General features: G+C 52.3%; 2 protein-coding genes across 4 annotated transcripts; one reads left to right on the forward strand and one right to left on the reverse strand.

Annotated features, from left to right (window-relative positions):
* Positions 1-222: 222 nt before the first annotated feature.
* LOC122384655 (homeobox protein araucan-like) lies at positions 223-56,865 on the reverse strand. Its single transcript, XM_043372257.1, has 7 exons — positions 56,631-56,865; positions 43,793-44,068; positions 32,877-32,992; positions 13,325-13,635; positions 12,142-12,937; positions 3,549-3,663; positions 223-1,759 (listed from the first exon to the last, which is right to left on the reverse strand). Exons 1-6 carry the CDS (start codon positions 56,679-56,681, stop codon positions 3,615-3,617), a joined length of 1,599 nt encoding a protein of 532 aa, XP_043228192.1. The 5' UTR covers positions 56,682-56,865; the 3' UTR covers positions 223-1,759; positions 3,549-3,614.
* LOC122384656 lies at positions 21,318-27,721 on the forward strand. 3 transcript variants are annotated; one of them, XM_043372258.1, is made up of 4 exons: positions 21,318-22,058; positions 22,589-22,885; positions 23,606-23,713; positions 25,371-27,721. In XM_043372258.1, the coding sequence occupies exon 4, from the start codon at positions 25,910-25,912 to the stop codon at positions 27,263-27,265; it is 1,356 nt and encodes a 451-aa protein (XP_043228193.1). In that variant the 5' UTR covers positions 21,318-22,058; positions 22,589-22,885; positions 23,606-23,713; positions 25,371-25,909; the 3' UTR covers positions 27,266-27,721. The 3 variants fall into 3 exon arrangements, with proteins under 3 accessions (XP_043228193.1, XP_043228194.1, XP_043228196.1); XM_043372259.1 differs by lacking the exon at positions 21,318-22,058 and having other exon boundaries at positions 22,083-22,885; XM_043372261.1 differs by lacking the exons at positions 21,318-22,058; positions 23,606-23,713 and having other exon boundaries at positions 22,083-22,885.
* Positions 56,866-65,734: the final 8,869 nt, after the last annotated feature.

The following is a 65,734-nucleotide window of genomic DNA, read 5'->3' on the forward strand; positions in this document are numbered from 1 at the left end:
GGTAACGGGCTGCTACTTTGTGTGTTATACGATATCGTGCTAAAAAAACTGAATGAGGTTTTCCAGATCTGTTGGACCAGATATAGGACCTGTACTGCTTCTAACGATAGACATAAGCAGAAAACCTTTCAAAGGGTTTCAAATGTTAGGCCTTTTTAAAGGCCTCGAACAGCCTGTCCCATAGCTGAGCTGTCTCTCTTCCGTCCACCCGCAAACTATTGCGACATTATGACCTGTGTATTCCGAACACACGAACAAATATCACACTTCGAGTCACGTACCACACACCCAAGAAAAACAAATACCATTTGACTTTGAGGCGGACAGTGTCAGCAGCATTTGGGGGACCATCTTCAAACTCGACCATCGAAGCAATGTGTTTGGAACTCCGTCTGAGACAGAGTCATAGACATTTCAATTGGCCGGGGAATCGACAATCATTTAAACCAAAACAGCCTGAAGTATGTTTATAAATGTTAGCCGTCAGGCGCCCATTGTAAATGCCATATCGGCCCGGCTGTTTCGTAGCTGACTTTAGAGGGCCTTGGCCTGACTTGCACTTGCGCGTGCGAACTTGTATATCCATTCAGAGCGTATGAGCTTTGTAAATCTAGGCGCAACCGCAGTTGATAGTGATTATCATTTTTTACGGCAACTTTGCGTGCGAATAAAGACCGAAGAAAAATAGTTTTACAGCAATCATGCTATACCTTTCTTTTTTGCGCAATTTCTTTATTTTCTAAATAAAATCAATGAGAAACTCAATGAGAAATTCAATGAGAGTCAATGGACATTGGGCAATATATAACTGCGCTTCTATAGAAGTTTTTTTGAAGTAAAACACGGCCCTGTCACTCACTCCTCATCTTGCCCACTTTGAACCCAGATTGCAACTGTACCGTGATGGTGGCGTAGGCCAGGAGGATCAGTCGGCTGTCCGAGGGCCCCTCCCTTCCCCCTCCCCCACTGACGGCGGACACCCCGGGACCCTCGCCATATCCCTCCCATCCCGCAACACAAACCACGCTGTCTTAGCAAAGCCGTGCACTTCCAACCATCGCTGTCATACAGCCACAATAGCAAATGTGAGACTGTGCACTATCCATTGTGCGATATATGTGCAACTGCACTGCTAACATGGCTGGGGTAATCTATACAAGCACCGTTATATATTCAGCTAGCGATTTCACTATATTCAAAAACAGTCCATGAACAGAGCATCACATCTATTGTATACCCAGGTACGCAATGCCGAATGCAGAATCGCATATACAAACGAGAAGACCGCAGGGCACTGTGGTGCGATAGAGGCGCCGAGCAGGCCTCCAGGCGGTTTATATATGACGTGTATGACCGGCGGTGAGAGGCCGCAGAGTGCGCCAGGCTGACTCCAATCCCCTGTCCAAGGACACACCCTGCACAATGCACACCCCACGCCGGCACCTCTCACACCGTGCACTGACGCGTGCACTTCTTTTGAACTAAAAACAATGTCAACAAATATCTAAGCACGTGCAGCCCGCGCAGTTAGGCTCCATAAGGCCCTGTCGATTCGCTCAGCTAGATCAGGGCATATAATATCACAGATGACACGCCTTTTGGCGAGGTCCGAGGAGCCCGCTCCTCTGTCCTCGCTACCAACCCCATGTCGCTCAGATCAGTGATTGACCTGATCTGACCTGACCTGACCGGAACCGACGAATACATTTACTTTGGAGAACGAGAGTCGGCGTGACCCATCAATCCACCACCGAACGATCTGAAAAAGAAAAGAGAACACCGTGAGACGACTGCGAATGGCTGAAGAAAAATACCCATTGCATAGGTTTGTGCGAAGACACTTGTTCTCACGAGTTGTTCTCTGCTAGTCTGTCATGCCATTCCCACACCGTCTGCCAGGCTGTTCTCTGGGCTCTGACAGCTACAGATGACGGGGCCCTGTAACCCAGTCATCTCTCGTCTGTTTCCAATCATCCCCTCTTTGCCTGTTTTTTTTTCTTCTTCTTGGTTCTTGCTCTTGCCTCTCTCCTATTGCCCGTCTTTGGTCTTTCCCCCTTGGCCGTCTCTTCTCCTTGACTGTACCAGATTGTCCAAAACATCTTTTCTAGATTGTCTCCCGGCCACTCTCCTTTCCTCGACTATACCCGACTGTTACCCTTTGTCATCCCTTGACTGCCCCATGGGTGCCCCCGTCCCCTTGACTGCCCCCTCGTCCTCCCCCATCCCCTCCCTCGCGCCGGCCGCCTTGCGTGCAGCACTAAACATCTCCATCGGTGTGCCGGCGCGCGGCGCGCACACGAGCGCTGCCCGGCTGCCGTGCAAACGAGCAGCTATCGCGTCATCGGCCGACAATAAAACCCGCACGGCGCCACATTGATTAATGACCAGTCGTCAGCAGGCCCGGCGACCCAGTCGGCGGCCGCTGCCGGTACCGCGAGCGGGTGCTGACACCGAGGGGACACCGGGAGCGGGTGCTGACACATAGACGACACAGATATGACACCGGGCTGTCATCGGGAGCGGGTGGTAACAGCGAGACGATATCGGAAGCGGGTGGTGACGGGGATGCATATATGACACTGAGACGACACATATATGAAACCGAGCTGACACCAAAACTGACACAGATAAGTGGCAATAAAGACGGATGCAGCGTTACAATGCCGTAAAAAGACTGGACAAATGTATTACTTTTCGGTTAAAATGCAGCTAAATTCAATGTTGTGCTCTTTTGGAGAGATTGGTCCCATATTCTGCCTTCCTCCCATAGCACATTGAGATACACAAAGGCTGCGCCCTTCTAAGGCTAGGCTACAAAGGCTAGGCTTCGGCTACGTTCTAAGGCGCTCTTCGGGTGCCGGGACGAACGCAGTCAAACCTGGCTGGACGGCTCCGCTTTAGGTCCGAGACAAACATCCAAATCCCACTAAGTAATTGGCCGCGGATTAATTCGTCGTGGGCGTGCCAGCACGTGCCGGAATAAAACCGGAATAACGAGACGGGACGGGGCTGAGACTAGACGGGACTGGGACAGGACGGGACGGGACGGGACGGGACGGGACGGGACGGGACGGGACGGGACGGGACGGGACTGGGACGGGACTTGACTGGGACGGGACTTGACTGGGACGGGACTGGACTGGGACAGGACTGGACGGGACGGGACGGGACCAGACGGGACCAGACGGGGCTGGGACTGGGACAGGACGGGACGGGACGGGACGGGACGGGACGGAACCAGACAAGACGGGACTGGGACAGGACGGGACTGGACTGGGGCAGGACGGGACTGGGACATGACGTGACGGGACTGGGACGGGACCGGACTGGGACAGGACGGGACTGGGACAGGAAAGGACAGGGACAGAACTGGACGGGACTGGGACTGGACGTGACGGGACTGGGACAGGACGGGACTGGGACAGGACGGGACTGGGACAGGACACAGGACAGGACACAGGACGGGACTGGGACAGGACGGGACTGGGACAGTACGGGACTGAGACAGAGTGGGAGCACGGTTTTAAAGTCGACATAAGTTGACCTACCTGTGACCGGTGGGTGTATAAGCAGTGGCGTGAGGTCCAGGTCAGGTCACAGGTCACCAGCACCGCTCATACAGGTGATACGTAACCGGAACTGGTGGCTCCGCCCTGACCGCCGCTGAAACCAGAGGGCAATGGGGTCAGTTCAGCGAAGCGCAAAATCCATCATACATGGATGCTGGATATTTAAGCAACATCAGATACAGGAACAAATCCGCACCCGCACATACCATAGCAGTCAGGGATAGACAAAGACAAAAACATCGATCCAATGCCCAATGACATAGGCGTAGGAACAGGGGGGTCCGGGGGCCATGCCCCCCCCCCCACTTTCGGAGGTGGGGGGGGGCAGCAATGTTAACTGCCCCCCCCCACTTTTTGCTGACTTAAGTGTCTGTCTGTACCTAGGTACCAGTGCTACCACCCGGTAACTTGACAACAATTCAGCTTGCCCTTTAATGAATATTCCCTTTTGTTTCTACAAGTACAGCGTTATTGACCGCAATTTCCTTCACTCAATGAAGGAAACCATATCAGAGACAAGACTGTGGGTCCTGGTGACAGCATTTTGTTGAATACGAGGCACGGGACAGCGAGCACTGAAAAGGTATAAGACAATACTAGCACGGTGCAGGAGAATGCGTATACAAACGACCAACGCTTGACCGGATCTGCTTGGGGTCGGCATAGTTCGTCAAAGGCGTAGGTACTAGCTGGGGGCCATGGTGACCATGTTTGAGTTTGAGCCTCGGCTCAAACAGGCTGGGGGCCAGCAGGCAGCAATGTCTGTATCTGTCCCTTCCCTTCCACTTTCAGTGCAGTAGCGGTCGCAGAGGGGGGATCAGGGCCATGCCCTTCCCCCCTCCAAAGGCTAATCAGGGGGCCATCATATCATTTGCCCCCCCCCCAAACAACCAATGGGCCCCCATGGGCGTATGGGGCTCTGGCCCTTATTCGATTGTCACGAGGCTCAAGAATCCCACGCTAGCTATTAACAGCTCCCAAGCCAGTCTTTGAGGGTCGTACACTGATCTTGGAGGGCACTTCAGTGGCGGTCAAGCGCCGACATTGACCGCTGATAACCCACATTGACCTCATTTGAGGGCCCCTAAACCGGCCTCAAGGGCCCAGTCGGCGTCTGAGGGCCTCACACCGGCCTCTGATGGCCTCATTTCTGTCTCTGGGGTCCCAAGACTAACCTTTAGGTGCCTCTGAGGGTCCTGCACTGAATTCTGATTTCTGAAGACCCGATGCCGGCCTCTAAGGTCCGCATCGGCCTCTGAGGGTCCATCTTGGCCTTAGAGGTCCAACGCCGGCCCATGCCGGTCTTTTAGGGCCCCACACTGACCTCTAAGGGCCCATGCTGGCCTGTAAGGACCCGTCATTAGCCTATGAGGGCATTGTACGGGATTCTGAAGACCTGATGCCGGCCTCTGAGGCCCATCTTTGTTTTTGAGGGTCTTCTGCTGGTCTCTGGGGTCCAACACCGGCCCATGCTGGTATTTTAGGGTCCCACATTGACCTCTAAGGGCCCCGCACTGGATTCTGAAGATCCTATGCCGGTCTCTAAGGGTCCGCATCGGCCTCTGAGGGCCCATTTTGGCCCATGAGGGCCTTCCGCTGGTCTCTAGGTTCCAGGTCCCGCCCATGCCGGTCTGTTACGGCCCAACACTGACCTCTAAGGGCCCATGCTGGCCTGTAAGGACCCGCATTAGCCTCTGAGGGCCTTGCACTGGATTCTGAAGACCCGATGCTGGCCTCTGAGGCCCATCTTGGTTTTTGAGGGCCTTCTGCTGGCCTCTGGGGTCCAACACCGGCCCATGCCGGCATTTTAGGGTCCCACACTGACCTCTGAGGGCCCATGCTGGCCTGTAAGGGCCCACATTAGCCTCTGATGGCCCAAGTCGGCATCTAAATGTCTCATCCTGCCCTTTGCAGGCCCTGTACTGGTCTCTGAGGGCCTCAACCCTCACCGGTCGATGGGGGGGGGGGGGGGCCCGAGTGCCGCCCCTCCATAGTTTTTTTTTCGCGATAGCTCCGAACACGCCGGTGATAGAGAGCTGAAGCTTTGCATACCTGACCTTTGAATCAAGCCGGATCTTTTGACACCAACCGCATTTTCGGGTCAGATCAGGTCACTGACCCATGAGGTCATAAGTGAACCTCTGCACGGTCTTCAGATGTCGCAACTTCGCAACGCCCTCACTGCCAGAGGAGATTTCACAGGGAAATGAACCTTGGAGGACCTAGTACCCATTAGGAGTCTCACAACTTGTACATCTCGGATTTTTCCTAAGGTCATTTTCGTGACCGTCACCTCACCATTAGATATAAGTCAATAGGGATAAACTGAAAACTTTTTCTGGCGCCGTAAGCGATCTTCAACTATCTCAAACACACTGAATCTTTCATGCACTCCTTGCAAGGTTCAATGCGTCACTTTTGCAATGTTGACCTTGCGCGACGTCATTTATGAAGTTATAAGGGTCATATAAGTTTGTCGTCAATAACTACCGATCAAATTGAGCTAGCGAGTCGGGGAAGCCATCAATGGACTCAGGAAGACCTGCCGAATCGAATGATATGCGACATGACCTTCTTCGACCAATTTCGTGACCTGGGGGCGCTGACCTGACCGTGACCCGTGGTCAACACCCTCAGTTTACCTCACCCAAACAAAAAGTACATCATTCGACGCGCCTGAGAGAGGCGAACACGATGCTGGCAAAATCGCGGCTCTGCGGCCGTGTTTTGCGAAGTTATTCACCAAAAACGGAACCGTGCCTTGAGGCACTTGACCTGACCTCAGAGGTCACCGGTTGACCTAGAACCTTAAAATCGGGTATCGACCTCTGCGTCTTGTAACGGCGCACACGCTCCTTTTTCCGCGACGCGCTAGTTCAACCTGGGGCGCAACGGCGAGGGGGGTCGTACCCGCCCCCCGCCCCCTCGGCCGGCGCGTATGTAGAAAACCTATAGGTCCGGTCCAGCGAGGGTTAAACTGGCCTCTGATGGCCCAGACCGACCTCTAAAAGTCCCACACCGGCCTCTGATAGTCAATCAGCCCAGTTGCAGTGGTCGCTGATATAAAACCTCTTAAAAACGTTATAGGTCTGGCTGAGCCTAGCTGGGCCGTTCATGCTGATTTTTATAGGTATATTGAAAAGACTCGCTTTGCACGTTTCACGCTTGCTCGTAATGAAAAAGTTGCTGGATGCCTCTGGAATTTGCATGGGTGCCAACGGCTGCGGAGGACAGGGGAACGCGTCCATCAGTTTGAGTTTATGGACGGGAGTCTCCCTGAAATTTTAACCAATTTTGTTTTTGTTTTTGTCTCGATTTTTTTTTATCTCTGATCATGTTTGCGAAAAAAAATGGCCGAAATCCGAGGAGAAATCGGATTTTGGGGGTAGGTTAGGTTTTGGACCTCTGGGACCTTGCCCCCCCCCCCCACTTTCGAAAACGTTCCTACGCCTATGCCCAATGAAGTTCCGTTTCAACAGAAACATCAGTTAGTAAAACAGAAAGTAAACATAACGAAGTGAAACAAATCAGCAGACCTCTGGAGATCCGTACGAAACAACCATAAACATATTGCATGGACCATATTGCATGAGGGTACGGAACGTAACAGACGGGCTTCAGTCACTCATAAACGTAGGTCGCAGACATTTGCCACTAGCCACATCATTGACGGAGAAGCACAGGTTCCATCTACATATATGTAGATGCCACCTGCCAAATATATTTGGCAGGTGGCAGCCTGGCAGGTCCACATTGGTTCAAAGGTCGACAGCTGATAAAAATTGCAACTACATGCAACTTAGTAACTTCATTCGTCTCAGTGCGGCGGTCAGCGGTCAGAGGTCATTAGTCAGTCAGTGGTCAGTGGCCAGTGTTTGGTCATCAATGACCAGTCCTGCATCCCATTTACACCACCCGCGCTAACTAGCGTTCCATTGCCCCGTGACGGGCCACAGAGCCGCCGGCCGCCGGCGCGGCGGTGACTCACCGCTAAAAAACGGCCCCCTCTGCGGCCGCTAATCAGCTGCGGTAAGCGTCCCACACCCCGCGACCGCCCTGTATAAACACTGGACTGCCGTCGCCGCACTGGTGTGCCCCAGACGATATCGTCGCCACCCCAGAGTGATTTATTGCCCAGCGCGGCGATAATGAAATCAAACGTATATATTTAATGGAATGTCTTGGGTTCAACCCTGCCAGAAGCGTACGGTGTGATTATCAGGAGCGCGTCTTAGAAGGGACAGACCCACAAATAAATATTTCACCAAAAAAAAAATCATTGCTTTTAAGTTTAAGTATTCAATAATTACCCCCACTCAATAACAAAGGAATCTCTTGGGTCGTCCTCATTTCAGTACCCAATCGCTGCTAGCCTTATCATTTCTATGTTCAATGGCGAATGCCCATGCATAACGACGCCCATCAACACTTTCCTCTCTCCTTTTTAACCCACAAATGGTGTTTTCGGTCCCGTGGCACCACAACAGCGCTATCCTTAGCTCCGTTCCCTTTCCACCCCACCTCTGACGTCCTCTGATCTCACGGGTCCATCAGTGAGCGCTCTCAGCCAGCGGACCCTAGCTTAGCAGCCCGGGGCGGATCATTAGGTGTCTCTCCCACTCTGGGACGCGTCAGCAGGTCACTGTAAATCAACGGCCCGAGTGGCCCTTCTATCTCGCCCGATCGCGTCCCGCCGCGCCGGTGACCGGGCGCCAGCAGAGAGCCCGGGCCGTCGCTGACAGTCACACCTGACGCAACCGATGCGCGCATTTGCATAATATCAGTCAGGCCGTATTAGCATACGACCCTGTTTGATTGGTGTGCGGACGTCGGCGCTGCGGTCGGGTTCATCGGTCTGCAGGCACGGGTACGGTGGTGTCCGCAGGGCCAGGCACCCGCCCCGTGAGCCATGCTCGTGATTCGTGACCAGTGAACCCTGTCTTCTGTGCCGTATGTTGACCCGGGCCTCGTGGTCTGTACTCTGTCCTGGAGCCTGGTGCCATCTGCAATCTTATCCTAAATAAAAACGACAATGATCTGCGTAAATTTTGGCTTCCATCAATAGTTTGGTTTTGTACCAGACGCCCATATTATGTAAGAGGCCCAATGCCCATAGGTCGGTGGCTGTCTCGAAAAGTCGCATCAAACTTCCACTGAATGCATATTCCACATTGCACAGAGCACACAAAAGCGTGCAAGCACGCGAACGATTTGCACAGCAGTGGGAGAGCTCATTAAGAAGCCTCAATATAGCCGTTTCCTTACAATTACAGGCGCATGTCAATGGAAACTTGCCATCCCAGATTCCTAAATACTACTACCTTGCATAGTCACTGCGGCACTGACAATCATTTTGATATATGAGAAATGTAGACTTTTGTTGGCCTTGCGGAAGCGGCACGTGGTGCGGAGAGTGGGTCACAAGGAACACAATGCCGGGGGAGACCCATGGGGCGATATCTCTTAGAGCACGCGACCGTTTCAGGAACAACGCGGTCCGATAAGGACCTAAAAGCGGCAGCCGGCCTCACAGGGAGATCCCACATCTCAGCGGAATGTGCTGTGCAGAACATCGGGAAGACCCTCCTATCGGAGCAGCAGAGAGCGAGAGGGCACATTTACCCTATCGAGCTGCAGAGGGCGGAAAACTGGGGAGAACCAGCTATCAGAAACCGAGTAAGGGAACCACAGCCCTATCTGACGCGGAAGGGTGACCACTGACCGCCCGACGCCGGAAGGGTGCCCTGGTAGCACCGCCGTCAGCCACGTGTCAGGCTGCGGGTCTGTTTGATGCAGGAAGGCTCCTGTTGCCTAGTCTGAGTCATACCACTTGCTGACCATGAGACACTTGATTTTTCTCTTGACTGCGAGTGAAGTGGAGTGAACTCCTTTGCAGTGAACTCCCCGGACCGTCAGGGAAGCTTAATGAAGCTCAGCCTCACACCATGGCCTTCAGCCAATTCAGCCCGGCGGACTTGTAGTTCCTATCCTCTCGCGGCCCCGCAGTGCTCCTACTCAATATCACTTTACTACCTCTTAGTTGCCCGATAGGTCCCAATTTCCTCCTTGCTATAAAAACGAGTACCACGGTGGCTCTTCGTAAGCTGTCCAGCTTGGCCGGGACCAAGGGGTCTTACAATATTGAGTCAGCTACGTCAGCTACCATGGATGAACGGATGGCAGGTCACAATAACTTACTTCTTCTTGTGTCACACTAGTACCTACTGCCCAGTGCAATCTCTGTAATTTCCCACATTCCTATTATTTTCCCTATAACTCGCAGCAGTCGGCCATCAGTGCGATAAAACCGTGAATGTAAACTGAGAAGCATGACAGCTAACAGATTCCTGTCAACACTTTTCTGGACCCTTGAACAAAATGACATTATTACGACGATAGCCATAAACCTGTTTACAGGTGCCATACTCGTATGTGCAATGCTTAGCTGCATAGAAGCTGAATCTTATCAAATCCAATACTATTAGCGTGAAAAAGGAGAAATGAGTATCTTAGCTTACGGATAGGTCACAAAGTGAAGACGTGCCTCACGCTTTTCTCGTCAAAAGAACGGGAAGAATCAGGATCGGGGTCCTCACCGCTTCTATTCGCTCTGAGTGGCCATCGCGTGCTGATGGAACGCGGGGTTATGTTGACTGTACGCGAAGTAAAAGTGATTTACAAGATATTTCAAGCATAAAAGTTAGGCAAGGTAGACAAAGTACCACCAACATTCGGCCGTGTTTGGATGCGCCACGACGGCGATAAGCGCACCTTTTCTGAGAACGCCTCCAAACGGCAGTAGATAATTACGTACCGACTCGTCCACGAAGGGACTGAACATGCAACTCTACAGGGCAGGTGCGGGTGCCAAGCCGACCACGGCGCTCCCATCGGATGGGCGGGCCCAGGTTCCACCCTTCAGCCGGGCGGGTCTGCGGTTCCACCCACATTGGTTGGGTGCTCTGGACAATGTCGGCCTGGACCTCAGGCTCTCTGTGGACTACTGGGGTGGATTTTGGACAAGCTCACCCAATCGCGTCCACCTGTCTGCATTCTCCAGTTTCCTCCAAATCAGTCCAGAACTGCCGCCAGCGAAGAGCGCTGCGATAACGCTGCTCTCCGGGATCGAGGACGATGCGATTCCCCTCAGAGTCTAATGGCGCCGTTACGAAGACGGGCGATAACAGACGCCGCGAGCTGCTTCTCAGTCCCTTAGAGGTCCCCAGGTCCCCAGAGGGCTTGGTAGTTACAACAGGAGAGTGCCGACTGGCGCCGGTGACATATCGATCCAATTGTTCCCGGTCAAACTGTTCCGTAGTGACCCAGCTGGTATGCACTATGCACGACTGCGCCAGGCCTGTTTTGGTTGACACATGTCGGTAGTCGTTGATTGACTTTTTCCATAGTCCTATTTGGCTTCGTATCGTTTATAGGGAGGTACCCTGTCTTATTCCCTGAAAATCCTTCCATAACTTACGTTGAAGAAAGGTGACAGCCCGCTGAAAAACGCTACCTTCCTCCTAAATTCTACCGAAACTCCTGCAGGTGTACAGACTGCAGAACTCATAAGTCATAAGTTACAACCAGCATCCTGCATCCTCACACATGCCTGAAAAGTGCGCGCTCTGCTGACCTACGTCACGCCCCGGTCATCCAGTACCGTCCCGGCAATCAAGCTCCCTTCATCTCCGGGACGAGTGTCCATCAGTCAGAACCGGCGACCACTCGGAGAGGCCACTCGCCACCGGGCTGCGGCGGCGGCCGGGGCCGGATTCCAGCCGGCGCCACACGACCGCTGACGATCGCCAGATAGCCGGCGCCACTGCGTCCCCGGGCGCCGCAAGCAGCGGGCAAGGACACGGACACGGCGCGGACACAGCAGCGGGCACAGCACGGACACGGCACGGACACGGATACCGCACGGACACGGGCGCCGCAAACAGCGGGCAAGGACACGGACACCGCGCGGACACAGCACGGACACGGGCGCCGCAAACAGCGGGCAAGGACACGGACACCGCGCGGACACAGCACGGACACGGGCGCCGCAAACAGCGGGCAAGGACACGGATACCGCGCGGACATGGGCGCCGCAGGCAGCGGACAAGGACACGGGCACGGATACGGACATGGACAGCGGGACAAGCGGAGTGGATATCGACACAGACACGGACACTGCGTGGACAGTGGACACATCCCCAGGTGGACATGGGGAAAATGATACGGCTGATACCATGAAGACGCTATACGACGGACACAAGGCCCAGACCTAGACCTGGACCAGGACCTAGACGTAGACTCAGAAGACGGTATCGTACATCACAGGCCAGGCAGCCGGCACTTGACACAAATAAACTGGCATGCATAGACAACGGGGGACTACCAGACACTGAGGCGAGATATGCAACAAAGCACCAGGCATGCGAGGACACTGGAACAGACAAGGACGACCGTGCCTCTCCAATGGACCAGCAAGGTCAGGTCAGAGTAGATAATAGTATGCAAGGAGCACAGCGCTGTCACCAGGAACACAAAATGGGCATCGGGAACGAGCGTCATTCATGGTACTCACTCTTTGTAGCCGGAGCCGTAGGGGTTGCCCATGTCGGCAGTCATTTGATGCTGCTGCGACTGGTGCGGGTGGTGATGGGGGTACTGCTGCTGCTGCTGTTGCTGCTGCTGCTGCTGCTGCTGTTGCTGTTGTTGATGGTGGAGGTGAGGCTGCTGCTGCTGCTGGTGCTGTTGATGGTGCTGTTGTTGCTGCTGTTGCTGCTGATGGTGTTGCTGATGCATGGACATGTGCGCCTGGTATGGGTCGGTCCGTCGGTCCACGGTGCCGAGGCGTCCGGCACCGCCCGCCGCCATACCCGAGTACTGTCCACTGTACCCCGCCGCCACGCCGCCCCCGCCCCCGCCCCCGCCGTCGGCGCCGCCACTGCCGTGCGCGCCGGCCATTTTGGCGGCGCTCTTTAGTCCTGGCGGTGTGAGCGGCGGCGTATCCGCCGGACTCTCGCCGTAGCCGGTGGTACCGTACCCGGTCGACATGTACCCCCCGACCAGACCGGCGTACCCGCCCGCCGGCGCCGGCGGGTACCTGGCAAAGTCCACCGGGCCGGCCGCCCCGGCCGCCGCCGGCAGGTAGCCGCTGCCGCCCCCGCCCCCGCCGCCGAGCCGGTCCGTCGGCCAGGACCCCGGCGGCGGTGGGGTCTTGCAGACCGCCGTGTCGGCCAGGGACCAGATCTTTGGCTTCTGCCCGTCGACCAGCGCCCCCTTGGCCTGGAAGTCGAGCGCGTCGGGTGACAGCGCCTCGGCCTTGACCTCCGCGCCGGCCAGCGGGGACAGGCCCTCGCCGTCGGCCGAGGACGCATCTGCAAACAGAGGGTCAGCTCAGCGAGTGCAGGGCGCGCCGCCGGCATGGCGTCAGCCGGTGCGAACACCCGCCATACGGGCGACTCAATATGCAGTGTCCCTTTATGCGGACTTGTGATGCAGATGACATGCGCATCGTGCAAACGGGAGAACTGGGAAACCAGGGGCGCTAGGACCGAAATGGCTTGGGCGACAAGCAGCTCCAGCGATCGCCTGAGTCTGATACAGCGAACTGGCTGACGTTTTCCGCGAGCGACAGTGACTCGCCATCATTTGTCAGTGGCGCATACATCAGGTGGTGTCGGCGGTAATGTGGCCCGCTGAGAGGCGACATCACTCACCACCACGTGGGTCGGGCGCCTCGCGCCGGCCGCGGCGCCGCTCACCTTTCTCGCCGACCGTGCCGTCCTGGTCGGCCTTGTCCTTGGAGTCGCCGTTTTCGTCGACATCGTCGTCCGATTCGGTCTTGTTCTTCGGCTCCCAGGTCATCTTGTTCTCCTTCTTCAGTCTCCGGCGCGCGTTGGCGAACCACGTCGACACCTGGGTCAGCGTCATCTTGGTGATGATGGCCAGCATGATCTTCTCGCCCTTGGTCGGGTAGGGGTTCTTCTTGTGATCGCTAAGCCACTTTTTCAGCGTGCCCGTAGACTCGCGCGAGGCGTTCTTCTTCCGGTGCGCCAGGTCATAAGGTGCGTACCTGTCGAACAGATAGGTAGCGGGTCAGTGGGTGAGGCGCAATCACTCTAACTTGGCGCAACATTGCGTGGGCATCGTTAGAAACCGAGAGTTTAACTCGATGAACCAAGATACATACTTGGTCTCCGGAGTACGCTAGCCCCGCAAAACCCAGCTCAAGCGCCAAAAATTAATCACAAATTTCCTTTCGTCTTCTTCTAATCCGTGAACAAATGTTAAATCCTTATCGGTTTCCCTGAACATGGGTTTAAAACGTTTTTCTTAGCTGCAAAATAACGGCTGTTTTCCTCTGACAAATGCCTGGACAAGTTTTGAACAGGTCAGTGCACCTGCTCCCAGACTTTAAGTTCAAGGACAGTCAAAGGCAGTCAAGCTTCATGAGAGGCCACGAAGAAGCCTGACAGGGAGACACGGAATTCTGACACGGAAACACTAAAGTCAGACAAGGAAGCTCGACACGGAGACACTATGTAATGTCTGACACGAAGACTCGAAAGTCTGGCACAGAGACACAGAAGTCTGATACGGAAGCCTGACACGGAAGTCTGACACGGAAGTCTGACACGAAAGTCTGACAGGGAGACACGGAATTCAGAGTAACGGATGAAGCCGTTCACCGACGTGACCGTTGGTTATCTAAATATTATGATATTACCGAGTGCTAATCGAAGCAAATCTTTCTGGCCGATTGTTCACGTCTTTTTGGCTCTTTTATGAAATTGTTTCATGATGTCTCCTATTAAATACATTTGCCTTTATAAATAAGCATACCAGATGATTTTCCACATACAGGTAAGCCAGGTATCCAATGATTCTGTCCTAACTGATTTCCCTCAGACGGACAGACAAAAGTGACCTGGTGACCCCGTCGCCTACAGTCCGTTCCCCGGGTCATGGTGAGACCCCGATCAGTCGTATACCCGGCCTGACCGCAGACGACTCGTCACTTTTTGTCGCGGGTCTCTGCCCAGTTCCACTCGATCGCGCCCTCGCTCTCCTCCACTGCTTATGCAGAGTGGACGGAGACAAAAACGGGGCCAGGCTGGAGCGGCGACTGGGCCACGAGAGTGCCGACTGGGGGCTTCAAGTGACGACTGAACCTTAGCCCTCGCCCGCACATGGGGGGGGGGGGGGTGGTTGCCACCCCCCCCCCCCAGGTAGTCTTTCTGCTCTGCACTCAACATTTTTAGAGCTAGAAGGCTGATTTTTCGTATAGCTGCTCCTCTATCCTTTCTTGATGTCCACTGAAAATTTCAAGTTTCTGTGATTTTTGGTTTCGGAGATATGACCTTGTTTTTCAGGTCATGTCATGACCCAAATGGCCAATTCTCAACATCTTGCGTTTGCCATGGGCCTTATGAGCTTTTGACACCCTGATTTCGGTCTTTTTTGCCAGTCTTACCTCTCACCTATCATGGAACATGTTGTTCGACGATGTATAGGGGTCAAGGTCAGGGTCAAGGTCAACCTAGGTCATCTAAGATAATTGCGTTTTAGGCAAGCTGAATTTACTTTTTTTAAGTTTTTTGACTGCATTTTTGGTAAAAGCTTCTCAGATCATGATTTCATGTAATATGGACCCAAAAACAATCGGTGCACACATCAGTATACACACAGACACACACAGACATACAAACACATATAATTGACCTTGACCTAACTTGACCTGAAATGACCTCAGCAGCAAAATTCTGGTCGGGTAGTGTGACAAAGAGGTTCTAGCTGGCTTGGCACCAGAAAACAGCATCGTCATCGGTATTTGATAAGCAGCACACTTGATATCCAGCAGTGACCCAAAACAGCAACATTTTTTAGTTTGACCTGACCTGGAAGGTCAATGACTGACCTGAGAAGGTAAAACTGGGTATCATTGGATTCGTCTCTTCCCAAAGAATCTTTTTGGTCTTTACTGCTAAGCTCTATCTCCAACAGGAACGAAATGGCGCGGGGGGGTGGCAACCCCCCCCCCCATGTGCGTTCTAGGATGGGAAAATGGCATGTGCGGGCGAGGGTTAGAGCACCGGTCGAGCCTGGACCTCTGCACACTCGAGTCGCGTTCAGGTGAGTCGCGAGGGCAGAGAGCTGGTCAGCGAGCTGGATGGTGCTGGTCAGAAGACGTTGCCGACCGCTGTAGTTAACAAGCCAGCTGTCAATTCCACGACAAGAGAAGCCCAGAAAATATAGAGAATTACTGAGGTCAGTCGGTGCTATACCTTCTCCTCCCGCACCTACTTCGGGGAAACAGACAGAGCCGTTCCAAGGACAAGGAAAAATGGCTCGTATCGGTTGTAGAGCACCTGACAGCCGTTCCAGATAGGCTGCGGGAGCTGGCGATCGTAGAGGCGGTCAGCGAGGAATGGTACCGCGCTCAGACGCTGACCGGGTCTCGCTGTCCCTCCGGTGCTAATCAGGGCGTTCCGTGTTCTTTAGTCCGTTAGCTTTCGCTCGCCTAATTACTAATTCCGCGCGACGAAATTCGCCATTCGCCAGCCACCTTCCCATCCGATATCATGCAGGCTGCACCTGCAGACTACAGTAAGCAGATTTGTTTGTTGATAATAACAACTAAACAACCGGTTTCAACGCACCTAAAATAATTTGAGTGATCTCTGTATTCCAGAAATAAAACAAAATTCATCACTGATCAGAGATATTCTCGATGTATTTTGGCCGTTGATGCTAAGTGCAGTGCTTGCTGACTGTCAGCAGAGCGGCCCCACCTGCTCACTGCCCAGTCAGGGATTGCTGACCGCAGTGGTGTGCAGGGCTCACGGAATCAGCGACAGCTTACTCTGCATGGCTCAGCGCGGATAGACCGGTCGGAGGTGTGGTAAGCCACCACACGTCTCCGGCCGGCCGAACTAATCGCTCTTACCGCAGCCGGCCAGCCAGCGACTCGGGGCGAGCCGACGTGGTGGTTTCGGAACGCTGCTGGAGAGACAGAAAATGGCAGGGTGTTTGAACAGCGAGACGAGAACATTTCACCCCGAGGTGGCCTTATCTACATATAGTTTTTTTTTTAAGGCGGCAGGACTATGGCGTTGTATCCTCTGTGTCGCATAATATTTATGTTTTTCTTCAGTTTCCTCTCATCTTCATTAATTGACTTTGTTCATTTTTCCCTTTTGATTTCTTTTTTCTCTCAGACTTCTCTCTCTCTCCCTCTCTCTTTCTCTGTCTCTCTCTCCCTCTCTCTCCATCATTCTCCATGTCCATGCCCTCTATCCCTCTTGCCGTCCCTTCCACCATCTTCGTTTGTCCGTACCAGTCTCTGACCGGTGATTACGTCTTTCCCTCAGCCATAGACCTCTGTACTGTATACAGAGGTCTATGCCTCAGGCCTCAGCCAGTCTACAGCCACCATCTCCATTCCCGGGCGCGGGTCCGACCACCACTTCTCGTCCCGTCTGTCCCAACAACCTCCCATCTCCGTCCATCACTTCTCGTCCCGTCCACCCCATCCTCCTCCCGTTCATTCATCCCATCTACCTCCCGTCTCGTCAATCCTATTCACCTCCTCACCCTCCCCTGCATCCCCTCATCCTCTCGTGCATCCACCTCCCGCCCCGTCCATCCCGTCTCTCACACTGTAGCTCCGTCCACGACCTTTATCCATCACCTGTGTCCAGGTCCACTGTCTATCCCATCCACCTCCCATCCACCCCCTCCTTTTCCGTCTGTCCCATCTCCGTCCATCACCTGTGTCCATCACGGCGCCGGCCGTCATCACTCACTCGGCGGACCATCATCAGTCAAACGGCGAGCCATTATCGCCCGCCCCGCCAGCGATGACGCTAATTAATCACTGACGATCGCCGCCGCCGCCGGAGGTCGGACGCGCGCCGCCGCCGCCGCCGCCGCCGCCGCCGCCCGCGTGCCGCGCGCCGCCCGGCCCGCCGCTACCAGGAGAGCCCAGCAGCCGCCCGCCGCGGCCGCGGCCGCCGGAGTCTCCGCCGCTCGCTCGCTACCCCGCCGCCCGCTGAGAGCGCCGCTACCGCAGCCGCCGCAAGTGAAAATGGCCGTCCTAGCGATCGAGAGCCCAAAAGGATTTTGACGAGAAGTGACGACTGAGGATTGGAGACGAGGGGGGGGGGATGAGAGAGGGAATATTGCGGTAGCTTTGAGGTAGTAGTGGGGAACAGTTGGGTAACAGTGAGTTATTAGTGATATCTCCTCACAGAAAAGTGATACAAATCGGAATAATACCGGTTGGTAATTATAAGCGAGAACAAAACAAAATAGTGGGAAACAGAGAGAAACTGCAGACCAACAGGGGACAATTTGCGTGCGGCCCGCCGTCCGTCGTCTGAGGCTCGGGTTGTTTGGCGTGCTGCAGTAACCACCGGCAGGTGGCTGACCGCTGATGTTCGTGACGGGTGCACTGGTGACTGAGGTGACATTGCGGTGGCTCAGGGCTGACAAGGTCTGTCAGGATGCACTTGTCGGGACGATTGGAGTTGCACAGGTGCAGAAGAACAAACACAACAAGTGATTAGATTTATATATGTAAAAATTGAAGCTGGCTGTTCCTTTGTGGACATCACATTACAGTTAACACACAATTGAAATATTGATCAGTAGGTATATTATAAAGCTACATTTAATTTGACGGAATAAAGGGAAGCGGCACGTTGATATCTGAGATCGTGGTCTGACCCTTCTACCGACGACTTGAGTCTACCGTGGAAAAAACATGCTTGGGCATCTCATAACTTTTTCTCCCGAGTTACAAAGCTACAGCTGTTGTCGTGAAAATGGAATGCAAGCAAAAGCGAATCACACGTTATTCGACATTTATCGAAATTTCATGAGAATGTCAATATAATAGGAAAACGTTAAACGTAAAACGAGTTAATGACCTGAAGGTAACACCTATCAGCCCCTATGGTAAGCACTTTCGATCAATATTTTGAAGAGGATGGCCTGGTTAAACGTACTGGCCAATGGATGCGGAGCGGTTATCTGCATTGATTTTTACCGTCATTAAATCACCACGGTCGTATGAAGGTACGGGTATTTTTCAGTAACGCAGCTGCAGCACCAGCATTGGCGTCACCGGCATTGCTCTTGGTGCCACCGGCATTGGTGCTCGTGTCCGACCGGAAATTTGTGCTACTTAGAGCTGGTGTTTCTGGCGTTTGCGTCACTGAGCAGACCATAACAATTTCATTTAGAATCATTTACGATATACCAGCTACCAATCCGACATTGGACACTGAAGGTATTCCGCTCTTTTGCTTTTCCGGCTCTCACCGAAAGGCCAATATCACTTTGCCCTCAGCACCGGGAGAGCGTTTCCCCTGACTACCATATCGGTCGAACGGTGCTGGAGACACCTCTGCCCATCACTGCCGGCTTCAGACACCCTCGTGGGGCTGGGATGGGCACCAGTCAGATGTCATAACACTGACTCAGCCTATACCCTGCACAGCCATACACACACGGTCGCTACCTACAAAGAAGCGGACAGAAAATATACAGAACACGTCACCGGCAGCGTCCTCTTGTCGAGCAGCTCCAAGATCCCAAATCTGTCGAAGGGCCCCCGTTTCGCCCTGCCATCGCCGTAAACAGACGCCCGCGACTGCAAGGTTCACAGAAAACAAAGATACAAAGCACACCATCGTCAGCAGTGAAGAGGCTCGTACTCCTTTTCTATAGGCCTCCAACAGCCCTCAGAAAAACAAACCTTCATACGCCATCAATCTGGTCGCCTCGAATAGGACACAAACAAGCCTAAAAATGGTGTAAAACCAAACAAACAAATGTCTGAACCAGAAATAAGAGAAACTCAACAATTACAGACATAGTCCATATAAGCGATGAATAGACGGCCAAGAATGCTGCGACTCAGCTTTCGGATACTGAAATATTATTCGTGTAAAACAAAAGACGAAGGTATAGTTCGTAACAACATCGAAATGACGTCAGAACACGGACCCAAAGGTGGACAGACGGAGAAAGGTGTACAGTTTCAGCGGTAGAGGGAAGCGTTCGCCGTGGCAAACACTACGCTTGATTGAAATCAAAACGGTTCGGCCAGAAATCTTCCGACCTGTTTATTTTCCCGAGTCATAAAGCAGCAAGCCTGTAACTGTTACCAATGCCAGCGCAGGCTGCGAGAACAAATCAATCTGGAAGCCCGATGCCACTTCAAGATCGAACAGCTGGATTTACGTGGACTTAGCGAGAAGATGGAATATTTTTTTCGTGCCGTATTTTTATAACTGGCATCAAGGAAGAGAGGGAACGTTTTAATTCTATACATCGTGATAAAACGAAATGATACACAGCGATCCTGTGAAAAAAACAAGAGAGCCATCAGCCTCATAGAAAAGTTATCATTTTTTTTTCGCGGAGTCAAAGGGTTATTAGGCACTGGCGGATCCAGGGGGGGCCACGGGAGCCATGGCCCCCCCCCAAAGGCCTAAAGTGGCCGGTTTGCCCCCCCCAAAACGTCCGAAAAAATGCTAAGAAAATATACCTTGATGGAGGTTTTTAGCCACTTGGTGAAGTAAAGCTTTCCACAGCATAATATGGAAGCAATATGGTAGCAGTGAGGGTCAGTCAAAAGTTGCGCGAGAGGAGTCGACCTTAAAAAAAAGACTGTTGTTGGGCTTGGCACCTGTTTATGGCGCGGCAGCTGGTAGTTGGCGGTGTTTCGCGTGGTGTGGCATCACTGGCCGATCCAGGGGGGGGGGGGGGCACGGGAGCCTGAGGTGCCCCTGACAGGTCCATGGTGTCCTTGCTAGGCCTGTGGTGCCCCTGGACCCTGGCAGGCCTGTGGTGGCTCTGGCGGGCCTAGGGTGCCCCTGCTAGGCTGCTGATGCCCCTGGGACCTGACAGGACTGCGGTGCCCCTGACAAGCCTAAAGCGCCCCCAACAGGCCCGTGATGTCCCCGACAGGCCCAAGGTGCCCCTGCGTGATGCCGTGATGCCTGCGAGGCCGGCAGGGCCCCTGACAGGACCATGGTGCCCCTGCGAGGCCGTTGGTGCCCCTGGCAGGTCTCTGGTGTCCCTGACAGACCTGGGGTGCCCCTGACAAGCCTGTGGGCCCCTCACAGGCCCGTGGTGCCCTTGCTAGGCCTGTGGTGCCCCTGGCTGGCTGGTGGTGCCCCTGCTAGGCCGGTGGTGCCCCTGACAGGCACCACCCGGGCACCAAAGGGGGTCATGACCCATGTGGCCCCCCTTGGATCTGCCACTGATACATAATATATTGATTTGTAAAGGCTAGACCGGTGGTGCCCCTGGCAGGCCTGTGGTGCCCCTGCTAGGCCCCTGGTGCCCCTGGGCCCTGACAGGACTGTGGTGCCCCTGCTAGGCCTCTGGTGCCCCTGCAAGGCCGGTGGTGCCCCTGTAAGGCCTGTGGTACCCCTGCTAGGCCTCTGGTGCCCCTAACAGGCCCATGGTGCCCCTGCGAGGCCGGTGGTGCCCCTGGCAGGTCTCTGGTGTCCCTGACAGACCTGGGGTGTCCCTGACAAGCCTGTGGGACCCGTCACAGGCCCGTGGTGCCCTTGCTAGGCCTGTGGTGCCTCTGGCGGGCTGGTGGTGCTCCTGCTAGGCCGGTGGTGCCCCTGCTTGGCCGGTGGTGCCCCCGGGCACCAAGGGGGGTCATGACCCATGTGGCCCCCCTTGTATCTGCCACTGATACATAATATATTGATTTGTAAAGGCGTTGTTGGATATTTAGCGTATGCCGTAGGTACTCTCTGCCTCTGTAGAGTAGATGGCGCTGGTGTTTGTAACACTTTTCGTAAACCTTGACGTTGATGTCGTGTGTGTCACGTGCTGAGGCGGAAGTGACGCCGTTTTGTTGTGTTTTGGGCACGCCACTTCTCTGACTGCCGGACCCATGTGCGGGTCGCTGTCAGTGTCAGCCAAATTTAACGTACTTGGGATGCGGAACATTAGTAACGTTTGAGCTCTTTATGCGGCTGGCCTTTGTGCCTTTTACTACACCGCTTGATTCTGGGATCGTGATTGCCTTGCAATGCAAATGTGTGGCAATACAAGTCAAGTGAGACTTGAGAGTGTGAAAGTTTGAACCGGACTGAAGTCGTTAAGTAATATTGGTGCCGAAACTCGGGGATTTCGATTTGCTGGTTGCTCATGTGACCATGTCTGTTGAGGAGCTAAAAAGAGCTCGTGTCGCTGCTCGTGGATGGCTGAAGAGAGCAGTAATCAAGATTGATCAGGCTGTGGCCTCTGGCGCAGATGATGTTGAGCTCAACAGTATTATCAGTGAGTTCAATCTGAGGCTTGGTAATCTTGATGCAGTGCAGCAGAAACTGGAGCTCTGTCTGGATGAGTCTGAGTTGGAAGAAGACATCTCGAGAGCATCTGAGGTTCGTGATGCTGCATTGGAGTCACGCTTGCGAGCTCTGAGGTTTGTCGACAAAAGGTCTGCTAAATCTTCGAAGCCAGGTGAGACTGATCCCCCTCTCTCTGTTGCAAGTCAGAACGTAAAGCTACCAACACTGCAGCTTCCCAAGTTTGGTGGGCAAGTTCTTGAGTGGGAGCCCTTCTGGGACCAGTTTGTGGCCAGTGTTGATATTTCTGATTTGCCAGAGGTGTCCAAGCTTGTCTATCTCAAGTCCCTGTTGTACGGTGATGCTCGACAAGCTATAGATGGTTTGGCTGTGGTCAGTGAGAACTACAAAGTAGCCTGTGATATTCTGAAGGAACGATTTGCAAGACCTGCTCAGATTATTTTTGCTCATGTGGAAAAACTGCTGAAACTTGGTGTGCATGACAGCAAAGACCTGAAATCTGTTCAAGATAGCTTGTTGCTGCATATCCGTAGCCTTGAGAGACTTGGTGTTGGTGGGGAGACGTACGGAGTGATTCTAACCCCTCTGGTTTTGAGTCGCCTGCCTGACTCTTTCCGTTTGGAGTGGGCTCGGGGGAGTGCTGGCCGTGAGGGTGACTTAAACTTTCTCCTCGACTGTCTCAAGGCAGAGATTGAGCGACTGGAGCGGTCTCGAGTCCTGGAGGGCAGCTCTGTCCCTCTGGATCTGGAGCAGAGACTGCCGGCTGCTCAGAAGAGGAATGGACGTCGGCCCCAGCCGGCGTTTCAGCGCCGTCCACCTGCTTCAAGAGGACCTGCTCCTGCCGCAGCCTCTGTGCTGCACTCTGCTGCTGTGCCGGGTGACCAACCCGCACCTGCTCTTCAAGAAGCTACAAGAGTCGTCTCTACCTCGTCTGGTTGTGGTTTCTGCAGAAAACCACACCCCACAGATAAGTGTCCTAAGGTAATTGGCCTCCCAGTTCCACAAAGACTGCACAGAATTAAGTATGCTGGCCTGTGCTTTGTGTGCTTGCAGTCAGGTCACAGAGCCCGAGAGTGCTCTCAGTGTTGTGCTGAGTGTGGTGGCAGACACAATCAGTTGTGCTGTTTTCGTCTTCATGGTGTAAAGTCAGAGCCCTCTGCTCAGAGTGTGTTGACCACAGCAGAGGAGCAGGCTTCAGGAGCTGCTCTGCCTTGTGGTGTTGAAGCGAAAACTAGACAGTGTACTGTTCTACCCACTGCCAAAGTGACTGTTCAGGGGTCTAAGGGAGCTGTGGAAGCTACATTGCTGTTTGACTCTGGATCTGATCGTACATATGTGACTGAGTCGTTGGTGAAACGTGTTGGTGCTCAGTGGCTGACCTCCCAGAGTGTGAACTTTGCTGCCTTCGGTGGTGGCAAAGCCTCTCGAGGTCAACGTGATGTGTACAAGATGTGTGTCAAAGGCATTTCTGCATCTGATTGTGACATGAAGGTGTTCCCAGCTGTGGCCGTGCCGGTGATCTGTGCACCCTTGTCTCGTCCAACTGTGCCTGATGTGTGTGTACTCGAGTTCAAGGAGCTGACGTTAGCTGACGGTGACTTCAGCAGGGACCTGTGTGTTGACATTTTGGTTGGCCTTGACTGCTACTGGAGTTTGCTCAGGTCAAGTGTCTTGATTGGTTCCTCTGGTCTTGTCGCCCAGAACTCCTGCTTTGGCTGGGTCGTCTCTGGTGCAGTGACCGATGCGCAGTGCAGCGCCAGCCTGGTCTCCTGTCGCCTCCTCTGTCTGGGCGACCTGAGGGACACAGAGGTGAGAAACCTCTGGGAGCTGGAAGGTGTTGGCATCAGCTCCAAGGAGAGTGAGTCTCATGCTGAGGACGATGCTGTCTTCAAGCAGTTTGAGTCTTCTGTGAGGTTTGAGGGGGGCAGGTACGAGGTAGGCCTTCCGTGGAAGGGTGATTCCTCTGTGACTGAGCTACAGCCTAACCGCTGTTCAGCTGAGAGAAGGCTTCAGAGCCTGTCTCGTCGTTTGAGTGGAGACGAGGAGCTCAGGGATGAGTATGACCGCGTGCTACAGGACATGGAGTTGTGTGGCGTGATTGAGGAGGTCCCCGAGTGTGAGCTTGTATGTTCCTCTGGTGTAGAGTTCTACATGCCTCATAGACCTGTAGTCCGCCCTGGTAGTGTGAGCACCAAAGTTCGTCCTGTGTTCGATGCTTCAGCTTGTGGACCCACCGGGGTCTCTCTCAATGACTGTCTGGAAGCTGGGCCGTCCCTGATTCCCAGTCTCACTGATGTGCTTCTACGGTTCAGGAGGCACAAGTATGCAGTCACTGGTGACATAAGTAAGGCGTTTCTCCAGATATCTGTGCGGCCAGAGGATAGGGACTGTCTCCGTTTTCTGTGGGAGCAGAATGGTGAAGTGCGTGTGATGCGCTTTACTCGTGTCCCTTTTGGTGTTACTTCCTCTCCGTTTCTTCTGAATGCCGTGATTAAGCATCACCTTGCCAGCCGCCCCATGTCCAGGGTGGTCTCTGAGCTGCAGGAGAACCTGTACGTTGACGATTGGTTGTCTGGTGCAGATTCCGAAGTTGAGGCCACTGAGATGTTCCTGGAGGGCAGGTCCATCCTTTCAGAGGCTGGTATGACGCTGACTAAGTGCCACTCGAACAGTGACCTTGTGCTGCAGTCCGCTGGCAGCTCTCAGGAAACTGAGACCGGGCTGAAAGTACTTGGTGTGAACTGGGACCCGGCTGTGGACGTGCTGAAGTTTGGGGGTGTCCACGTTCCGGCTGGTGTGGTTGGAACGAAGAGGGTCCTGCTGAGTCTTCTCGCAAGGATGTTTGACCCTCTGGGTTTGCTTGTTCCGTACATGATGACCGCCAAAGTTCTGTTTCAGCGGCTTTGGATCCGGGGTCTGGCGTGGGACGATCCTCTGCCGCTGTCAGACTCCGATGTCTTTGAACGGTGGCTTTCTGGTGTCTCCGTTCTTCGACAGCTGAGTGTGCCCCGCTGTTACCTGGTGGGTGACGTGTGCTGGTCTGACGTGTCTGATCAGCTGGAGCTTCACGTGTTCGGTGACGCCAGTGAGAAGGGGTACGGGTGTGTGGCGTATGTCCGGTATCCACTACCCGATGGCAGCTTCACCACTTCGTTTGTGATGGCGCGAGCTCGTGTGGCTCCCGTGAAAACAGTCAGTCTTCCCAGGCTCGAGCTGTTGGCGTGCTTGTTGGTTGCACGTTTGGTAAAGCATGTGTGCTCTGCCCTGAGACTGTCTGACGTGCGGACGTTTTGTTGGACTGACTCGACTGTGGCCCTGGCTTGGGTGACGAGTCGTCCCTCCAAGTGGAGACAGTTTGTGAGAAACCGTGTAGAGGAAATTCAAACTCTGACTGACCCCTCTGTATGGTGTCATATCTCGGGCGTGCAGAACCCCGCTGATGCAGCCTCTCGTGGACTGTTCGCAGACCAGCTGTACGAGTCTGACCTCTGGTTCGGCGGACCTGCATGGCTAAGGGCGCCACGAGTCTCGCCCGTCGACTGCAGGTTGTTTGTGACAACCGAGGAGCTGGCCGAGTCGGACACGGGCGAACGGGAGACCGCCACTGGTGAGCCGGAGTGCTCTGGTGAGCGCTTGCCAGGTCAGTGTGACGTGATTGGCGCGGAGTCGTCACCGGCGGTGGCTCTTACTCTGGAGTCTCGCCCCGACTCGCCTACTTGCGGGAATGTGTTCACTGTTGAGCGATGGAGCACGTTGACGAAGGCCGTACGGGTAGCGGCGTGGGCGAGGCGTTTTGTGTGGAACGCGCGCCACCCTGACAGCCGCAACCTGTCACCTGAACTTTCGTACCGAGAGCTGTGTGTGGGTAAAGCTGACCTGATACGACAGGCACAGCGTACTAGTTATCCGCAAGAGTGTTCCGCGCTGGAACAGGGTAGGACTGTGTCCAAGAGTTCGCCTTTGTACAGGTTGTCGGCCTACCTGGCCGAGGACGGTCTCATTCGCATGAAGGGTCGTCTTCAGCTGTCCGACCTGTCAGTTGAGGAAAAGAACCCAATCATACTTCCAAAGTGTCATCTATCTCTATTGATCATTCGCTTTCAGCATAGGCTGATGAGTCACGCCGGTGTCGGCACCTTGTTGTCTGCTTTGCGGCGCACGTACTGGATCGTGTCTGCCCGCCGCATTGCCCGGTCCGTGAAGCGCGAGTGCGTGGCGTGTCAGCGACAGGACTCACAGCCGTGCTGTGAGCCGGCTGGTCAGCTTCCCCGAGTTCGAGTGACAGAGTCATCTCCCTTCTCTGTAACTGGCATCGATTTCGCGGGTCCGCTGTTCTCTGTTGATCAGCCTGGGAAAAAGTACTATATCTGCCTCTTCACATGCGCGACCACACGAGCTGTCCATTTGGAGATGACAGATTCTCTGTCGTTGCCGGCTTTTATTCTGGCCCTTCGACGGTTTGCGGCCAGACGTGGTTGGCCGGCCATCATCTTTTCTGACAATGCTGCCTCCTTCAGAGCGTGTGCGGCTCGTCTGAAGGAAACGATGGTGGACTCTGCTCCTGAGTGGAGATTTATTGTGCCCTCTGCTCCCTGGTACGGCGGCTGGTGGGAGCGGCTGGTTCGGTCCGTTAAGGTTGGATTGCGCAAGGCTTTGGGTAAGCGGTGCCTAACTTTGACTGAACTTGAGACTGTTCTTCTGGAGATAGAGTCGTGTATAAACTCCCGACCTCTGACATTTGTGAGTGATGACGTCACCTGTGCCGATCCGTTGACTCCCAATCATTTTCTGATTGGCCGTGGCTCTGTGTTCAGTCCTGATGTGATTGAGGACCACGAGAACGTGTCTGTGAAGTCGCTCTACCAGCGTGAGTCTGTCCGCCGTGCTCGTCTGGAGCAGTTCTGGCAGGTGTGGAAGCGTGAGTATGTGCGTAACCTCCCTGCTGCCGTTCCCCGATTTAGTTCCCGAGGTGGTTTGCGGGTAGGATCGGTGGTGATGATCCAAAAGGACAACCAGCCCCGTCTGAGGTGGCCTTGGGGAGTGGTAGAGCGGGTGCATCCGGGTAGGGACGGTGTTGTGAGAAGTGTGGATGTGCGCACCGCTAAGGGCAGTTACACGTGTGCTATTCAGCGTCTGCACAATCTTGAGGTAGTCGATGACAGCCCTGATGGCGTCCCTCCGCCCTGTGGCGGTTCCCGTGCGCCTCCATGCGGTGCCGGCGCGGCGTTTGATGTGCCTGGTGGTGTCTGTGATGGTGTTGAGGCTCCATCTGTTGGTCCGGCTGGTGAGGACCCAAGTGCGAGGGAGCCCGAGGTTCGTACTCGATCGGGTCGCGTGTCTCGGCGCCCGCGGAGATATTAGTTAAGTTAATGGCTTGTGTTTGTTTGCGCCATGCGGTGTATTGTTTGATATTTGTTCGTACCATGATGTTGAGTGCTCTCTGTCGCTGAGAGGCTCTCAAGGTGGGGAGTGTTGGATATTTAGCGTATGCCGTAGGTACTCTCTGCCTCTGTAGAGTAGATGGCGCTGGTGTTTGTAACACTTTTCGTAAACCTTGACGTTGATGTCGTGTGTGTCACGTGCTGAGGCGGAAGTGACGCCGTTTTGTTGTGTTTTGGGCACGCCACTTCTCTGACTGCCGGACCCATGTGCGGGTCGCTGTCAGTGTCAGCCAAATTTAACGTACTTGGGATGCGGAACATTAGTAACGTTTGAGCTCTTTATGCGGCTGGCCTTTGTGCCTTTTACTACACCGCTTGATTCTGGGATCGTGATTGCCTTGCAATGCAAATGTGTGGCAATACAAGTCAAGTGAGACTTGAGAGTGTGAAAGTTTGAACCGGACTGAAGTCGTTAAGTAATAGGCGTTATGGCTTATGCAATATGCAATTGCAGGCACTTGGTATCCCTCACTTATCCCTCATTGGGGGCTCTGGCGGGCTCCTGAGGGCCCACGTCTATCTCCATTCTCCGGGAGCCCTAGACGGGCTCCTTTGGGTCCTTTCAGTCCACTACAGCATAAGAGGTCTCCACGCAAGTCCTATACATCTGAGGGCGTACCCTGACGTCTGAGGTACCCAACTGCAGCTCCAATGGTGTCTTACACTGGCGGATCCAGGGAGGGGGCATTTAGGGCCATGCCCCTTTCCCAGAGGCCTAAAGTGGCCCGTTTGCCCCTCCCCCAAACGATAATGAAACATAGTTCAATCAGTGCGTGGCCCAGGAGCCGAGTTAGACTGGGGGTGTTTTACCACCTCCCGGCCCGCAAAGGGACCCAAGAACTGACTCGAAGCGGGTTAACTGGTCGACAAAAGCAATGGTAAGTGTTCACAAAGTAATATAAAGGCATGGGTCGGGTGGACTACCATTTATATATTTTTCTTTTTAGTTAAAAAAAAAATAATAGTGTCAGAGCTGTGACGAAAAATAAGTGGCCTAAATCCGATGAGAAAACAGGATTTGGGGGTACCCTAGGTTTGGCTCCGCATGAGTTGGCCCCCCCCCCCAAAACGCAAGCCTGGATCCGCCAGTGTTATTAGGATACATCTAAGGTTCGAAGTTTCGAAGGAGTTGCCTCTGTCCAATTAAAACTGTTGTTATGGTGTCAGTGTCATGCCTATAATATGTGTGTTTCCGCCGTTGTGTGGTGGGCCGCCTGTGCTTCTCAGAACTCCCCTCGACTTCAGCTCGGATCTCTGCCCTGCCATTCGGCCGGTTTCGTCTGACCGAAGGGGTGGCCGGCCGTTTCCGCGTCTGACCGAAGGGGTGGCCGACTGTACCCGTTAGTCGGCAGCGGCGGCACGTAACTCTATCCGTCCAGGGGACCGGCGTGACGTTCCAGTCTCGATCCTTCCACTTCCGCGTCTCAGCGAATGTGGAGTCGGGGGGGGGGGGGGGGGCAGCACGGTGGCGACCAGCGACCCCCCCCCCCTATCGTCTCCCCTCACCACAGCAGAGCGCGATTTGTTTATCGTGGGATATTGCCTCGATCGCCCGCACTGGAAACCCGTGAATGTGTCACCGGAAACATAAATATCCGATAGGAGGGTAAACCAGAGACGATCAGTTAGCTTAGAGTGGTTAGCTTACGTTTGCCAACACCGTTGCCATCTTTCGAAATCTCGGGACTAAGGAGGGAGCAAATATGCAGTTACAGCTGCAGTTGGCTTGCATTGTGTCAGGGAAATCTTTTAACTCTTACACCGAGAGAAGCATACAGTCGTTACATAAGTTGCCTGTGAATGCAAAATGGTCAATGAAGTTGACATGTTCGAAAACCTCTATAATACAAAGTAAAGATTTCAAACACGACAGCCAGTCAGTTCACTGCTTCATTTTACCCAATCCTTGAAGAATCCTACGCCAACGGTCACGAGTTAAGCTGATCTGCTAGTCCGAACGGTAGCCGGCGCTAGATGCATCCTCTCTCGTCATCAGCCGCAGGTGCCGTCATCAGCGTCATCACCGAAACGTGAAGGCTGTCCTGCGCGTCCCTCACTGCGGCCCGCCATGGCTAGACCACTGCACCGGCAAACCACCGACTGACCATCGCACTGGCGAATCGCTGTGGGTCGGCCGCTGACAGTCCACCAGCTGACCACAGCTAGACCCTCGGTGGACCATTGACAAGCCACCTGCGGACCATTTATTTGCCCATGGTAGACCACCAGGCACCGACAGACCACAGCTGGACAAATGATGGGCCATTGACAGACCACCAGCGGACCACCATCAGACCAGCGTCGGACCACCGCCAGTCCGTTCGGTCGGCGCGGGTCACGGGCCGTGTCGCCGTGTCGCTGCAGGTCGGTGGCCCGTGCAGACAGCCGATTATATACGGCCCGAGGGTCCTCCCGTCGGCGGGCGCGGCTCTGCGCCCCTGGGGACCCACCGCCGCCGACCGGGCGCCGAGTAGCGGACCACAGATAGCTGCCGCGGACAGCGCGGTCCACGAGCGGTCCCTGAGCAGTGAGCACTAGTGAGCGGTCCACGAGGGATTTCTGAGCAGTCAGCGGTCCCCTGAGCGGTCCCTGAGCGATCCCTGAGCCATCCTAACAGCCACGAGTTCACCAAAAATGGTTTCGGCAATTGCTTCACTGTCCTATCACTACAGCTGCATAAGCATGTCAAAGAGCCCCAAGAGATGGAAGCACATTATTCAGCCAACGCACAGTGGGGATGTTTCCGATCTAGCGCCTCTTAATTCAAAAAATCTTTTTTGGATTTTTGTTTATTTTTTGTGTCAGTAGGGCTAAGAAATGTCTGAATTTTTCATATAGGTATGGCATTGTTTTATCTGTATGTCCACAGCAAAACTAGGAAAAATGCGCCCAAAGTTCACACTCATGCGTGATTACTCAATGGGCTCAGCAAGGCCCGAAAGTATAGCTCAATTTCATTGTCCTGTCCTGTTGGTTTTAATCTTGCGAGGTCTTAAAGTTGCATATCGTCTGAAAGGCACCTTTATTAGGAATGGAATGGCAAACAGAAAGTATGCCACAACCTTACTAAGGTCACAAAAATGCCCTTTACAAAAAACCCTTACAGACACCATATTGAAGGAATGGTATTCTAAATAAATGTAGGAAATCAACAATGTTCTTCACACTTTTCCACTCCGAAATATATCCTATCGAATTCGCCACTTTCTCCTGCACAAGACAACGCCTAGTTTGGCTGCCGAAACTTGCCTGAACACGGAATATTCACATTAGAGTATCTTAACACCCCACTCGAGGAGCGCTTGGGCAAACAGCACGATATAGGTATGTTCCGGACATAGGCGAATAATTTTACTTCGTGATTTATATGATGCATATTTTCTGAGACACATTCATTAGGAATAGGATGACAAGCGTAAATTATACATACCGTAACCTTATTAACCATCGCAATTGTGGGGAGGGGGAGGGAGAAGGGGTCGGATAAAACCCCATGGTTTTCAGCAAATTACTCGCGCAAAAAGCGGCCGATCACGCCGAAACTTTCGGTGCCCTCGAGATCATCAATTTTACATCTAACCTAAAAATTTCATGACTCTGACCCAACTGACCTTTGACCTGTGGCATATTTCTCGAGACCATGTTTGGCCGGAATCGCGATTCGGCGTATGCCAGCTCACATTATCAGCGGTTTCCAGTCTTTTTGTGGTTTTAAACGTTCAAATATGTGAAATGATGTTGGTGCCATGCATAATGGTGGGTGTCAAGGTCACGTGAAGGTCAAGTCAAGGTCATTGACCTTTTGATGACCTTGGTTCACGTTTTCGAGTTTTACTTGTTTCTAGGGTAGTTTTTGGTGCTGATTTCGATTTTAACAGCCATTTGAATATTTAAGAAGTACTTCTGGTGCCTTCGTTCCATGTTACGAAGCTATCAGTAGTAGGTGACACTTCTATGGATGGCCGGCAGGACGCCTACTAGTTGATCTAAACTGACCTGACCCGACCTGGCCTAAATGCATAAAGACATCGTCTGTGATCAAAACTAACATGAAATTCGTGATCAGCACCCCAAAATACCCCGTAACACTCTAACTTTGCGAAGTTTCAAGAGGTCTCGATTTCCCAACTTTAGTTGGGTCATTAAACTGACTTGGAAAGTCAGCTTATGACCTTGGACTTTGAAATTGGATATATTCGGCCTCATTTCGTCATAGGCAGCCTGCTTGACTTTTCCGCGAAGCTCTAGCTTGATCAGGGGCCAAACGGCTGAGCGGGGGGTCCAATTGAACCCCCTATACTATGTTGATTATGCACATTTACAGGTAAAATTCTCACCAGGACACACCAGCCAACATCTGTGCACAATCTGGCTACAATTCTACCTATGGTTTGCCTTCTACGAATAAATACGTGCTAGATCGGAAAAATCCCCACTGTGCAACGGTACCGTTTTATCATAGGGCAGAACGCTATCGCAAGGCATCTGCGTTGCGCATGCAATAATGTGAATAAGTCGGTTAGGAATAAAAGGTCAAATATCATTTTTTAAACCATGTTGATTTTAGAAAAAAACTGAGTTTTCTAAGATTTTTTTCCTTCGCTAGAGCTCTTGTCATTCGCAAAAGAATAGCCGTATGGACAGCATTTCTAACCAATTTAAGCACTATCAGATGTCATTAGAAGTGGCAGTAGCGCTTAGCAATTCGTTGTGTTAGTGGTAAGGGTTGCACGCCAGAACTACGGCACCTTCAAGTCCCCTGAAGCCCCATTTCAAATGAAGGAAGGGTCTAGTCTAGCTAATGCAACACTTTCGTCACCCAGTTACGTTCATTATTCACATTTGAGTTCATAAACGGCGCAATGCGGCCATGATTCTTCATTTCTTCCTTCGTTGTTGCACTTGCACTAATTGCACTAAACTTGACACGTAAACGCGGACACGTAATTCCTGTATTCTGATTTCAGTGGTTGATTATGAAGGACGGGACAGGGGCAGTCACCGTCTGAAGTGATAAGAACTGCATGCTATCGCCCAGTATGTTCGAATTGCACGTCTACCCTGGCTGGTCAGTGGAACATGGTGGAACTGATGTGTCAGTTCAGAGCGAGAACTGAAACCTCAGCCCGCACCGGAACTGAACTCGGTCCGCACCGGAACTGACAACAATCACACCATGAATTCCGGGACAGGGGGGAACTCCGGCGGGGAACTCAGGGAGTCCCCGTCAGTCGTCTGCACATGCATTCTCCGTCACCCGTAACCCATTCACATTTTCAACGACGGAGATTTTTAACGACCATGTATCAAAACTTTTCTCTGATTTGCAATCAATTGCACATTTGTATTACCATATCGTCAGGTAATGACTTGTCATGGTTTTATGAAACCGTTGATAAATACACTTAGGCTGCTGTTTGAAGGGCCATAAGCAACATCGACATACCCCCTCCCACCCACACAAATGCTGTCTGCTAGGTTCGCTCACGCTGCAACTTGCACACATACAGCGAAGGATCGCTTGTACTCACGTGTAGAGCGAAGGGTCGTAGGGGCTGTAGCTGTAGCCGGCCGCGGTGGGTCCGATGCCTCCGTACACCCCCATATCACCCGTACCCGACTCCTTCAGGCCGTACGGATTACCAGGCTGGGGAAAAAGAGAAAGTGGTAAGTTATCCGGCTGGGGAGAACAGCTAGTGGTAAGATACCAGGCTGAGAGACAAAAGAGGAACAGTCAGTGGTAAGTTACCAGGCGGGTTACCAGGGTCAGTATCAGGATAAGGATGCGGCATAGTAGAGAGGGAGAGAGAGGAGAGAGAGAGGAGAGAGAGAGGAGAGAGAGAGTAAGAGAGAGAGAGAGAGAGAGAGAGAGAGAGAGAGAGAGAGAGAGAGAGAGAGAGAGAGAGAGAGAGAGAGAGAGAGAGAGAGAGAGAGAGAGAGAGAGAGAGAGAGAGAGAGAGAGAGAGAGAGAGAGAGAGAGAGAGAGAGAGAGAGAGAGAGAGAGAGAGAGAGAGAGAGAGAGAGAGAGAGAGAGAGATCAACCGTCACACAACTAAGATTTGAAATAACGGGCTCCGAACACTAACGCAGCGAAGTCCATTGTTCAATAACGGAAACAGCCACGATGACAGGCACTATCAGCTTACACACTACCCACAGCCTGCACGATCATCGAACGGTGAACGGGAGCCGAGTCAGCCGACAGCCCCATATACCCACTGACCGGTCTGCAGCAGCTGACACACCTATCCGTGCTTCTATCCTCAGGATACTGAAATCCTTCTCCTCCACGCCACAACCCCCATCCGGGCTGGACAGGCAACTTTATCTCATGCGGGCTGCTCCCTTGGAGCGGCACCGCTGCTCCCGAGGGAGCTGCACCCCGTAGCCGGGTGCAGAGAGTGCTTGGGGGGCTGGTCGGCCTGTCCTATGGACGGGCTCAGCCCCGGCGACTCTCTAGGATGCCTGCCCAGACCAATGTCTCCCCCTAATTCCTATCATCCTTCCGGCTCTGCAATGGTCTTGTCGACCGAAAGGGCCTAACCCAACAAAACAAAAAAAAAAAAAAAAGCAGCAGCTGAACTCACGGTAAGCACCGGTGAGGGCTACCGACCCGATGCAGTCGTGATCTAAAGTGCCCCGGCGAATTTAGCCTGAACATCGGCGTGACCGCTGCAATGGCTAATGACATCATGCAGTGGTTATGTTACAAGCTTTGCATAAAAGAAGCCAGATTCCCAGTGAAAACTGACATCAAAGTAGTGTACATACTGTCTAATAGAACAAGCAATAATAGCTCGGTACATCTGCTTTACAAACGTAATCGGCAGCATTATTAGGAGAATATCTCGTTCTTTTATCACATCCAACGCTCGATGGTTTGTATCATCATGCTGATATCTGAATTCAATACCGCCTTTACGAGCCCATCCCATCCGATTACCATCTCGCGCCGGCATGAGACAGGCCGGCCAAACAGATCGACTTCGTTTGGCCAACATGCCGTCGACGGACCAGTGGACGGATCCCAGAGCCCCTCTGCGCGCGACCGCGACGGCAGCGTCTCCATGACATCATCCGGTCCGCCCGCGCCGCCTGCACACTGCATAAGCAATATCCACATTTAGGAGGTACACACTAATGCGTCTGCACTTAGCGGCGGGCGGCGACGGGCGGCGGCGGCGCTCTGCGGCGCTCTGCGGCAGTCGCGGCGCTCTGCGGCGCTCGCAGCGCACTTAGTCCCGCCGCTCAGCGGGTCCGGCTGATTTTTATGCGAGCGTCGGCTCCGCTTTGATGTGGCTCTCGGCGGCACGCCGGCGCCGGTCGAGCCGCCGATCCACAGTCGACGACTAAGTGGCGCCATCAACAGTCCACGCTATTTATCTCCAGTTTAGCAGAGACGACGCTCCCCGGCGAGAGGACAGCGGGAGAGGCGCGATCGGTCCACGGCCGACGCCCGCGCTCCGCCGGCGACTGCCGAGGAGTTTTTGTCCACTCGGTGACGGCCACACCGGTCACCTCGTAATTGGCCTGATCCCAGGCCGATCAGTGACGCCATTAATGGACCATTACCATTAGTTTTATTCGCATTCTGCCAATAGCGGGGCGGCGGCGGCTCGCGGCCGACGCGGGGGGTCGAGTGGCCGCCGCTGCCGTCAGCGACCGTGACTGACCATTGTTTCCGCCTATTTGGCCAATTCCGCGCGTTTTATCGAGTCTGTGCCGGCTGCATGGTAAGAGGAGGGTATAAATCACCGCCGGGCAGCCGCTGACGGTAGGGAAGAGACTGACTGACGGACTGACTCAACTGCGGACAGAGGGACAGACGGAACGCGGATGAACCAGCACGATGGGATAGGCAGGCGGCACAGCTAAGAGCCAGCGCAGTGGGCAGAAGGCACAGTTAGAAGCACACCAGACCAGAACGGTGGGACAGGTGGTGGCACACTGACAGACCAGCACGGCGTAGTTTGACGGCACACGGCCAGCGAGGCTCCAGGGGTGGTTGAGCAAGAGCACGGTAATATATCTAATCGATTATCGATAGTAACAACGAACATCAATTCGAGAGAATTGTCTGCTTCCTCATGATTAGAAAATGGAAATCAGATGGATTAGTAACCTTTTGCTCATAACTAATGTAGGCCAAAAACAAATCCAAAATATATTTTCGGTGCTGGACCTTCTTCAGTGGAATGACAAAAACACGAAAGAGTGACACATTTTAAATCATGATAAGTAAGTACGCACTCGCAACGCTAATAAAGCTACTTCCGAGAAAACGCATCACATTCATATGAAACATCTAGATTTTTGAAGGCATCAAACATAAGACATTAGATACTGGAAAACTTTGGACCGCATAATATCAAATCGCTATGATATATGGTACATACATATGTATCACGTACAGGTCTAAATGAGCGATATCAGTATGTAGCAGACACACGGTACCTAACAAGTAAAGATCATTCACATACGTTAGCATCAAACACTTCGTAAATGGTGTGTAGTGCATACAAAATACAGACACGTACTCTTCAATGGGCCTAACATAAAGAGTGGGCCCTGTGTGTGTGTTCAAGTGTAAATAAATATGTTCAAGTTCATGCCTGTTTGCGCAACTGAATGTGTTTGTGTGTGTGTGGGGGGGGGGGTGCAAGTTTATAGGTGGGTGTGGGTGTGGGTGTGTATGTGTGTGAAGGTGGCATTTACTATGTACTCATAGTTCAGAGTAGGGCACAGGTTTGATCAGTGTCCAAGATGATGTCATAATGTTGAGCGCCGGTTTGCGATTGCGAATTTCTAAGGATTCAGTGATTTTTAGCTCTGCCATGTCTTTGCAGACCTGGAGAATCGAAATGGAAAGGGTGCCTTCCGTCACTTGAACGTTTGGGTGCGCTCGGGTGAAATGCTCTCCAAATGGTGTGTTTTTAGTTTTGTTTTTTGCATCTCGGAGATGTTCGTTAAATCGAAGTCTCACACTACGCTTGCTTTCCCCGATGCTTTTCCCCGATTTCCCCTACGCACAACTTCTGAGAGCTAAGCGCTTGGGAAGCTCCGTCGCAGCTCAAGAAAGGGGAATGAACAAAATCGAAGCCCTATTCATGTCAAACGGTTATCCTACTAAGCTGATAAGAAAGACAAAATTCACAGTCAAAACTCGTAACCGTAGGAAAGAAGATCAGGGACATCAACAACCCTCTGCCAAAAGTGACACTACCTACATAAGTCTCCCCTATGTTGATGACAGTCTGTCAAACAAAATTAACAGCATAGTTAAGCGCTCAAAACTCCCGGTGCGCATAGCTTGGAAAAGCGGCCCAACCCTGGCTGAAAAGTTGACGAACTCAGCCCTGGAGAGCCCACCATGCCCATCAGGCAACAAAAAGTGTCAATGCTGTATGTCAGGAGTAAAGGGAAAATGTCACACTAGGAACGCTGTGTACATGGTAACATGCCTACTGTGTAACACAGAGACTTTCTACATCGGGGAAAGCAAGCGTAGTGTGAGACTTCGATTTAACGAACATCTCCGAGATGCAAAAAACAAAACTAAAAACACACCATTTGGAGAGCATTTCACCCGAGCGCACCCAAACGTTCAAGTGACGGAAGGCGCCCTTTCCATTTCGATTCTCCAGGTCTGCAAAGACATGGCAGAGCTAAAAATCACTGAATCCTTAGAAATTCGCAATCGCAAACCGGCGCTCAACATTATGACATCATCTTGGACACTGATCAAACCTGTGCCCTACTCTGAACTATGAGTACATAGTAAATGCCACCTTCACACACATACACACCCACACCCACACCCACCAATAAACTTGCACCCCCCCCCCACACACACACAAACACATTCAGTTGCGCAAACAGGCATGAACTTGAACATATTTATTTACACTTGAACACACACACAGGGCCCACTCTTTATGTTAGGCCCATTGAAGAGTACGTGTCTGTATTTTGTATGCACTACACACCATTTACGAAGTGTTTGATGCTAACGTATGTGAATGATCTTTACTTGTTAGGTACCGTGTGTCTGCTACATACTGATATCGCTCATTTAGACCTGTACGTGATACATATGTATGTACCATATATCATAGCGATTTGATATTATGCGGTCCAAAGTTTTCCAGTATCTAATGTCTTATGTTTGATGCCTTCAAAAATCTAGATGTTTCATATGAATGTGATGCGTTTTCTCGGAAGTAGCTTTATTAGCGTTGCGAGTGCGTACTTACTTATCATGATTTAAAATGTGTCACTCTTTCGTGTTTTTGTCATTCCACTGAAGAAGGTCCAGCACCGAAAATATATTTTGGATTTGTTTTTGGCCTACATTAGTTATGAGCAAAAGGTTACTAATCCATCTGATTTCCATTATAATCATAATCATGCTCAAAAAAACGTTTCATACTATTCAATGATTAGAAAAGGTCAATTCAAGGGATTAATCATCCATACTTGACTAGGACAGAGCTAAACTGTGACCTGTGTTTACTGTCTAGCGCATGCATCGTGATTCCGGTAAATGAAACGCGACATTTAACTATTGCAGTGGATTTAAATGCAGGCGTCGGGTGGATTGGATTCTATTTCTGTCCTAAGTTAATTCGTTAGGAAGGGAAGGCATCCTCATGGGTTCCTATGCGCTGGGCGCGGTCAATGTTCAATGCTCATCGTGAGGCAATTGACCAATGCTATCATGTTGCTGGCATCCACATTGTTGGCGAGCATATGCTCAGTTGAAACGTTTGATGGACGGTTCTTACAGCCAATATTGACATTCTGCAAAATGGGTGAAGGCATGGAGGGGATGATTGGTTTTAGCTTTTATTGCGGTTGTAAATTAGGTCCGAGTTATGCCAGGCTGGCGTGTGCGTTCCGTCAGAATACCAACGACCCGGTCCGCCACTGAGCTGGTCCCGGGAGTGGTCTGGGTCCCGGTTGTCTGGTCAGACTCCTGAAGTGGTCCGGGGTCCCGGTCGTCTGGTCAGTCTCTGGAGTTATGACAATCACGGACCGTCCAACTCTGTCTCCGGAAGTGGCCCTGGTCCCCCGAACTGTCTTCCGCCACAAATCAGCGAACCGGAGGAAACTGTCTGGATGGAACTGGCGTGGGAGTGGAACTGGCTGGACAGATAGGTAAGTAGCCGAACTATTTCCGGGCCATGTCAGATTAATGTCCCGGCAATCGTCCCTGTCAGGAAGACTGTCGCTGAAAAGTTTCTAGCAGACGTTTGGAGAAGTATTTGATTTATGCGATTCAGATCTGCCAGTGGATTCCTAAAACATCCCAAAACCCCCTGAAACGGCAAATGCAAACCACCATACTGGTTATAGTTAGGTTATACCCGGCTGTACCGATTATTTTGGTAAGTTCGCATTAGTGGATCGCAATTCCCCTCTTCTCGGAGCAGAGAGCGAGCGCGTCCTGCACCCATGATTCAGCACAGGTGCTCTGATCCAGGATTGGCGCCGCCTCAATCCGACCAGCCCTGACCCTAATCCTGGGACACACCTCCGACCGGTGACACAAGTGCCGGCGCGCGGCGGAGCGGCGCGTGTCAGCTGTCACACCTGGTCCGTCAACCGCGGCGAGCGTGGTCTGTCATAACCGGTCCGTCAACTGGCGAGCATGGTCTGTCTCACCCGGTCCGTCAACTGGCGAACGTGGTCTGTCACACCCGGTCCGTCAGATCGTCATCCTCAGCGCACATGGTCTGTCACCCTCAGCGAGCTAGCCTTGTCACCCTCAGAGAGCATGGTCTGTCACCCTCAGCACGCTATGGTCCGCCTCACACTCGGTCGCGGTGGCCCGTCATTGACGAGCTACGGCTGTGAACTGGCGAGCTGGGCTTGTCTCCTTCGGCGTATGTGGTCCGTCATTCTCGGCGAACCGGCTCCGATCCGTCTCTCTCTTGGCGAGCTATAGGGCTCTGAACTGGCGAGCTGGGCCCGTGTTGTTCGGTCCTTCGCTCTCGGTGAGCTAGATCCGTCATCTTGGGCGAACAAGGGCTGCCACCCTCGGCGTGCTAACTGCTAGGTCCCTCACCTGAGTTGTGCTTGCAGCCCCAAACTCGGTTCCGTGCTGGATCCGTGGCACCACTGTGCCGCCCCACGCGCAGGGGACTAAGCGACGAGAAGGCATCAGTATCTTACAGACACGGTCGACACATCAGAGTGTCTGCTGGGTCTCTCCTCTCCACCAAATCCCTCCGGGCGACACACCCAGTCCCCTACTGACAGCTGAAGAGGTGCCACTCTCCGCCCGCTGGGTGTCGGCAGCGGCACTGATTAACACGATCCCGGATCACTTATCAAAATGGCTCCCGCAGGACCCTGCCCGTGTCAGCCCGGGAGAGCTCCGTTTCAATTAAGGACGGATGTCACCGCACGGGGATGCGGGAGGGACCGCTCCCGGGGGAGGGGTGTAGCGGACGGGGAGTCCGTCCTCCCCTGGGGGAGTTTTCAGCCCAGTCAGCTGATGACGCGCAGATCAGATGATCGAGCCGTGCAGAAATAACGCCTCAGCAGCGTTGTAGGGAGGGAGGCCGTCTCTTCACTATCGTATCAGAAGACATTCCAGGCGACACACTCTAATCGTTATAATCGTAATCCAATCTCATCTATTCGTACAAACTGTTACTCCTCAGCAAACACTACTCACTAGCCACCAATGCCAGATATGACTCAGTAAACCACACCCTATCCAAATCGACGCCTTCCTTTTGCAGTCAGCTAAACCATCACATTTGGTGGAGGTCCGTTATGTGAGATCCACCGCAGCCCGTACTGAGTTACCGTTCTAAACGGGCACCGGGCAGCACCGATGACATGTGCCGATAGCAGCGTCACGCCCTTCGTGACGTGACGTGACGTTACACGGCTGCATCTGCTGCCCGGGGTAGCGTTACACCGGGGGATGAAACGGGGGGGGGGGGGGAGACAGACCGAGAGGGTGGCGCACTGTACCGCTGTTTTGCTGGGCTAGCGCGTTGCATGATGCAAATTGCAAACTAGTAGTTTGAGCCATGGATCGAGACAAAAGATAACGCTCGGGCTTACATCAAATGCATCCAATTTTTCATCCATGCTTACTCGCTGTGTGAATATAGGCAACCATCGAATGAGTCATACGCAAATATCATATAGAACATTTTCAAACAGGTATCCATAAAATGCAAGCATGATTATACCGAATTTATGTATTTGCCATTTATCTTCTTCTCTGAATAAAATATATCTACCAGAATCCCTGATCAAAACTGCCTCCTGCATGGAGTGTAACAGTGATCATAAACCTAACTATTGGATCGGTAAATTAGGTAGGTGGGTAAACGGCTAATCGAGGATCAAATTACTTTATAGGTACAACTTATTGCAGGAGACGGACCGAGAATCGCATTCAGGCGCAGCAAAAGCACGCCTCGCACAGGTCACAGAGCGTCAACGAGCCGGCTGGTGGGCGCCCACCACCGAGCTACTGGGACATACAAATTATAACAGACGTACATAAATAGTTACAGAGCACGGTATAAACACAGGGCTCCCTGGTCACGGGATAGCATGGAGATTGACGTTTTACATCAAACGGCCCTAGTTGAGTGTTTACCGGTCGCAACACTTGACCGGGAGCTTCTGAACTCTGCGCGCCCGTTTCTGTACTGTTTGGGTTAGAACGTCAGTCTGAACCGACCTCAGACTGCTGCTGTTCGCTGGTGGATGACGGATGATGGATCAGCTCTGGTACGTTTGATCACGTGACCGACATGGTGGACCAGCGTTGACGGTCTTGTGACCACTCAGGACGGGACACCGCTAATATATAAGAAGAGCTACTAGGACATATAGATCTCCGAGCGTCGTTACCGTTCTGATCAAAACTGGGATGATCAAAACTTTCCCGGATGGCTGGCCAATTGATACCTACGCCAATGCTGCCTCAGTTTTGAGCCTACCATATAGAATACCTATCACATAAGCTTGCAGTCCCTTTCCAGACGCCAAACCCTGACCCGTGGCGGTCGCGACTGACCCGTCTCGGCCTTGGAGTGGCCCTTTGAGACGCACAAAGATTACTGGAACAGTGGGACATGAGACGCGCCGCCAGGGGCCGGCTGCCGACCGACCGGAGGTCTGTTATCCGGCGTTGGCCCGGCCGGTATCCGGTGTGTTCTGCCTCTGTCGGCTCGGCATGGCTCGCCTGACCGGGTCGGCCGCCTGTGAACCTCATTGTCGGCCTGTCCTGACCGGGTCGGCCGCCTGTGAACCCCTCATTGTCGGCCCGGCCTGACCCGGTCGGCGGCCTGTGAACCTCATTGTCGGCCTGTCCTGACCGGGTCGGCCGCCTGTGAACCCCTCATTGTCGGCCCGGCCTGACCCGGTCGGCGGCCTGTGAACCTCACTGTCGGCCTGTCCTGACCGGGTCGGCCGCCTGTGAACCCCTCATTGTCGGCCCGGCCTGACCCGGTCGGCGGCCTGTGAACCTCATTGTCGGCCTGTCCTGACCGGGTCGGCCGCCTGTGAACCCCTCATTGTCGGCCCGGCCTGACCCGGTCGGCCGCCTGTGAACCTCACTGTCGGCCTGGCCTGACCGGGTCAGCCGCCTGGACCCGGTCGGCGGCCTGTGAACCCATCATTGTCGGCCCGGCCTGACCCGGTCGGCCGCCTGTGAACCTCACTGTCGGCCTGGCCTGACCGGGTCAGCCGCCTGGACCCGGTCGGCGGCCTGTGAACCCATCATTGTCGGCCCGGCCTGACCCGGTCGGCGGCCTGTGAGGAACTGTGTCCAGCAGGCAGCCGCTGAGGGGGCTGATGAGGGCCAGACTTCCAACGGGACTGGCCGACGGAACTCGCCAGTCTCCCAAGTCATGGAGGGACGGGCGGAACTGACCAGGACCTCGAGAAAAAGTGGCTGACGGAACTGGCCAGACTCTCCAAAGGACTGGTCGAAGTAGATTTCAATAGAAAAACACAATTTTTACGAATAGTGTTTGTCTATTTCAAACAAACTGCGGTTGTGACCAATGACGCCTCTCGAAAGAGATGTCAAGAGAAAGGATCAGTTTCTCGGATGGACAGGCTGTTGGTAACAGGCTCAACGCAGCCCTAGAGCGACGCTTCGGGCGAGACACGGCAGAATACGAGAGAACCGGGGGAGCTGAATGCTGATGAGGGCCAGTCTCTCGAACCAAACTCCCAACAAAAGTGGCGAGCGGAATAGACCAGTATATTGACAGGACTGGTGGACGGAACAAGCCAATGTCTCGACAGAACTGATATATGATTCTGGCCACTGTTTCTCGATAGGTAAGTCGGGTCGAAGAAAAGGGCCAATGTCCTGAATGAACTGGCTGAATGAATTGAAAGAGGCCGATCCAAAAGTGGAGTAAACGGAGATGTGGGAGGGTTCCACGATGTATGGTCTGTGCTGACATTCATTGGTTAGGGAGCACAGCCGAGCTCCTGTGAATGGCTCGTTGTTCCTATATGACCAAATCATCAACTTCGCATGGCGAATTGCGGCAAATTAGCTTTATACAGGCATCATTTTCAAATTTTTATGTTCAATTACGGTCGCAATCAGACATGGTGCACTGGCACTGGCACTGGTTAGAAGAAAATTAGACCAATTTCGGCCGAACAATCCTATGTTTACTTTAAACAGGCATGCTTCGTCAATTGTTACAGAAGAGCACGTGGCCCACAGACACAATAGACTCAGATAAAGGCCGGCGCTCTGGCAAATGCTATCTTCCTGGCCCTGGTCTCTGTTCTGTTTACTGAGGTGGATTTGTCGGAAACATCAAACGCACACAATCATCGCTCAAATAACTGTATAGGTAGCAGGATTGATAATAAAGTGGAAACGACGAACGGCATTAGCTGCCAGCTGGTGCTACACACAAACGGTAAGGTGCTTTATTGTGCATTTATGCGGCATTATTTTCATTACCACTAATATGTTGGTAATTGAAATCCGAAAAGTCATGAAGAGTGCGCATCCTTGATCTTCAAAAACCTAAACCTGTTAGGCGGCCGAAATGTCCCACCTGCTCGCTGCTTTATCTACCTATTACATCATTGCACTACTTATCAGCATACACCTTTCGCTACAATTTGTATAAAGATTGTGAAAAAAGAGAAACATCCTGGTTAGTCATTCCCTGGCCCTGTAGAGTACATAAGTGCCTTCAATTCCACCGAATCAAGTGTCAGGTAAGCAATAGCAATTCCTTGGGAAACTTTTCCGATGTGCTCATTTTTCTTATGAAAACGAATATATGAAACAGCTGGCCGCTGGGAGTGAGTGAGGGTGGTTAGTTGATGCTCTTCACTTGATACCCCTGCACCTGAAGTGAGTTGAGTACATCGAGCACCTTTTCCCATCGCTTACCCTCCCAAAGTACAGCATAGTTACTCAAGTACTCACGAAGGCGAAGTAGGAGCTATCGACTCCGATGCCGGGATAGGCGCCCTGTTCTCCGCCGCTCGAGTACGCCGGCCCGTAGGGTAGTGCCGTGCCGGCCGGTAGCCGCGGGTAGCCGCACAGTGCGCCCGACCGGCCGCCGCCGCCGGCCTCGTACTGACACGAGCAGATGGCCTGACCGGTCACCGGGTCAGTGGCCACCGGCCGGCCCGTCTCACAGCACGACGTGCTCGGCGTACCGGGCGTGCTCGGCGCGCTCGGCTGGCCGGGCATCAGCAGCTGAGGGCGGGGGAGGGCGGGGAGGTCAGGTCAGGGCGCGGCGGTCACAGCGTATGCCGGTCAGATTACAGTGCGAGCTGTGGAACGGCCACGGTGGAGCGGTCACGGTGGAACGGTCAGGTTACGCCGTGCCCTGACCATTGCACTGCCATTCTGGCTTAACTCTTTGAGTTTGTGTCTGTACTTTTCGTCATTTTCGTGATCTCGTCCTCTTCTTTTTTTATTCACTTACTTTGTCACTTGTACCTACACTTATTAGGCTGGGGGGATCCATGTAATCGCAAGGCACCTCGCAGTTGCGATCAAACGTAAGTTGAATCGGAACAGATATTGGAGGGATCCATCACATCGTAGGCTAAGTAGATACGCAAGTTGTATCGCAAATGGTGAAGATACGAACTAACTTTACGAATCTTCTCGGTCGATCGGAAGGCCGATCGTAGCGAAGCTTTACCTCTTTCTCAAGAGAAAAATATAAGAAATTTTCAAAATTTTCACAAAACCGAAATATATGTTAAACAAATATGGTTGATGAACACGTGTGCAAAATTTGAAGTCGATTTCTTCAAAAATGGCTGCGCTAGAGCGTTTTAAATTTACACGTTGAAAACGGTCACTTTCACGTCCTTTTTGTAATTATTATTTTTTTTAATTTTGAAATTTAAAAAGTGTTTTAAGCAATTTTTCGCGTTAATTGCGAAAATCTGACCAAAACATGTATCGCACCATCAATGATCCGATACGCCATCAGAGGCCGCGCCGCGGACAGGTGGGCGCGGCGATACCTAGGCCGCGTGGGGGTTACACTGGTGTTCGGGAAGGGCTATGTCAACGCGAGGCAGGCCGCGGGGAGCCGGTTGCGGCGCCGGTCCGTATTTGTCGGCGCCTAGCAGTGCAGCGGTGCGTTTATGGCGGAGGGAGGGGAAGCGGTGTAGTGTCGGCAAGGCCGCACACAGGAGAGGGCACACGGGCCTCCCCCCATTCGAGTTGGGGTCCCTAATCTTTAGACCGCCGAAGACCATGTAAAATGAACTGAAATGATGATTAAAAAGACCGGGAGGGCCCATCTCGTTCCCCAGCAGGCCCATACGAGTCCATAAATGCCCAGTAGCGCAGCCAGGGGTATTGTGGTGAAATTTCAATGGCCCTCAAAAGACCTCAAAGGGCCCACAGATGGGGTCACCGGGTCCTCAGATGGTCTCGAAGGGCCCTCGGTTAGCGTCAAATGGCCCTCATCTGGTGTCAAAGGGCCCTCAGATGGCCAAATGAAGGGCCACAAGATGGCCTCAAAGGGCCCTCAGATGGGTTCAAAGGGCTCTCAGCCAACGTTAAACCTACCTCAGAAGACCTTAAAGGGCGTCAAAGGGCCCTAAACCTGCGTCAGAGGGCCCTGAGCTCGCGTCAAACGACCCTCCGAAGGCCTTAAAGAGTCCTTAGCTTGTGTCAGAGGGCCCCCAGCTGGTGTCAGTGAGCCCTCCTCAGCTGGCGCCAAAAGTCCATCTGAAGGCCTCAAACGGTCGTCAGCTGGAGTACAACGGTCCTCAGATGCCGTCACGCGGCCCTCAAAAGCCTCAAGGAGCCCTTATAAGGTCTCAAAGGGCCCTCATTTGGCCTCAAAAGGCCCTCCGCTAGCGTTAACCGGACTTCAGAAGGCCTTAAAGGGCCCTTATCTGGTGTCAGAGGGCCCCCAGCTAGTGTCAGAGGGCCCCCCGGCCCTCAGTTGGCGCAAAATGGCCATCAGAAGGCCTCAAACGGTCCGTAACTGGAGTCAAACCGCAACGGTCCTCAGGTGGCGTCAAGCGGCCCTCAAAAAGCCTCAAAGGCCGCTTAAAAGGCAGCAAAGGGCCCTAATATGACCCCAAAGGGTCCTCTGCTGGCGTCAAACGGACCTCAGAAGGTCTCAAAGGGCGTCAAAGGGCCCTGAGCTCGTGTCAAATATAAAAGCGCCCTTAGCTGGTGTCAGGAGGCCCCCAGTTGGTGTCAGCGTGCCCTCAGCTGGTGTCAGAGAGCCCTCAGTTGGCATCTACTGGCTATCAGAACTCAGAAGGCCCCAAACGGTCCTCAGATGGCGTCCAACGGTCCTCAGCTGACGTTAAGAGGCCCTCAAAAAGGCCTCAAAGACCCCTCGGCTGCTGAAGAGGCCCTTAGCCTCAAAAGAAACTCAAGAGACGTTAAACGGCCCTAAAAAAGGCTTGAAAGGGCCCTCTGCTGGTGGCAAAGGGCTCGCATATGACATCAATAACAGCTTTGTCAAAAACGGACCTGAGAGACCTTGCCGGTCCCTGGTTATAAGGGACTCCTGTCTCTTGCAGTAACCTGAGTGGCCCACGTTTACTGAGGGGCCCCTGGTTATTGAAGGAGTCCCTGGTTACTGGAAGGACCCCTGGTTATCAGAGGGTTCCCTGGTCACCTGGTGGGTCCCTGATCAATTGAAACCTCCCGATCATCTGAGCGCCCCCTGATTGCCTTGGTCTTGGCGTTGGCGTACAATTTAAAGTCGTCGGCACACTGCGGCCTCCTCTTTCTCAACAAGTCCCTCTATTTCTTCTGCAGCGAGGGCGATTTCGTCAAAATACTCCTACATCGCGAAGCCTCGTGCGCAGACGCAGTCTTCGGGGCGCTCGCTGCGCCAACTCTTGACGCCAACTGACGGGCTCCAAATGGAACAGATGGACTCCGAAACGAACGTGGGAATGCCGACACATCATCCCTCCAAATTTACAGAGGAGGAGATGTCCCTGACAGCCCATTTGCAATAGGGGTCACTTTTACACTATAGACGTATGGGGAATTCGACCTTATCGACATGGTACTACGAGGTCAGCTGATCTGCTTGGCATTTAAATCGTAGTAAAACGGGCATTTAAACGCTGCGAAACAACTTACGTACAACGTAGCTCCGATTTGCCGCTCTTTCTTTTTCATCCCTCCGATTTTCTTCCGATCAAGAGAAGTTTCGTACCGAGAGAAGTTTCGCAGCCACGTCCGATATAACTTACGATAGCACGGATCCCCCCAGCCTTAGGCTGGGGGGATCCATGTGATCGCAAGGCACATCGCAGTTGCGATCAAACGTAAGTTGAATCGGAACAGATATTGGAGGGATCCATCACATCGTAGGCTAAGTAGATACGCAAGTTGTATCGCAAATGATGAAGATACGAACTAACTTTACGAATCTTCTCGGTCGATCGGAAGGCCGATCGTAGCGAAGCTTTACCTCTTTCTCAAGAGAAAAAATATAAGAAATTTTCAAAATTTTCACAAAACCGAAATATATGTTAAACAAATATGGTTGATGAACACGTGTGCAAAATTTGAAGTCGATTTCTTCAAAAATGGCTGCGCTAGAGCGTTTTAAATTTACATGTTGAAAACGGTCACTTTCACGTCATTTTTGTAATTATTTTTTTTTTCAATTTTGAAATTTAAAAAGAATTTTGGACAATTTTCCGCGTTAATTGCGAAAATCTGACCAAAACATGTATCGCACCATCAATGATCCGATACGCCATCAGAGGCCGCGCCGCGGACAGGTGGGCGCGGCGATACCTAGGCCGCGTGGGGGTTACACTGGTGTTCGGGAAGGGCTATGTCAACGCGAGGCAGGCCGCGGGGAGCCGGTTGCGGCGCCGGTCCGTATTTGTCGGCGCAGTGCAGCGGTGCGTTTATGGCGGAGGGAGGGGAAGCGGTGTAGTGTCGGCAAGGCCGCACACAGGAGAGGGCACACGGGCCTCCCCCCCCCCCCATTCGAGTTGGGGCCCCTAATCTTTAGACCGCCGAAGACCATGTAAAATGAACTGAAATAATGATTGAAAAGACCGGGAGGGCCCATCTCGTTCCCCAGCAGGCCCATACGAGTCCATAAATGCCCAGTAGCGCAGCCAGGGGTATTGTGGTGAAATTTCAATGGCCCTCAAAAGACCTCAAAGGGCCCACAGATGGGGTCACCGGGTCCTCGGATGGTCTCGAAGGGCCCTCGGTTAGCTTCAAATGGCCCTCATCTGGTGTCAAAGGGCCCTCATATGGCCAAATGAAGGGCCACAAGATGGCCTCAAAGGGCCCTCAGATGGGTTCAAAGGGCTCTCAGCCAACGTTAAACCTACCTCAGAAGACCTTAAAGGGCGTCAAAGGGCCCTAAACCTGCGTCAGAGGGCCCTGAGCTCGCGTCAAACGACCCTCCGAAGGCCTTAAAGAGTCCTTAGCTTGTGTCAGAGGGCCCCCAGCTGGTGTCAGTGAGCCCTCCTCAGCTGGCGCCAAAAGTCCATCTGAAGGCCTCAAACGGTCGTCAGCTGGAGTACAACGGTCCTCAGATGCCGTCACGCGGCCCTCAAAAGCCTCAAGGAGCCCTTATAAGGTCTCAAAGGGCCCTCATTTGGCCTCAAAAGGCCCTCCGCTAGCGTTAACCGGACTTCAAAAGGCCTTAAAGGGCCCTTATCTGGTGTCAGAGGGCCCCCAGCTAGTGTCAGAGGGCCCTCAGTTGGCGCAAAATGGTCATCAGAAGGCCTCAAACGGTCCGTAACTGGAGTCCAACCGCAACGGTCCTCAGGTGGCGTCAAGCGGCCCTCAAAAAGCCTTAAAGGCCGCTTAGAAGGCAGCAAAGGGCCCTCAGAAGGTCTCAAAGGGCGTCAAAGGGCCCTGTGCTCGTGTCAAATATAAAAGCGCCCTTAGCTGGTGTCAGGAGGCCCCCAGTTGGTGTCAGCGTGCCCTCAGCTGGTGTCAGAGAGCCCTCAGTTGGCATCTACTGGCCATCAGAAGGCCCGAACGGTCCTCAGATGGCGTCCAACGGTCCTCAGCTGACGTTAAGAGGCCCTCAAAAAGGCCTCAAAGACCCCTCGGCTGCTGAAGAGGCCCTTAGCCTCAAAGGAAACTCAAGAGACGTTAAACGGCCCTAAAAAGGCTTGAAAGGGCCCTCTGCTGGTGGCAAAGGGCTCGCATATGACATCAATAACAGCTTTGTCAAAAACGGACCTGAGAGACCTTGCCGGTCCCTGGTTATCAGGGACTCCTATCTCTTGCAGTAACCTGAGTGGCCCACGTTTACTGAGGGGCCCCTGGTTATTGAAGGAGTCCCTGGTTACTGGAAGGACCCCTGGTTATCAGAGGGTTCCCTGGTCACCTGGTGGGTCCCTGATCAATTGAAACCTCCCGATCATCTGAGCACCCCCTGATTGCCTTGGTCTTGGCGTTGGCGTACAGTTTAAAGTCGTCGGCACACTGCGGCCTCCTCTTTCTCAACAAGTCCCTCTATTTCTTCTGCAGCGAGGGCGATTTCGTCAAAATACTCCTCCATCGCGAAGCCTCGTGCGCAGACGCAGTCTTCGGGGCGCTCGCTGCGCCAACTCTTGACGCCAACTGACGGGCTCCAAATGGAACAGATAGACTCCGAAACGAACGTGGGAATGCCGACACATGATCCCTCCAAATTTACAGAGGAGGAGATGTCCCTGACAGCCCATTTGCAATAGGGGTCACTTTTACACTATAGACGTATGGGGAATTCGACCTTATCGACATGGTACTACGAGGTCAGCTGATCTGCTTGGCATTTAAATCGTAGTAAAACTGGCATTTAAACGCTGCGAAACAACTTACGTACAACGTAGCTCCGATTTGCCGCTCTTTCTTTTTCATCCCTCCGATTTTCTTCCGATCAAGAGAAGTTTCGTACCGAGAGAAGTTTCGCAGCCACGTCCGATATAACTTACGATAGCACGGATCCCCCCAGCCTTATTAGTTACCTTGCTTGCAATTTCAGTGAAATCGTAACGCCTTGATAGGCGTATTTTGTCTTCATGTGCATGTTGAACATTTATTTCAACCACGCTTTTCTAAACGCATATCGTCATCTGGCTTTGCGATAAAGCTGAAAAAATATGGCGAAAAAAATTACCAGAAAAGAAAGAATACATATCATCCCTGATCAGCTTGAAGTGGTCATTCTGTCCAACTCAAAATTTGATCCCAAAACGAACCACAGCCAGCCACCACGTCAACCCACACCAAACACTGCAGTTTCAACAACCGAGTTACACGCACGTTGCCAAAGTGCCGTAATAAATATCATGTCATGGCATCATCAAGGAGCCAAACCCGTGACTCTAACACCATAATTACCGAGGTTCCATACCGGTATGCATCATGCCCACTTGACACGTTTGCGGTATTTCAATTGGTACAAATTTGCGGTGGCTTTTACTTTCCTCATCAGACAATCAGTCCTTATCAGATGTCAAACATACCTCGTGACGTGTGTTATACGCCGATCAGCCCTGCCCGCCACCTGACCACCTGCAAATTCCGATGACCAACAAATAACACTATTTCCATTTTTCCACCAATACCTGATTAAGGCAGTTACGCTCGGCTGAGGACGCCACGGGTAGCTACTTTCCGCTGCCGTTGTACACTTGCGGGCTGGCCCGTCATTTTCCCTCCCATTTCGAAGAGTCGAGGGCTGAAATTTGTCCTTTGATGAGGAAACATTCATGCTGGACAGCTCCGTTTTTTGTCGCCTGCTGGTGTTTGTTCGGGAGCCCGATTTTTTAGGGAAGCGTCATAATTCTGACCGCGAGAGCTGGACAAAAGGCGCGCTGTGGGTAGTTTGTGCCTGATGCCTCCCTCAGACCCACACCTGTCAGTGAGTGGCGCACGGCAATGGGCCATGTTTCACGACCGTCGATCGCTGCCAGCGTGTTGCCAGCACACGTGTCAAATTGGGCTTCCATGGAAACATCAACAAACTCGTATCTCCTTTACCGCAAAGTATGACGTCAGCTCGCAAAATGCGCTGGCAGCGCGCTGGCAGTGCCGGTGATACAGGGTCCTGGTTTCCCCCGTCCCCGTTTGGTCCTAAGCGAAGCAGAGGTCCAATACCCACCTGACCCCACCGAAAGCCGCGCCATACGGCGCATCCACTCCTGTCTGCCAGTGCTGATTCGCAGACCCGTAATCCCGCAATGCGCCCCAATACAATGACCCTCGTTGACGACCAACAATCACAGCCGGCTGCTCAGGTCTGCCCTGACCGCCAGCCGGGGAGCGGGTCAGCGCTGGACTCTGTCATTTAGAGTCCTTCTCACAATGTATGAGCAGCCCGTTTACGGCAACGACTGCGTTATTATTATGCCTGCTTATAACTCGTAGCTGAGTCGTGCGACTGGGACCAAACTAACGAAGTCGATCGGAATACGAGCATCTGCGAATTCGGATGGCTGGGTCGATTCTAACAGTGGGCGTATCCTTCAGCGAATCAGTCGCTTTATCAATGAAACCGCATCATGGGCGGGTAGAAATGAGTCCAGGCTAACCATAGGGTCTAATGGATAACACAAAATAACACAACTTGGGTTTCGTGGTAATAAAATACAGCATAAACGAAATCTGTGGACAGCTCATTCTCGAAATTGCAGGCTCCAAGTCATCCATGAAAATTGAATTTGTTGATAAAGTCAGGTTTCGGATTCTGTTTTCTCATCCTGGCATTGCTGCACTGCTCGATGTCATAATTACGAGGAGAACACCGGCCATTGCCTGCAAGTGGTTGAATAGATCAGCGCCATTTTGATGGATTTTGATGCCATTTTGATATCGTTAGGATCCGTCTTTCGGCATCATGCCATGCCTGTTATTTCAGGCATTCCACTTCCCAGGAATATCGTCGCAAATTCTAGCCAGTTATCATATGATGCTTTCATCTAATATTACAGCGAGCTTCAATCTATTTTATTGACTGCATGGATTTGCAATGATAAATGAGTTCATGTCAAACCGCGATGAAAGTATTGATCTCGGTTTAAAAGACAAAACAACAGTATAATTTCTGCCCATCCATAATGAATCGTCCTTACAAACTGAGCTCCTAAAAGCAAATGTTGTTGTTCGTAATTACCTTGAAAACTGGATCGTATGCGTACAGTACGACAGCCAATTTTCCGAGCGTGTCGGGATTAGCCATACCATCCTAGTAAGTAGGTAGTAAGAAGTCTTGCTGGAGTGACGGAGAGATTCATGGTCCCTTTCAGGAGTCCATTGCTATACCACTTCACTTTGGGAACGGTTTGAAGTGTCTATGCCCATTGCCCACCTATGTATATTCCATAACTCCTAATTGTGTATGGAAGAGCTAGTCAAACTGTATTGTAACTCTACATCTAATTCTGCTAAATAACAACAATCTGTAAATGGGCGCCTAATGAGGCCCTTGGTTGTTAAGAGATTATCCACAATTATCATGAGACTATGATTTTCATCCACAAGTAATCATTAGGGTATAATTTCAGCTGTAATCACCTCGTCGACAATGTACTTATAGCGGAAATGAGCAATCTTCTAGCACTAACTGGAGTAAAACAGTTAACACAGGGCAATACCATCAATGACGATCAGTGCAGTGCGTCAATAACTGTGCAATTGTATGAAAGAAAACTGGATGATTCACGTCCCAATATTGAGACGGATGAACATCGGTATCATGCAAGAGGTATTGGTTGGTATCATACTGTTTCCCGCCCCCCCCCCCCCCCCCAGGCATGTCACTCTATTTAGGAATGAACATGGTCACAAAACGGTACAGCAAAGCTACTGATGTATGTAATTTCTGTCGCATGATTATAATGCACGCCGTTCCTCATATCTTGGTCGAGGTAAATCTTCTACTTATGTGACCATTGACGGTGCCGAGCATTTGCCACATGGCTACTAGTCCACATAAAACTTGCAGTTTCAATTGTTACGGGCGTCATTACATACCTATTGCAATCCTCTTACACATTGATGGGCAGATAAAGTGCAATTACGAATAGAGATCGGCTGAATAGCATCCAAGAAGTCAAGGAGAATATTCATTTCAAGAAAAAGGAGGCGAATACGAATGAAAAATGTCTGACAATGATTAATTAGACGAAATGATATGGGGAGATTAACTATCAATTAAATGTTAAAATTTAAATGACGAGAAATAATGAGAGAAAGAATAAAAGATATAGCACAGCGACGAGGAGCCGGCCAGCCGTTCATGTTGCCAATGTAAACAGTTTCATACCAGATCACCCGACGCGAAGAATTCCGATTGTCTGCATTAGGTGTCCACAAGTGCCCACTGCCCAGCCCGCCCTGCATTAGACTACAGTGGGCGGTAACGCAAGAAGTGGGCACACTTTCTCCGCGAAATATCTGTGCAGCTTGGGCGTGCTTGTGAATACATGCTAGTTTTGGCACGGTAGGCCGGGTCCGCCCGTGTTTATATTTTTCACGGTTTGTGCCGGTCGCAAAATGGAGCTGGAATGTACGATGGCGCTGGGTGATAGGGCTGACGAGGTCCGCCCAGCGGCAAAGGGCTGTAACTGTAATGAACTAGGAGTCAGACGCTCATAGCTAAACAGCTTCTTGAAACTTCTGTAAGGACAAGTTTTGAGCAATTTGAAGCCAGTTATTAGTTTGTTAACGGTGTTATTTGAAACATTATATGAGTTTTGGACAAACTGGGGCTTGTGAACCACAACGTTTGACCTGATATTACACAAAAATATGTAATAATTCCACGTTGCGACTTGATGACATTTTTCGCAAAGCCCAAATATACCAGATTGTTCAAAGTATTGCAAATAAATTGCTTTAAATGTTACGTAGCATAGCCAGGTTGATGTTTTGTCTAAGAACTAGACGTTTTCATCAAAATAAGCATCACATCCGCGGGCGAGAGACCTTTTGGTGGTGGAATGAAGCTGCTAAAGGTGAAGTGCTTGTTAAGGTCTCTCCTCAATATGAAACTAACGAGTCCTAGAGATTGTGTACCTACGAATAATTTATGGTTAATCGGAGACGTATATTTCGCATGAAGAATTGAAAGCATTGCTAACGATTGGCTGGTGCCGACTCACCCATAAAGCTGATTATCACATCTCACATATCATATAGGTCACATCTCTGCGTGTACGGTGTTTGGTTTGCGACAAACAATCGACTCATATGTCGTCAACCCTTCAACCGGACCCGGTAAGACTCTAAGAAGTAATAAATCATTATGACGTAGACACATAGCTCGGACACAGTATTTGCAAGCGGAAACGAATAACAGCTACGGCGTTAACCCGCGCCCCGCTGGGCTATTCAGCCATACGCGCCCTGCTGGGGGGGGGGGGGGGGGGAGGGGCAGATTCTGCCCCCCCCTGTCTAACTTCCGAACCGATGGTCGTAGAAAGACGGGGAAAACGGCAATCGAAAGCTCTCAACAAGGCGGATCTAAAGAGCCCAAATTTTTTGCTTAAGTAGGTCAGAGGTCAGGTCAAGGTCAGGTCAAGGGTACAAAATGTAAGTTTCTACAGTATCGGCCTTGCACCGTAGTTGCCGGAGAATGGACTGAGACTGATTGCCCAAAACGTGTTCTTAGACTACCAAGACAATATTCGTTGCATACAATGTCATTCAAAGGTCAAGGTCAAGGTCAGGTCAGGTCAGGTCAGGTCACCAAAAACAAAATATAGAAAAGGGCATGTGCGACACATGTTTTATGGGTCATTTTACTCATAGAATTCAATAGGCACACTCAATAAGTGATATGGACCACCTCTGGATGAATTTCAGGTCGAGGTCAGGTCAAGGTCAGGTCAAGTGAGGTCAAATTTTGAAGTTGGTTGTTAAGGCCTAAAAAGGTGTCTATCTGATGCAGTTTTTCACGGCGAATCGAATGGTGCTATTTTTGTTTCCGTACGAGGTCTAGAACTTCCAAAAAAATCATTTTTCAAACTTTTTGTGTGTCGTGACGTCATAAAATTTTGAATAACTCCCACATTTTTTAACCGATTCTTCTAAAAATTGGTATATAGGTGCACATTGACTACTTCTCTGACATATATTCCGGTTTTTCGATACACTCAAAATTTTGGATTTTATAATAATTTTCCCAAAAAAGTCAGTTTTTTTTAAATTGGGCCAAAATCCAAAATTTTCAAAAAACCGAGATAGCCATTTGATAGACAAAGTAGAATCACGTATAACCTTTTTTGTTACGTCTTGTTTCCTTTAAAAATGAAGATGTTAGCGGCGTTTGAAATTTTGCCGTTTTTGAGACGAAAATGGCGAACATGACGTCACAAAAACGTCAATTTCTCAAAAATTTTCCGACAGATTTCGCTCAAATTTTCAGGGAAGGTGTCAAATTGATGTATGATAAGGTACTGAAAGTTTGACGTCGCTGGCGCAACGCGTTTAGAAGTTATTGGCGAAAAACGGGAGGGGGGCAGATTCTGCCCCCCCCCCAGCGGGGCGCGGGTTAATATGCTTCTTATCTGTGTTTTATCGCATTTTCAAATCTTCATACGCGTTTGCATTTGCACATGAACACTTCGCTGTCTCAATCACAGATGGGGCACACGGACGGCCACGGTTACTTGTCATTTAACCCTCGCTGACCTGGCCTGTGAACGAATCGTGACCAGCGCTGTCGTCGACTATCCATCGGATTACTGGTGTGTGCTCTTAGTCCTATCCATTGCATTGCTGGTACTTTCAGTCCCTTCGCATCGTTCCCTGGCATTCTGAGGCCTCAGTCCCTCTCCATCGTAAGCTTTGCTTACACTTTCTTTTCATATTACACTGGTGCTCGCAGTGCCCTTCCGCCGCATCACTGGTGCTCACAATAACTAATAACTATTTATCTATCAAGTAAAATCAAGTAAAATCGAGGTTTAACGCCTCTCCGAGGTTTAAACGTGTTGTGTGCCAGAACAGAGCATGTATACATCAAGAAAAAGGTTTATTATACCAGAGGCGGATCCAGCTCAGAGGTTTGGGGGGGGGGAGCAAACCATAACAATTTATCGATTCTTTCCATGCATCGTCCATAGGCGTAATGTTAAAATTATGCCGTTGGGGGGGGGGGGGGCAAATGCCCATTTTGCCCCCCCCCCCTGGATCCGCCACTGTATTATACTTTGCTTTGGATTCCAGTGCCTAATTAGGTATTGGTCTCACTTCGTGTTTCCTATATTGAAATATTTGTACGAGGCTGGTAAGAAGCTACCATAGCTGCCACCAAGCCCTAAGTACAGCCTGTCACTATATTGTCATTTGTGAAGATGCCTTGTCATTGTGGCGTGTCTTTGCATAACTTATTTGAGTTCAGCGCTTTGTCCCCCAAACAGGTTTCACAAAGCACAGCTACACGGAGGTCGACCCACCATGTTCGAAAACTGTTTTTTTTTTCTTTGTCACTGTCCTTGTACGCCGAGCGACACACACAGCTGTGGGAAGTTGATCGGGTGATCAGCATGGCGCTTCCACTATGTGGCAGTGGTGAGACGAGAAGGAGCGACGCGAGTGTCGGGACGTTTTGCTCGCGTGTTTGTTGCTTGGTTTGAAAAACAGACGTTTAATATAGAGCGAATTTTTGCCTATCGACGTTTCTAATTTTTATAATCTATGCGGTGTTAAGAATTGGTTCCACGAGTTCACATCTGCTTTGCAACTGTTGTGTGTTGTTTCGTAGTTAGTATCCCAGAGCAGTGCGCTGCGCTGGGGTGACCTGTAGCTGCGATTTGTGCCGGTATGAACCGGATCTCACCTGTGAGGCTGACGCGCCGTACTGGTAGCTGAACTGCGAGTAGGCCGCCATGTCGGGCGCCGCCGCCGCCGACAGCTCGCCGGCGGCCGCCGCCGCCCCGCTGGGCCCGCCGGCGGCGCCCGCGGCCGCGCGCGCCGCCCCGCCGTCCACGGTCGCTGCCCGGAGCTCCCCCAGGTCACAGCACGGTCTGCCCGCTCGGCCCGCCGCTCACCGGCACACGGTCTCTGCTCACACAGCACCACCGCCACGGCGCAGGTCGGCTCGAAACTGGCCCGGCTCGCCACCCGACCCGCCGCCACCGAGCCGACCGGGAAGGGGCGGGTCCTCGGCGGACGGCAGCCAATCAGCGCGCTCGACGGCGGCGGCCTGCCCTCCCGCTGGCCGGCCGCCGCCATGGCGGACGGGCCCGACCCGCGCGTTGGCCGCTCCCCATGCGGAAAAATTGTGTGGTTGGCCGGACAGTTTGCCGAACGGGAATTAGCCTGGCCAGAGCCGAGGAGAGCTCCATGGGCCGCTCATCGCGTCCGATTAGGGGTGACGCGCGTCCCTCTGACGTAAACGGCAGGAATTTCGCGCCGCTTATGAGCGAAAAGTGCCCAAAAATGCGGCGTCTGTCGTGGCTTTGCGGTCGAAGGTGTCGGGAGATAGCTGTTGGACGGCGGGGGGGGGGGGGGTGTTAGCACGTGTAGGGGGTTGATCTCATTCACGATGGTCTTTAGATGGGCGGGGGGATAAGACGGCCGACGCTGAGCGAACAGAGGGGCGCTGGGGGAGGGGAGGAGGACCATTTGTCGCTGTTTCTGCTGGTCTGACTGAGGTGTTGACGGGCGGATTGCGCGACTCGGCAGGACACATGGCGGGGCGCAAGGGAAAATTAGCACCGGAACTGGGGCGGACAACACGGTGGGGATTTCAACAACCCTGTAGCATTCAGCAGCTGTCACAAATGGATAAAATAAAACATCCGTAAAGTTCCTAAATCACCGAAGAACAAAACACCAAACGAGTGCAATGTGTTTAGACATGCCAACTGTCAACTCTTCCAACAAGCCCTGCATCTTTGGGGACCTGGCTGCATCACTTGGCAATACATCCAGACCGTTATTCCATTGGCCGGCCGCCCGCCGCCGCCGCTCTGGCGAGCCTCCCCGTCCGGTGGCGGCGGTGTAGGTATGTTGTACCGACATGTTACGGGGCCCCGGCGCGGCCATCCGTCTCCACTCGGCTCCTTGTGGCGCGAGCGAACACCATGTAAATCGCTCAATTACCATTCGGTCGTGCGCGGCCCCTAATTCTGCACCGGGCCTAGACCGGCCAGCGTCCCTCCAGCACGCCGCTTCGGAGACTGAGAGCGATACGGCGGTGATACATGGAATTCAACGGTTTCACTAACAGACCCCACGCCGGGTTATACTTATATTCAGACAAATCCACTTAAGTTTGCTATCTTCGTCACAAATAGGATCAGTCCTTGGTGGTCCTGCCTGTCCCATACTTTATATAATTTTGATGATGACTGCATCAACATTGATGACTATAATGCTGATAAAGTCTTTACTGAAAACTTATGCCTCATCATCATTTTTATCATAAAGATGATGATGATGTATACCGTTTCAGTGCACACGGACTGCAAAGCGCATCTGTGTCTAGACCTTTTCCAATATGCGAGTGGACAGCTCCCAAGCTCCAAGCGCTTGTCCTTTCAGAGTCGCTGCTGGACCCTCTCCCATACAGACCTGACCCGCTGTTAGGCAGCCGTAAAACCATGGTACTACTTTGCGGCTGCTCCTGTTAAATGCCTCTAATGAGACAATGAAACAATCATTCAAAATGCAGTAACGAGTTCTCTTTGTTAACTACCTCAGTAAGTTGCTCTCTCTCTTCCGGTTTCCACCGGCGGTTTATTAATCAATACAGAAAAAAAATAGGCAAATAAGGTATGTAGTTAGAGTCAACGAACAAAACCATAGTGAATAGATAGATGGCGCCACCGGCTGGCAAGGATACAGGAGCTCAGATGGATTAGTAATGTTAGAGAGAAGACAGTTAGTTGTTAGTGAAGGTTGGTAAAGGAGGTGACGCCATCATTAACAACAAAAAGTCAGAGTGAAAAACGGCCAGCATTGCCCCTCCTCGGACGGGTACCGCTGACCTCCAGCCAGCGTGCGCGCCGTCGATTAAACGGTCGCGGCGCCGTCGTAGGTGGCGGTAGATGGCGCCAGCATGCCGTAGCGCCGACCGGCGGCACAGCCGCCCGGCCGTCGGCGCCACGGCGGTAAAGCCATCAGGCCGCCGGCGCCACGGCGGCGCAGCCCTCGGATGATTGTGTCGCGGGGCGGCGCAGCCTACAGCCGATGGTACTCCGGCAGCGTGGCCGCCGGGTCGCCGGCGCCCCAGCAGTACAGCCCCCAGGCTGACGGTGAAGCAACGGCACAGCCCCCGGACCCCGGGGCCGCGACAGTACAGCCATCAGGCCCCCGGCGCCGCGGCGGCACAGCCCCCCAGACGAGGGCGCCGCGGCGGCGCAGCAAACAACCGACAGCGCCACGGCGGCACAGCGACCGGCGCCCCAGCGGCACAGCCCTCGAGCTGACGGTGACACGACGGTACAGCCTTCGGGCCGCCAGCGCAGCGGCGATGGATCCTTCAGGCAGTCGGTGTTGCGGCGGTTCAGCCCCACGGCTGACGATACTGCAGTGATACAGTTGGCGGGCTGCTGGTTATGCAGTGGTGCAACCCTCGCGTTGACGGCGCCGCCGCCGGTGCTGCAGTACCTGCAGTGGTACAACGCCCGCGCTGCCCGCGCTGCAGGCGATGCAGTGGCTCAGCATCACGGGCTGTCAGTGCTGCAGTGGTGCACTCCCGGACTGCCGGCGCCGCAGCGGGACTCCCGGATCGCCAGCGCCGCAGCGGAACAGTCACCGGGGCGCCAGCGCCGCAGCGGCGGAGACCCGGCCACATCAGGTCGCCGGTTGGAGTGCCGATGATGGGCGGTGCAACTAGCTGTCAACGCCGCGGGCTGGTGGAGTCTGGAGAACGGGGATGTGTGTGATTAACGCAAGTCATGACATCGGCCGAGGCAGAAGGCGAGATAGGATGTTACAATAGAAAGTGAGACCGAGTGACCACTCTGACAGAAAGAAGTGAAGTAAACCAAGTTCAATGAAATCAGGCGCTGTGGACAGGGTATAGGGCTGCAACGATTCCTGAGGCCCTGCCCACAAACGCAAAGTTAAGATGAATAACGTAAATTGTGTGAACGAGCCTGGTGGATGACTTAAAAGTAACTTAATTAGTTGTTAATATTGGTCAAAGAAAATTAACTTCGTAACTTTCTTGAAAAGTGACTTACTCAATGGAACATCATGAATGTCGGGTATTTTACTAGCAATGATATTATTCCAGATTCCCGGAGCTCTGGCAAATAGAGTAAACTGATAGTAATTACGCAATCTGTGGTTGGGTATAACACGACCTGACAGCGATAGCACTTGCCCAGAGAAATGTTGATTACTACGTGTTTCACGCAATGGGTTACTTAAAATGAATTTAGTGGCCATGATATTTGGAAGCTTCCCACGAAGGTAGTCATGAAGGATGCAGAGGAGTTGGTATTTAACTAGATCATCAAACTTAAGCAGCTTGAGCTCTTTGAAGAGAGGGGAGCTATGTGTTCCGGGGGAAACCCCAGCTACAATGCGGATAGCACGTTTCTGCGCAACGATGATTGGTTGAAGAGACGTACGATAATTAGAGCCCCAAATACATGCGCAGTAGGTAAGATAAGGTTGGATAAGTGAGTTGTAAAGCAGTGTTGATAATTCTTTATTAAGCAGGTATCTGGCTCTGCCAATGATACCAGTCTGACGACTAACTATACCTGTCACTTTGCTAATGTGGGATTTAAATTTGAGATTTTCGTCTATGAGTACTCCCAAGTATTTTACTGTGCTGGCATGCGTTATTTCGCCTTTTGAAACAGGGATACATATGTTAATGTCTGCATCGTCATTAGAGTAAACCTGATATGCAGTCTTCTGAATCGATAGAGAGAGCCTGTTAGCATGCAGCCATGAAGTAATCCTAGGAAACGATTGGTTTATCATATCTTGCAATTCAGGTTTGGACGGCGCGGAATAAAAGACCGCCGTATCATCTGCAAAGAGCAAAAATTTGGCGATGGGGCAAACTTGATAAAGATCATTAATATAAAGTAGAAATAGGACAGGTCCTAAAACAGAACCTTGCGGGACTCCGCACAATAGCTGTCTTGCACTAGAGAGGGCATGGTCAAACTTGACTCGATGGCTTCTATCAGACAGATAGGAAGAAATCATACTAACGGCATTGTCAGATATGGCATATCTTTTTAGCTTTCTCAGTAATATATCGAAGTTAACCGTGTCAAAGGCACGAGCAAGGTCAAGGTACACACCAACAGTCTTATTGTTGGAAATGAGATTGTCAGTGATAAACTGGTGCAAAATTGAAATAGGCATGTATGTAGAATGGTTGGATCTGAAGCCAAATTGATAATCATAAATAATATTATGCCTGACAAGAAACGACGTGAGCTGGTTATACATAATAATCTCAAAAACTTTTGAAATAACAGGTAGTACTGAAATGGGTCTGTAACTACTAAACAGAGATCTGGATCCGTTCTTGTAGACTGGCGTGATAACTGCAATCTTCAGAGGAGCAGGGAATGTCAGGCTTGAGATACATAGATTTATCAGATGTGTCAGCTGCAAAATGATATGGGATACAATCTTCTTCAATAATTTGGCACTAAGGCCATCAATACCAGCTCCAGTTTCCTTCAAATTTAGGACAATGGACATAACTTCATCTTCAGTGACAGGACTGAATGACATCAGCTCATCAGTAATAAAATTATCCATATAGTCAAGGGGATCAACATCACTGGGACCAAGGGCAGCATCAAGATTAGGTGCAACCTTACTGTAATAGTCATTGAATGACTCAGCTATTAATTGCGGATCAGTGGTAGCACAATCATCAAGAAGAAACCTTGCTGCCGGAGTAGCTTTGTTTTTACATTTTTGAGTAGCCAGAAGTAAATCTTTCCATAACAGCCTAGGATTAAGTTTGTTCTTATGGAACTGCTTTTGAAAGTATTGCTTCTTTGCATGACGCATGGTCAGTCTTAAAGTATTTCTGTACCTCTTGTATTGCAGCTCGTTTTCAGAGCTACGATCTCTAAGGAACCTTTTCAGGAGCTTACTTCTAGTATTAATGCTACGCAATATAGCCGGAGTGACCCAGGGCTGGATGGGAGTAGTTTTTCTGCTGGAAGAAATTGTTGAGAACTTTTCAATTTCATTCCCGATGGTAGTCATAAATACATCACAGGCCTGGTCCGGGCATTGGATGGATGTGAATCCAGAGAACTTCCTTGAAATACTTAATTTTAGCTCGTCTAGTTTAGCAAAATTAAACTTCTTCGATACAGGAACTGCATTTACATTACTGCCCCCAGATTTAATCAGGCTGGAGGAGCAGAACACAGCTTGGTGATCTGCTATTCCACAGCAGATGGTTCCACTGTGAGTAACTGTGCTCAAAGAGTTTGTAAATATGTTATCAATTAGGGTCTCAGAGAAATGTGGGGCAGAGGATATTCGAGTTGGGAGAGTTATAGTAGGATAAAACCCAAAAGAATTTAAGCAGTCCATGAAAGTTTTAGAATCTGACTTAGTATTATAATCGAAGAGATTCACATTCCAGTCACCAGCCCAAAAGCAGCTTTGTTGGGATCTTACAATGTTACTTAGAGCTGACTCAAGGTAGGGTAAAAATAGGGAAAGTGGGTAGGAAGGTGACCTATATGAGGTGCCAACTAAAAATTTTGAGGCACCAGGGTAGGCAACACGCACAATGATACTTTGAAATTCACTTTTAGCAACACATAAGTAATCCAGTTTCTCACAGTATGGAAAAATGTCTTTCCTCACATACATGGCACATCCTTTCCCTATAACTGAGTCTGTTGGTGCAGAATGGAATAACTCGTACTCAGGGAGTTGGAATCCGCATATCAGATCAGGGTGCAGCCAGGTCTCGGACACCAAGACAAAGTGAGCTAAGTGGTTCATATTGGACACCAAAGACACTATCTCATGATAAGTTTGATGAAGGGACCTAGCATTGAGGTGAAGAAATGAAAGTTCATGCCCTAAGAGCGGCCCAGATTCAGGTGGCAACAGGACCTTGCAATTTTGTGCTACATCTGCCAAGTCTGGAATTGCAAATTGGTCATTGCCCATGATGGGTGCATCATCTGGGACTAGCCTTTGAGTTCCATTGTTATTAATGGTGTAGTAATTTACAAGACCAACATTTACAGCTATGATGAGTTAAAAGTGAAAAAAGAAAAAAAAAACAATGAAAAAAATATGAAAAAAGAACAAGAATCAATTGAGGCTAGTCAAGGTACACCTGTAGTATCAATGAGGGTATGCACACTCGCAAAGCCCTAAGGTAAATAACACCCATTTAGGAACTCGACACTTCTTGATTTGGCAATGCGGGACACAGAGTCTCTACTGTGGCAGCACTGCCAGTTTGAGTTGTGCTCACTTTTTTCTTGGACTGCACTTTTTGCCAGTTTCCATTGGGACCAGACCCACCCGCTGAACCGTCAGCAGAGCGCTGACCAGTGGAGCCGTGCACCTGGCGGACAACCACCCCTCCTGGGATGCCTCCTGCTCGGACCCGGACGAGGTGGGGCGCAACATCTACGAGTGGTCGCGGGCCGCGGACTGGAGGGTGCTCAACACCGGGGCGCCCACCCGTGCTGGCTACGGAGAGGGCTCACGTCTCACTGCGCCGGATGTGGCGCTGGCTCACAGGACCCTCGCGGGGCGCTGTACATGGAATATCGGGACAGACCTGGGGAGCGATCATCTCCCTCAGGTCGTCACTGCCACAACGACTGGACACCTCCCACGCCGCGTCAGGAAACCCAAGTGGGCCTTCAATAAGGCAAACTGGACCGCGTTTAAAGCGGAATGCGAGCAGGAGATGGCCAGGATCCCGGCCGGAGATCTCAGCGTGGAAGCCCTGGCAGTGAGGGTGACTGCTGTCATCGCCGAGGCCAGTCGGAACTGGGTCCCCCGGGGCGCGCGCTCCGATCCGAAGCCGTGGGCCGCCGACCCTGACCTGGTGGACGCAATATCGGAAAGGCGGGAAGCGAGAGCGGAGCTCCAACGGGCCCCCTCGGAGGAAACAAGAGCCCGATGGAAAGCTGCCAAAACAAGAGCAGCGGAACAAGAATCTACCGCAAGAAGGAAGGCATTCCAGGACTTCGCCTCCAACGAACTAAACCGCACGACCTCTATCGGGAAGGTGTCCAAGATACTGAAGAAGATGGAGGGTGCCGTACAGAGTGCATGCCCCGGCCAGGCGATCAACGGGGACCGCGGCCAGCTGGCTGTGGAGGACCGTGCCAAGGCCGAGGCATTCATCTCAAGTTACGCAAACGTGAGCAGGAACGTACGCCTACGACACCGGGACCGTGCGGTCAAAGCGGAAATCGTCGAAGCGAAGTCGCGCCCGTGTTCATGTGAGGGCCGAAAAACCGACGCGTGTCAACCCTTCTCGGAAGAGGAGATGGAGGCCCAGCTCAGAAAACTGAAGATGAGGAAGGCCCCCGGCCCAGACGATATTTGCGCCGAGCACCTGTCACACCTGGGCTCTACGGCGCGGGGAGTCATCCTCTCCCTCATCAACCGCTCCTGGGATACCGCTCTCATCCCCTCGACCTGGAGAAGGGCAACCATTATCCCAATTCCTAAAGCAGGCAAGAACCCGGGCTCGGTGAGCGGCTACCGTCCCATCAGTCTCACCAGTCACCTGGCGAAGCTGGCTGAACGGATGGTCGCCGCTAGACTAACCTACGTGGCGGATAAGAAGCGCCTGGTTCCGCCCGAACAGGTTGGTTTCCGACGAGGCCGAGGCGCAGAGGAGAGCCTTGCCAGACTGATCCAGACAGTACAGGACGGCTGGAACCGGCCGAAGCCACGGGGACGCCCGGTAGACGGATCTACCGCTGACAAGTTCGTCCTGCTGGCCTTCGATTTTAGCCGCGCCTACGATACAGTGGACCACCGGATGCTCTACTCAAAACTCCTCCGTCACCTCCCGAGGTGCATGGCCACGTGGGTGTTCGGCTTCCTGAGGGACCGCCGAGCCAGAGCCGAGGTGAATGGGGTGCGCAGCTCGGAGCGCCCCTTTCGAGCGGGCCTGCCACAGGGGTCGGTCCTGGCCCCCACCCTCTTCACCCTCTGGTCCGCCGACCTCATCGAGGACCTCGGCCGCGTCCCGAGGACGTCAGTCTTCGCGTATGCGGACGATACGGCGACACTGAGCGCAGGAGCCTCGATGCCCGAAGCAAAGGCCAGAGCGCAGCAGGCAGCGGACACCCTAGCGGGGTGGGCGCGCCGCTGGAAAATGAAGATCGCCGGCCAAAAAACACAAGCCCTCGTCCTCTCCCAGTGGAGCAAGGATGCCACTGACTTCAAGCTCAAGGTTGATGGTGCCGAAGTCAAGGGAAGCCCTCACCTGAAGCTCCTCGGCATCACGCTAGATAGGCTTCTTCATTTCGGCGAGCACTGTGCCAGTGTGAGGAGAAAAACCAAACCCCGGATCGCCCACCTGCGCTCCATGACGAACCGGTCGTGGGGACTGCAGGAACAGCAGCTCCGGACGGTGGCCAATGGCTACATCAGAGGAGCCCTCGAGTATGCGGCATCGGCGTGGCTACCCGCCACGCCCCCCGGACATGTCGAGCAGCTGGACCGCGAGCTACGATCGGTGGCTCGCGTGGTGACCGGCTGCACACGCTCAACCCCGGTAGCACCGCTCATGGCAGAGGCCGGACTACCAGCCGCTCAGGTCAGGCGAGGCACTCTGGCCACCAGGATGCTCTGCCTGGCGAGATCGCTACCTGAAGACGACCCGCTGCGAGTGATCGCCGATCAAGACCCCCCTCGCCGACTGAAGTCGACCACTGGTTGGAGACGCCTAGGGAGAGAGGCCCTCCGAGCATGCCACCTGGAGGATGTGCCGGTGGAGGA

This window comes from Amphibalanus amphitrite, unplaced genomic scaffold, assembly GCF_019059575.1.
Source record: "Amphibalanus amphitrite isolate SeventyFive unplaced genomic scaffold, NRLGWU_Aamphi_draft 000195F_arrow, whole genome shotgun sequence".
Lineage (NCBI taxonomy): Eukaryota > Metazoa > Arthropoda > Thecostraca > Balanomorpha > Balanidae > Amphibalanus > Amphibalanus amphitrite.

What these genes read in the sequence shown, in the direction of transcription:
- LOC122384656 (XM_043372258.1), top strand. Translation starts at nt 25,910, where the DNA reads ATGAAGGGTCGTCTTCAGCTGTCCGACCTGTCAGTTGAGGAAAAGAAC.
- LOC122384655 (XM_043372257.1), bottom strand. Translation starts at nt 56,681, where the DNA reads ATGGCGGCCTACTCGCAGTTCAGCTACCAGTACGGCGCGTCAGCCTCA. An exon ending in ATAGCTCCTACTTCGCCTTC is followed by an intron (nt 32,993 to 43,792) that starts GTGAGTACTTGA and finishes CTTTTTCCCCAG; the next exon opens with CCTGGTAATCCGTACGGCCT. An exon ending in TACGGCTCCGGCTACAAAGA is followed by an intron (nt 3,664 to 12,141) that starts GTGAGTACCATG and finishes CTCTGGTTTCAG; the next exon opens with CGGCGGTCAGGGCGGAGCCA.